The 56,097-nt window shown below is 40.2% G+C and overlaps 1 protein-coding gene across 3 annotated transcripts; it reads right to left on the bottom strand.

Annotated features, from left to right (window-relative positions):
• Positions 1-27,658: 27,658 nt before the first annotated feature.
• BACH1 (BTB domain and CNC homolog 1) lies at positions 27,659-55,274 on the bottom strand. 3 transcript variants are annotated; one of them, XM_015881107.2, is made up of 6 exons: positions 55,094-55,274; positions 51,979-52,112; positions 42,700-42,997; positions 37,499-38,881; positions 35,664-35,870; positions 27,659-30,999 (listed from the first exon to the last, which is right to left on the bottom strand). In XM_015881107.2, exons 3-6 carry the CDS (start codon positions 42,937-42,939, stop codon positions 30,538-30,540), a joined length of 2,292 nt encoding a protein of 763 aa, XP_015736593.1. In that variant the 5' UTR covers positions 42,940-42,997; positions 51,979-52,112; positions 55,094-55,274; the 3' UTR covers positions 27,659-30,537. The 3 variants fall into 3 exon arrangements, with proteins under 3 accessions (XP_015736593.1, XP_015736585.1, XP_015736575.1); XM_015881099.2 differs by lacking the exon at positions 51,979-52,112 and adding an exon at positions 46,989-47,072; XM_015881089.2 differs by lacking the exon at positions 51,979-52,112.
• Positions 55,275-56,097: the final 823 nt, after the last annotated feature.

The raw sequence follows: 56,097 nt of genomic DNA, 5'->3' as shown, positions 1-56,097 counted from the left end.
TTTTTTTTTTTTTTTCTGCTGCTGCTGCTTTTTAGAAGTTTTTCTGGGATCTTTAAAAAATTTAGGACTTTTATGTATCAATAGGAACATGGTAGTTAAAGGTTGCATGGGGATTTTCTTTTCATATCTGACCTTTCATGTGTTATTGAAAAAAAGAGCACTGTAATGAGATATTTCTATGCAGGATCTTTTCTGCTCTTTCCAGACATATTGCAATGCTACATTTCATAGACAGGAAATTGAACTAGGAGTTTTGAGATGTCATTTAGTTCCCCTGCACCAAAGCAGAGCTGCTGATATCCTCATATTCCTGGAAGATGTTAATCTTTAAATCCTCTGGCCAAAGGGAAGCTGAATGTCTCATGTCAGTCCCCTTCTAGGGGACAAGTATGAAAACTAGAGGTTACCTAAGGCTTTTGCTTAGTACTTATACAAGAAAGAAAACATTTTTTAAAAATATATATATATATTTCTGTTTATTAGACCAATAGCAGATGTCACTCAGAAAGACCAAGAAAAGACCAAATGGTGGGCCCAAGAAAACTTCATGAGGTTCCACAAGTCTAAGTGCAAGGTCTTGCATCTGGGTCATGGCAGCCCCCAGTGGCAATACAAGCTGAGGGATGAAACCATAAAACATAGCCCTGCTGGAAACAACTTGGGGATACTGGTAGACAGCAAGCTGGACAAGAGCCAGTAATGTGTCCTTATAGCCCAGAAAGCCAACCATATCCTGAGCTACATCAAAAGTAGAGTGGCCAACAGGTGGAGGGAGGTGATGCTGCCCCTCTCTCTGTGCTGGTGAGGTTTCACTTGGAGTACTGCATTCTGATGTGGAGTCCTCAGTACAGGAGAGATCAGTTGGAGCACATCCAGAGGAGAGTCACAAAGTTGATCCAAGGGACATAACACCTCTCTTATGAGGACAGGCCGACTTTTTTACAATAGGGGTGGTGAGGCAGTGGAAAAGGCTGCCCAGATCTGTAGCAGATGTCCCATCCCTGCAGACACAAGATCAGTCTGGTCAAAGCTCTGAACACCTGATGAAGCTGCAGGTGCCCCTATCCATTGCTGGGGAGCTGCTTCAAACAGATTGAGTCCTTTGCAACTCAAATGATTCTATGATTCTAAGTAGTAGATAAAGGAAAATAAACAGGGCACCTAGTTCAGAAATCTAATCCCACAAACTAAGAAAGATCCATGGGAGAAAAGTAAGATAACACTGATCTCAAGTTGTTTATGGAAAGCAGTTTCTGGAGGTATTTATTTCCTGTTTCCTAAGAAGGTTTTTCAGTCTTAACTTCGATTGCAAGACATTCTGCAGAAACAAGGCCAGATGCATGCAGTCAGTTTTTGAAGAAGCCAAGAATTGTTCATCATTACTCAAATCCTGCTCTTTCCACCTCTATCTCCACATGCCAGACTGATCTTTGAGCTCCTCAGTACTGAGCAACTGAGGGAGCTAAACAAGTCTGCAACACTGTCATTCAGGAATATATATATATATATGTAAACTTCATAAAAGAGAGGTTCCCCCTGAGATTTTCTGTCTGATTTTGACTAGATCAGACCCTGATTGATAGGAACCTCGTAGAGATTTGGCACTCGAAACCTGCACACTGCTCCAGCTTAGGAGCAGTGTGCAGTTTAAAATAAGTGTGCATAAAAATTCCTTCTCCAAGATAATTAAAGCATGATAATCACTCCTATCAGGTTCTCAAGCACTTGTCATTTACATCATTTAAACTGAACTCCCCAGTCCACAGTCTTAGTAGTAGTACAAGAATACCAAAGGCTTCAGCTAAAGTCAGGTCACATTATGCTAAATGCTGTTCATGAGTAATATATAGAAGCAAAGTAAGCAGCTGACACTTCCTATTCAATTAAAATAGAAGCTGCAAGAGAAAGCAGAGATAAATCTATTATCACTAATTTACAGACAGTAACCCATTTCAGAGGTGTTAAGCAGTTTGATCAAGGTCACATAAGAGGACTGTGGCAGAATCACAGAATCATTGAGGTTGGGAAAGGTTTCTATATTACCTAGTCTAATCGACAGCCTAACGCCAGCATACCCACTTACCACGTTCCTACAATTGTTTCAGCTATGGGCACAGTGACATATTTTTCTTTCAATGGGATGGAGATTATGCGAGATGAAAAATAATTTTAAAATTATTAAAAAGAAAAAGTCTTTTAATTGCCTATGCTCAGGGATATTATTGGCTATCTTATCTTGTGGATTTTCTGCAGACTATCAGTTATTACTTTAATATTGTGGATAATCTATGCTACTAGAATATTATCACATTTTATTATACCCAACTGTTGCCTTGTGGAATGGACTCATCCCAAGGAGATAGGCCTAGCCTGCTTCCCAACCTGCGCTTCATCTGACTGTAATGTTCTCTGCATCACTGCTTAGGGGTAGGATGCACAAAATGCCCCTTGTCCCCTAGAGATCTCTATGTCTAGAAGTAGGAGTGGATGGTTTGCATCCAAATGCATCCACTGAAGTTAAGAATAGCAAACTCTCACAGGACTGTCCAAATTCATCTGTCTTCTTATTTAAATCCTTAAATAAATAAAGAGAAAAGCCCAGCTAACTTGCTGAAGTCTGTCAGTGAAGTCTTCTAGTTTAGATCGATGCTCCTGTAAACAAGTAGAAGGGCAGCACAGGTCTGAAAAGCCATCTGTCACCAGTCTTATTCACACTGAGCAGTATCCTCTTCTTTAAGAGTGATGGAGCACACAAATCTTAAAGAGTATCATACCGGTTAGCAGACCTCCTTACCTAGAATTATAAAGTACCCATTGACAAGGCAGACTGGGCACACAGAACCAGAGCAAGGATGCTCACAGAGAGAGATATACCTGATGCATGGATCTGCTCCCTTTGCCAAGGTGGGAGATGAGTGATGGCAGCACGCATGAATGTGTGCATGTGTGCACACGTGCCTGTGTTGCTGCCGCAGCACCATGCAAAGCTTTGCCTTACAGAAAGGGCTGTGTTTCCGCCTAATTTCTGCTTTGTGCCAACTCTGTTTCTGAGGATGGAGAGTTTTTAAAGAGTTAAAGGTAGGAAAGAGGTGAAAAGAGAACTTTTGTAAAGACTGGGGAGAAAGTGTTGGCTTCATTCACTTGCTGTACTTGCAAAGATCTGACAGAGGTGAAGGGAAAGATAAGAGAACACAGAAAAGAAGAAGAAATCCAAAACAATAAAAAACAAAACAAAGCAAATTTATTAACTATGAAACGAAAAGGTTTTGTTTTTTTTTTTTTTTGTAAGATAAAAGGAATCCTCAAGAGACTGCTCTGGTGTTGTGATTTCAGAGAACATCAGAGTTCAGCACAGTCATTCCTTGGTCCCTCTGGGCTCTACATATAATAACTCCTCCACCTCTGTCCTCAGCTGCCTTTCTTAGTACTAAAATCCTCCCTTGCCCCATGTTTCTTACCTCTTCTCTCAGACAGCATAACCACTAACACAGCCACCTAAACTCAGAGCAACTGTTCCCACTTTATATTTCACTTTGAAGTTTCCTGTTTTTATATCAGCCACTAGATGCCAGGAAACATTTTTACTTTTCCCAAATGTACCAGTGCATCTAATAAAAGATACCATCTCTGTTCCTAAGTCCCACCTGGCTAATGTTCTTAGCTCATGATCTCCAAAAACTCACTAACTCTTCTTCCAAAATATTAATGGGGAGTTCCTTACATTAAGATTGAATAACACTTGGGAGACCTCTTCACCATCCGGGATAATAAATCTCCTGTTTATGCATACTAAGATACTGGGAAAAGTGAGATTTCATCACATTACCCAGTAAATGAAGATCTGCTTCAAAAACTAGATATTAATGTTTCTCTTAAAGACCTGTCTGTCTATGTTATTCATATGAGACTCCTTATCCTACCATCTGAATCCCTCCAAATGATCACTCCCCATTTTCTTGTGTGGAGTTTGGTCATCAAAAAAGCATTTTGGATTCAAATAAGTATCTAACTCTGGCAAGTAATGGGAAGGGAATTTCAAGAAACAAAGACACCTTCCAAATGATTTTTTTCTTTGTGTATGAGATGGTTCAAGAAAGGTAACTGAGCTGACTTTTGTAAAAGGACATAAAATATTTCACTTTGTCCATACTAAATCCTTTTTTCTTATAAGAAAATAATGTTGAATTGTGGGTACTCAAAGTTTTTCCCTTCCTTGTTTTGTGATGTAGTGGGACAGAGAAGAATTTAGGACCCCTAACAATTCCTGCCACAGTGCTTGCCTGTAATGCAGTTTGGTTGGCCCCGTCTGGCCCATGAGAAACAACAAAGAGTTGCATGAGGCTACACACCATCCATCACAGGATAGAGACCTTGACCAGGCCCTTGTCTTCACCTTGTACATCTTTGGGGCATTTCAGAGGTTTCTACCAGCCCAGAAAGCTTCTATCATGATGTGTCCCCATGCTTTGGGGGTGACAACAGCCATTCTGTTGCACCCCTACTAGCTTTGCATGGAGACTCTTAACTCATCAGTGGTTTGCAAGGAATGTTTTTAGGTATGAGCTGTCATCTTGTAACTTCTTTCCTTCCTTGTTTTCAGAGACCCATTCTTTCCTATCTTCCTTGTGGCTTACATTCACAGCGTGGATAGTAATAGCATTTATTCTCATAAAATGCAATTTTTTTTGCTAGAAAGGTACACATGTTGTGTATGGCACAGTGTATTCAGACCCACTAGCCTCACCTCTGGTAAGAGCAAGCAAAGCCAAACTCATTCTTAAACTAAAAATAACAAAATTGGCAGTGAACTCAATCTGCTCTGTATGTTACTTGTGGAGATACCTCTACTTGTCCTCCTGTATCACTGCAAGCAGAACACCCAGAGGTGATGCAAGCAACACCACCTGTACCGAGATCTGCTGTGCTCAGAGCACCAAAAGCTGGGGTTTTATGGTGGGGGGAAGCCTCAACTCATTGAACAAAACATGTTTGTAGTCATGCTGGCTTCTGGCTGCCACTCCAGGACTTGCACACCTGGTGTTTGCTGGGAGCCCTGATACATGTGGGCATCCCACAGCCCAGCTGGGGCACAACAGGAGGGCACCACAGCTGGTGACAGCATCAGGCAGATCAGTCACATCCTCTGGAGCAGAGCATTCCCCCAGCAATTCTGAGAATAAAAGCAGTGGAGGCAGCTTCCCTCTTACTCAGGATTACTTTAACCAGGAGTGGGTGATGTTGACAGCAGTGTTTGCTGATATTTCCCTAGTGTTAGCAGAGTTTCCTCATGCAATAATAAAAATGACTAGAAATGATGATGCTCGAAAAACAGCCCTTCCTAGCCTGGAAACGTTTGTTCCAAGAGAAATAAGTGATATTTCCCAATGGAAATCCTTGCATGTTGTCTGCTAGCTCTTGTCCTTTTTCCTTTTATATGTTTCTAGGACCACAATCTCTCTCAGTGGCTACCTCATAGGATACTCCAGAAATAATGCCTCATATTTTTTTCCATGGAAACGACAACGGAACCGTAGAGCGCAGTAACACTATTTTCACCACAGTCATTACCATTAGCTGTGCATTTCCACCAGCAATGAACACGAGTCTTCATGTCATGCTCATAAACATCTGAACCAGCAGAGGTAACCTGCTGTTACTGCCACAAGTGCTGAAATGCAGCACCCACCACCTCACTGTGCTCACACCCACTGGTTGGTCTCCATCAAGATTCAGTCAGTATTAATGAATGTCAATGGGTTTAATTTTTTTCTACATGGAGGAATTCAGTGACACACCTTTGCTTCATACGCACTTCCGTGTCAGACGCCATTTTGTCAGACTGCCTCTCTGCTGCCATCTGTCACATGGCAACAAAATGTAATGGAATATTGGAGGGAAGGTTCAGCCTCTACTGCCATACTACCAATACCATACTACTGCCTCTGATGTCATAAGCCAACATCATCAAATAGGAGGCATTACTTTTGGAGCAGCTCTGTCATAACTATAATCTGGGACATGCTAAGCTTCAAACAAAAATAAAAAATAAACGCACATGAAAACAATTTATTGCATTTGCAGGCTCTGTATTATTACATGTCAATTCACAAGTACTTTTATTTTACCATCACGTAAACAAACAGGCAACAACATCAAAAAGCAGCTTAAAAGGATGTTGTGTTATGAAAACCACATGATGGGTTTGGCTTGAACAACAGTCTGCAGCATATACTTTCCAGGTGATGCTGGGTGAATTGTGATTTCTTTTTGTGTCACCTGGTGGAAATGATAGTTTTATTGTGGTGTTTCCATTCATTCCCTCATTTGACTTTTATAGTTTTAAGAATATCTCTCCCATGGTGAGAATGTCTATGGTTTCTGGTGATAATGCGGAAACTGGAAACCTTCTACCAAAAAAACAGATAGATAGAGATATCCAATTGCAGCATAAGGATTCAAGAGAGACAATGCAGGCAATAAATCTTCCAGATTTATTGCAAAGCCAGTAGAACATTGCTATATTTATGTAAAATAAAAAATACCCACAAAATATAGCAGTCATTCTGGAAGAGAGAAGCTGATCCAGGTTCTGTATTTCAGCAGGGCACAGGGGGCCCTATGCCAGCTCTTTGGCAGCCTGGTCCCATAGGACTCCAGAACACTGTGCCAGATATGGGAGGCTGCTCTTTGGCTGTTCAGCAAGGTACAAGCATTCTCAGTATGTTTGCATGACAGGAAATGAGCCTGGATAAGCGTTACAGCACAATTAGAGATATCTTGTTCAGACAAATTGATTTTGATGCTTATATTCCTTAGCTCTTCAGTTCTGCCATGTGGAATAGAAAAAAACAACAGCAAAACAGAGTGAAGGAAAGAATGTAGCAATTGCCTTCAGTCCTCAATAGTAACAAACCCACTCAAGAAAATTCAGTTCTTCAATAAGCTAAGACAAAAGGAGCATTGTGAAGCCCTGTAACACAGAGGTGTTTCATCTGCAGCCTAACTACCAGCCCTGCCAACACAGCACCAGGTCCAAACAACTCCCATGAGGTTTACCCTGGCCATGCTTCTAGGTACACAGCCCACACAGTGCAGCCACAAGCAGCTGATAACCTACCCCAGCCATGCAGAATTGTATAATATCCCAAGCTGGAAGGGGGCCACAGTGATCATAGAATGACCTGGGTTGAAAAGGACCTCAAAGATCATCTAGTTTCAACCCTCCTGCTGTGGGCAGGGTTGCCAACCACCAGACCAGGCTGCCCAGAGCCACATCCAGCCTGGACCATCAAGTCCATGATCATCCAGATAATCATCAGGTCCAGCTCTGGGATCCAGACAGGACCATCCAAAATCAAACCTTGTGTGTAAGAGTACTGCCTAAACACTCCCTTAAATTCAGCACTTGAGGCTGTGTCCACTGCCCTAAGGAGCCCATTCCCCATGCCCAAAGCCCTCTGGTGAAGGACCTTTCCCTGATAACCAATATATGGGCTGCATGCCCAGGGGAGCAGGTTCTCCCTATATGTTCACATATCCAGATAGTGCTCAGCAGGGTAGAAACAGACATAATGTGAGGTGATGCAGCTTTGTGTTCAGATTGTCAAATCCATTGCCTTCGGAGGTGCTTTTCAGGCTTTCAGCCTGGCTTTCCCTCAGCCAGTAACAGGTTCTGGGGGCATGGGAAGCAAGTACAGGGTTTCTGCTGGGGAAAGGCTGCCAACAGCATTTCAGCAGCCTGGAGAAGAAAGTCTATTATTGATCTACTGCAGGGTAAAATGTAGTTCAGTGTCCTTGACCATTATAATCCCATCCTGTCTTTGCCAAGATTTCCAGCCTCCCTTCTTCTCTTTCTCTTGCTCTCCTCTTTTATTTTTTTTTTTTTTCATTCATTCTTTTACTTATTTATTTATTTATTCTTTTCTTTAAGCATGAATATTTGTATGCTAGGCAGTGGACTGAGCTGCACTCTCGTGATGTGTTTCAGTTTCTATGTTGAAGTGGAAGGGGAACCAATAACCTCTTCCACTGTACTTTGTTCCTCCTGACCAGGTAAGGGCAGGTGTTACATTACTCTGTAACCCACTTCATTCGGCACCGGCACACTGAAACAGAAATCAAGTATTTCTTAAACTAACGGCTATATATATATCTATAAAAAAATAGATTTAGATTACAAAATATGTGGGGACCAATGTGCTCCAATGGCAGTCTTAGCAAAGTATGTTTTCTGTATTTTTTGAAGATATCTGCAAGGAAAGGAACACTTGCATCAAAAGTCAAAGTAGTCCATCTACATCTGTATTCCTTGTATCTTTTGCTGGGCATGGAGATGTGGCACTTATGTCTTCTCAAAGGCTTAAAATGAACAGAAAAGAGGGAAAATAAAAAGCTGAGAAACACAGATGTGATCAGAGTTTCTAGGGAAATAAACCTCTTGATAAAATACTACAAGAAATCCACATTATCTTCTTTTCTTCTCACATACAGTTTAAGTTTGGGATTAATATTTCATACCCAATTTGAATTTCATATTTCTTTGAAAATAATAATTAGTCTATCATGAGAAGTCAACAGAAAATTGGATTTTAAGACAACTTTTCTTACTTAGAACTATAGTATTGTTTAAAAACCCTTACTGTCCCAGTTAAAAGACTTTACACTACAGCATATTACTGACATTTATCTAGCTATAAACACTCACTGAAGAGCAGCATGTTATGGTTAATTAAACAACAACAGTCAGGTGGGGGAGGGAGGAAGAGGAAATAATAGTCGTTTAGTTTAACTGGAAAAACGTGAAGAGACTTGTAATGCAGCCACACACTCAGTGAACAAGAAATACAAGCCCCCGAAGACAGCACTCGGAGTACAGCAAATAACAAACAAGATCAGCATCCCAAGGCATGGTCTTAGATTACTGGCCAGTTATCTTTCACCGGATAAAGGTTTGCAGCATCTGTAATTTTAAGAAAAAAGGGATGATACCTAATCAGTGCTGGTCTCCTATGCCACCATTTCCACATGCCCCAGGGTGGGCTTCCCAGTTCTTCAACCTGCTTCTGCCTCTGGGTGGAAGCACGCTCCTGCTGCAGAGCGGCCTGCAGCCTCGGAAAAGAGCACTCAGCATCCCTCAGAATGTAATTTACATTCACATTCAAACTCATCCCTAGACACTGGTCAAGACCTCTACTTGCACAGCTCAGCACACAGCCCTCTTGCCATGCCATCAGCCTGGCCTCTTTCCAGTGTGGTTTAATGCCCACGGTCCATGAATTCATGGCGAGGTGGCTTCAGCAATGGGCTTTCCACAAGGACCCCGTCCCAGGAGATGTGAGATGGCACCAGCAGGCTATTTGGAAAGCCACAGGCTTGGGGACACATTATCTGGTAGCTCTCATTTTCTCAGTATCAGCTGGCTCTGATATAGACGGGCAAAAACACAAGTACTGATGGGATGAAATAAACACTCATACCCCTGATTTATTTTGAGCTTGTCTCTGCCCTGCTTTTTAAATATCTCATTAAGGATACATTATATAGCAATTTAATAATAAACTCTTCACTCCTAAAGTAGTCAAGTACAATTTATCAGCCTTTTATAGATCAACAGGGACAGAGGGCAAATACAGACAGCCAAGTGCTGAAAACTCAGCCCAGGTTGTCCTGCCCTGGACTATGCTAATCTATGCCTATCAGGTGTAGGACAACTTCACTTGAGACAAGATGCCTTAGGAGTCAGCTTATCTCTTCTTTTTTTAACATTGTCCCAAAGTCTGGGAGCCAGAGAAAGAGCAATGGTGCAGATGGGCAGGCGTGGGTTGAAACTCCATGCCATTGCACTTGGGTAGCTCTGTTCCCAGCATAGTCAGATGCAGGAATAACCTCCATTACCACCCCTGGAGCTGCTCTGTAAAGCTCTCAGAGCATGGTAGATCACGTAGGTGGCAAAGATACTTTGTCCATGCCTTTACTAAGTGCAAAGCCAGACCTGTAATTAGAGCAACTTACTCAGCTCTTTACTTGCTTAGGTCTTGGAAACCCTCAAGAATGGAAGCTGTGCTGTGGAGTTGGGATGGGTGGCCATTGGGCACTGCAGTTCGAAGAAGTTTTTGGTACATGTGCCCAGTGAATCAGTACAAGCTGACAGAAAAAAGAAACCTTAACTGGGATCAGGGATGGTAGCTCTATTTGACAAGGGACCAAGATTGTAACCCTACCCTTGTCAAAGGCATGGGAGCCAGGATTATGGGCTTTAGGTGTCTCAGATGCTTCCTCTATAAAAGAGATGAACAGTCATTCGAGGGACAATTAAAACTTGGCTGCTTCAGTTCTTACTATTTGCAAGTTACTAGGTTCCACAAAGGAAGGTGTCACAAAAGATGCAAGAATAAGGTGATAATCAAGGAGAAATTTGAATCTGAGCATTTCTATTTTCAGAGACCCTTGGTAGACTGCAGCCAGTATGTATTTCATTCGTCGTTTTATAGAAAATGTATATTTCAGCACTTTTTCCAAAACTCATTAGCTCAATCAATTTTAATCCATCTTCTATCTTCCCCCAGGGTGAACAGAGACAGAAAATGCAGATAAAGGGAAGAAATGTAAGGAATATCTGCAGATGGCATCTATCAGCATTAGCACTTCTAGCATCAGATAACCTCCCACTGACAGTCTTTCTTGGTGTAAAGGCTATAACAAACTGCTGCTGGGCAGAAGGAAAATGTCAAATGCATACTAAAAGTCATAGCGAATGTATATCTCAAATGCTTGTGGATTTATTGCAACTGTGTGTTTCGTATTACTGCACGTCCTAAAATACAGAAATTAAATGAAGTCATACTTACCAGGTAAAGTATATACTTTAATATAACTTCTTCAATTATTCTTCTGCCATGGGTAAACTAGAAAGAATAGCTGCATAGTCAGTTACCTGAAAGATTCTATCCATGTTCAAATTCTCAACTCTATGCTACCAGTTAAGGAGGAAAACTTTAGACTTCTCTACACAGAGATATAATAAATAACAAAAGCTGCTTTGTCCCTTATCTCCCTTATTTATTTATTTATTTCTATTTAAGAAAATTAAGAGATTTTAATTCTTTGTTCCTGCTAGGGAAGCTGTGCCATTGCTTGTATAGGAAAGAGCAGTATTCAATAAATAGGCCTTTTAATTGGTGCTATTTTTTTTTTTTGTCTGTGGTATATGATGTACCTCTAATAACAAAAGATGCAAGCTAGCGCAATGTGTTGAACACTGTATTCAGAATACAAATGAACTGGCAGCCTTTTGGAAAAGAGTAAATAAGAGACATCTAGTGCCCAATAAGACTAAGGGCTCTAATGCACTCAAAAGAATTGGCATGATAGAACAGCTGTATTATAGGTATCACATAGTTTTTAAAATAATGAAATTTAACTAAAAGCTCTTATGTCTTTCTAATGCTAAAAATGTACTAAGAACAACAACATGGGTAAGTGAGCCTCATCTTTCATCACTCAATTGGCACACTGAGACCGACCTGCACCCCCACAGTAGGGGAGAACTTAGAGGAGAACAAAAATGGAACAAAAATGGAATGAAAAACAATAAGCCTGCACTTATCTCAATACCAGGGAGACAGGAAGGTAACCTTGGCTTAAGATAAGACTGACTGCTGCACGGGTGAGTCATTAGGTTCTTAGAGACAGTTAACAAAGAGCAACATTTTCTTGAGCCAGACAGACCCACCTACGCAGGGAAAGTGAATATGCAGCTTAGGACAAAACGATGTATGAAAACTGGACAACTAATAAAGAGAGCAATCATTTGACTACATGAAAGGAGGCTGTGGCAAGGTGGGAGTAGGACTCTTCTCCCTGGTAACAGCAATAGGATGAGACAGAGTGGCCTCAAATTGCACCAGGGAAGAATAAGGTTAGGTATTAGGAAAAAATTATTCTACAAACAAAAGAGGGGTGAGGTATTGGAACAGGCTGTCCAGAATGTGGTAGAGCCACCACTATCCCTGGAAGTGTTCAAGATGTGGCACTGAGGGACATGGTTAGTGGGCATGGTGGGGATAGGTTGACTAAATGATTTTAGAGGTCTTTTGCAGCTTTAATGATTCTACCATTCTGTGAGCTGGATTCATCTCACACGTGCTTTCCCAGTGATAGAGGACAGTGTAGTGAAGGTGAGCACACACAATGACTAACAATGGGAATCACGTCTGTACTGAAGTTTAACTGTCTATTGCAGTTATTGCACCACTCTTGTGTTGCCATTTCAGGTGTGCCTCTGTCTCACCTCCCATATTGTCCTGACTGCCATCTCCTCATGAAGGAGCCATTCCCACTTTTGATCTTGACAAGCAAGGTTCAGTGATAACAGGTCAATTTATGCTATTCTTTGTCAATTAGCTTTTAGTTGCAGTTTGTTTTCTCTGGGGTCCCTCAACTATTTGCGTTAATTTTTAGATAATTAAATTGGACGTCCTTGTCATAGTGCTGACATTCATTGCTCACGGACAACTAACACAGCTATACAAAGATACACCCTAACTCCTCTCTAGTCTCCCAAGAAGCAGCTGCAAAATCTTCAGTCTTTTCCTACTAATATTGTAAAGATTTTACACAGAAGGAGAAAGCACTGAACAATTCAGAAACTCTTGCTGGACTCCTCAGCTTAGGAAGCATGAACAGCAAGACACGGTTCTGTGGGTTTTTCCACTTTCCATTATCATTATCCCCCCTCACCTCCCCCCCCCCCCCCCCCCCCACGACTCCTGACATTAAGTTGTTCTCTCAGCAANCCCCCCCCCGCCCCACGACTCCTGACATTAAGTTGTTCTCTCAGCAAGGCTGTGGAAACACCTGCTTCATGTAACTAGGCCAGCATGGAGGTGTCAGCAGTGGGAGGCCTGAAGGAATGCCCAGTGGTCCTCCAGGTGTGAGAGCAGCCACCTCTTTCCCTGGGGGAGCAAAGCAGCCAGCTAAAATTCAGTGATTTTCCCCTCATCCAGACTGATTTGCTGACACTTGCTCACCTGATTGTTTCAACAGCTATGTGAATATATATATTTTTTCTGTTTATGCTGAAAAAACATAGGCATGATAAATAAAGTAACATATTGGAAACAGACATATGTAACACTAAAATCAGCACCTATAGGATCAAAGTACTTGCAGGTGATTTGAGAGCATGGTGAGATAGCATAGCAGAGGCTTAGAGCTAACTATGTCCTAAAAATGACCCTCAAGCAATAGCTGAAAATGCTGTGTGGTCAAGTGGCAGAATAAAGAAAGCTATTAATAGCAAAAAAGCATCCATCCAGATGCAGAAGCCATGTCCAAATAAAGAAAATAGAATAGAGCATTAATTCTAGATGGTTAAAGATAAAGCTATTAAAACCATGCTGTAGACAACTTTTTTGAACTTTCTAAGCCTGTAGGAACTGAAAACAAAACAGATGCAAGAGAAACAAGCAAGAAAGTTAAAGCCAGAACAACAATGCTAAATCAGTACTTTACATCTGTTCTTACAGTGCAGAAGAATATGGAATTGCTTGTTCTGGCACTCAACCATAAAGCCAGCTGGAAAAAAAAAAAAAAAAGAGAAATAGAAATGTCAGTATAAGAAAAATAGGTCAAATAGATAAAGCAAATAGTAATAATTCATGAAGCCTGGATGGTATTCATTCAGCTCTTCAGGATTTCCAATACCAATTCTTGAACTAAGTAGGTGAGCTGTGTCCTACAACATGAGTAGTCATAGAAAAGGAAAGCGCTAACATCTTCTGAAAAGAGCAGTGGGAAGATCTATGGAACAGGTGTTTAGTAATTCTGCTGCCTGTAGGGATCCAGTTGATTAAGATTATTATAGGGGAAGCAAGAAAGGTTGTATCAGTGATCTGATAAGAAGGATCAAGATGACCAAAAGAAGGAAGTCGCAAACCTATCAGTATTCCTTGAAGGGATTGCTAAGCATGTGGCCAGGAGTGAACTGTGTTGCTGATCCCAAAATGGGTTTGCATAATATTAACAGAACAAAGCTCTTTGTAAGCAATGGGTCTTGTTGTGGATTAAGAATATGTTAAGAGATACAAAATAAAAGGCATTAAAACAATCAGCCTTCAACCTGTAGAGGAAGCTACTGCTTGGATCCATTAATTATCTTTGTGTTCAACACACTCATAAATTATGTGAAAAAGGTGAACTATATGACAAAGATCGCTGATGGTAATAATTCAGCACAGTGAAAGAACTGACAACAGTTGCAGAAGGGGACTGAGCAGCTGGATGGTAAAATGGGCAGATTAAATTTAATGTTGTTAAAGCACAGTGATCCACAGAGGGAAAAACAACCTTAATTAACCATACGGGCTAATGAGTTCTAAACTAGCTGTATATGAATAAGAAACAAAAAAAAAATCCAGAGCTATGGTGGATAGGATTTTGAAAATAGCTCATTAGTGGTCAAAACAATGAGCAGATGATTAGCAAAGATTAAGAACAGAAAATAAAACAGAAAGCATTTTCTTTGCAATAAATAGATAAATTTCTTAAACGAGGCGTGCAGTTCTGATCATCATATCTAAAAATGGATATAGCAGAAGGACAAAGGTGAAGAGAAAAACACAACAACATCAACAAAACTAGGCTTTAGAGAATTACCTAGCACAGAAAAAAAGGGATATCAGGTCAGTGCTCTACAAAATTCTGAGCAATACAGAAAATCTGAATAGGAAATTTGTTGTTCTGCATTTTTCATGATACCAAAGCACAAGAGTATCCCAAGCATTTGTCAGGTAAAAGACAAAGAAACAGAATAATCAGAATGAGGCATCTGGGGCTCTTTTTTAAGACCTCTTATAAGAGGCCATTATATTGTTAAAGAGAAAAATGTAGTGCAATATTGGTCTCAGGAAGTCCATAATGTGTGGATTACCTGGAAGAAACATCAGGCAGTGGAAGGATTACACTGTATTTGTCCTGAGTGGTTTGGCCACTCTCAGGATGTGCATACAGAGCCAGGTAGACCTGTGTGCAGAAAGCATGATCGTTTCTACACTCTTCAGTATTGATAAAGAAGTAGGACACCAAATCAGAGGTAACAATTTTGCACAAAGTGGTAGAAGTCAACTGTAACTCTGCTTTACCAACATATAAACAAGCTTATCTGAACTCTATCTGATCTGTACGTACTTAAATCAGAAGACTGATTTGCCTATGCCATTTTCTAGAGGTGGTGTTTGTTGTGAATACCTGGCCTATCATGATCACTGTGGCTTCACAATTACCCTTTGGCATTTCTGTCTGCAATGTGAATACCAATAAATGACAACATGATCACGAGACTTTCATATATAAAATTGCTGCAAGTCTGCTAGGAGTAGGATGCCAAGAGCTTCATAAGCAGCAACTGTGTTTTATCCTTCACAATCTTCCTTTTTCTGCTGCATTCAGTTTCTTCTGCCTACAATCAGAAGGCACATATTAATTTCTTCCGGAAAAGTTGGCTAATTTGGTGACAGGACGAGGGGGAATGTCCTCAAGTAGCGCCAAGGTAAGTTTAGGTTGGATGTTAGGAAACACTTCCTTACAGAAAGGGTAGTTAAACACTGGAACAGGCTCCCCAGGGAGGTGGTTGAGTCACCATCCCTGGACATGTTTAAGAGCCCTTTGGATGTGGTGCTCAGAGATATGATTTAGCAGATGGTTGTTAGAATTAGGGTACTATGGTTAGGCTGTGGTTGGACTTCATGATTTTCTAGGTCTTTTCCAAACTGGGTAATTCTATGATTCTAATCTGAATTTTATTTGCTGTCTAAAAGCATTTTCAACTGCAGGTAACATAACCAAATTAAATGAGAGGGGAGGTAGTTCCCAAAAAGTTGGTGGAAAACTACCACAGGAAAAAATAATGCATCTCATCTTCCATAATCTTGAAGAACATTCTGAAGGATTATAGACACAGACGGCATGGTGGTATTTAAGGCAAGGCAGTCATTTATAAGGCCTTTTATATAACTGGAAGTCTCAAAAATGACCGCAAGAGGCAGAATGAACAGGAAAAGCACCTTCATTCAAATAGAGATGCAGATACCAGTGTTTAATAAAGAATATGAATTCTAATTTTCCTTTCAAAGAAAGAAAAAAAATAATTTAGCATCCAATTTCAGTGTTTGGATAAGGCACGATTGTGGACAGGTAGGATAAAACGTGGGTCTTTGTTAAAGAAAGTTGAATTGTTGATCTTAAGCATAAAACCAAAAAGTAAGTCTTCAGATGAAAATTCTGAAATACATCATGTGTCACACAACTTTACCAATGGGAATAACTTCAAATGAAGGCTTTTGTTACTTCAGCATCTGGTAATATTCGGAAGTTATCTTTTGTGGTTACAACCTGTGAAAGCATAATGTTGATATAACATCTCAACTTCTATAAATAAAAAATGGAAAGAACCCAAATTATTATACTGAAAACCATGGGAACATTTGCTTTCATGCACTACACCTTGAGTTTCAAATAACACTTATGACAGTTTGCAAAATTTATTACCAAAGTAGTTATTTGCATTAGTGGATTCCTGGATTTAATCATTCTTCAGTCTTCTGCCCTTCACATCCCAAGTTCTTCAGTAATTTCAGCTGGAATGATTCATGGTTTCCCAAACATTGGAGCATCAATTACAGACTTTTAACGCTGTTTTTAAGGTGCCTCATGATGACCATATTAGCCTCATTTCATTCTAGGAATGCAGTACGTTCTTTCTCTTCTTTAATTTTTGGAATCAATCGGCTGAAATGTATCCAGGCTGCAGGAACTATTTACTGCTTGGGATTCATAGGAATAGTTTATAATAATCGTGGTGACTAAGGCACTTTTTTCTGAAACAGCTGAATTTACTAAGCGTTAATGCATTCCGTGACAATGCATATTATAGAACAGTATATTGCTAAGCTGCAGGTCACAACAACAACAACAACAAAAAAATCAGGTCCCCAGATTAACTGGGCCACAGGCAGAAAAACAAAACAAAACAAAACAAAACAAAAAATAAGCAGAAAAAGACAAAGAAGGATGTAGGTGAGATGAGCCTAAATACAAGACAATAGCTGGTTTTATGCCAAGAGCACAGAATGAGGGGAGAATAACATTGTCGACTGAAGGACATCAAATCAGGGTTCAGGGAAGCTTTGCACTAATCCTGTGTTGTAATGACAGCTTAAAAATTTGGTACTTTGATGAGTTCCGAGATTGACTTAAACCTCTTTAATTTGGCTTGCTGGTATTTAATCTTTTAACTTTGCATTCTTAATCAAAACTCAAAGCAGATCTTTAATCTTGTATGTATAAAATGGAAGATTAGAGGCCCCTGACCTGCCTCTTGTAGACAGCTGTTTGCTTCCCCTTCTTCTTCTCCTCACCGCACAGCAAGTGAGAGCCATTTCAAACCCTAGGGAAGGTCCTGGGAAGAATGGGAAGGACATAAGAAAAATCTGAACACTTTCTCTCCTTCCAGGGAAAAATTAAGACCCATCAGAGCCCCCTCCATGTTTTTCTTTTAATTTGTTGTTAACATGACAGGAAAAACATTCTGTTTTAGCCATATCCCTTGGCAAAGAGAGAGCAGGCCTTGGCTTTCCTGTGCCCTAGAGTTATGTGCACTCAGTGGCAACTCAGGTTTACTACTATACAACACACAGGACAAATGTGAGTCAACAAAATGCTTTGTGCAGAGGTAAGCTTTCCTACTGACAAAGGTTTATAATTTTTACAAGTACCTGGTTTTACTGCAAATTCTTTGCAGAAGGTATATTTTTTTTTCTTAGCATTTAAAGGAGAGCATGCTGGAGTGAGCCAAGGTGCCTCAAGCAGCTCCAGCAGTGGGGACCTGGTGGTGGGAACACAGAGCTGCCAACAGAGTGCTGCAGTACTTCAGCAGACACACAGCACCCTGCAATGCTTTTCAACACCCACTTCCTCTTCCAGAAGAGTTTCTGGCCATTGGGATGGCCTGCACAGCCTCCACTGTCAATAGCCTTTGGAGAACTGATTTTGTGAGACTTGGTGTTTTCCACCTCCACTCAGAAAATACCACTGAACTACAAAAAGTAGACCCATGTCCTTGGAGCACTGGCCCAGCACCCAGGAGGCTAAGCTGCTTTGCTTTGCAACTGAACCTGTAATTTATCTCACCTCACCACAGCAAGACAGCCCCACTCCAGGGTCTTGTCTCAGACTTGGCAGGAGGAGAAGAATCATTAGAGTATGGATGATTTAATTAGTTCAAAAGCAAGTGCATACTGGGCATTGCTAATTGCAGGAGAGATCCAGGATAGGAGGGAAAGTCACCTCTTCTTTTGTGAACTTCATTTATTTCACCCCACCCCCACCCCCGTGCCAAGTTCCCAGTCTTTTACAAAAACCTCCAGACGTCTGAACTACCTGACAAAGCAATAGTTGGTTTTCTCCTCACGTAGCTGAGCTGAAAACATTTAATGTCATGAAAATCTTAATCAGCCAGACCAGGAGAACAACAATCTTGATTTCACAATTCATTTTAAACTCCTCACACTTTCTGGCATCATCCTGGAAGTGCTTTATTTTACATCACTCTTAGCAATGGTTATCCTGGTTTACCAGTTCCTGAACTACTCAAATTACTTAAAGAGAGAAAAAGTCTAAGGAAAAGTAATTTCCCAAAGTTCCATAGGAGTTTGGAACCATCTTCAACTGATTTTTGATGCCAGAGAGTTACAATTAAACTGCTCTTAATCTGGATTTTTTCCTTAAAGAGTGCACACAGCTCTATAGAACAACAAGAAGAAACGTATTTGGAGTTATTTGAAGGAGGGGGAAAGTTCAAAAGGATAAAGGTATTTTTGATACAGAGCAGGAAAAATATAGAGTAGGAAAAGATTCCTCAGTTTACAAAGAATCTTAGATATCTGGCTTCTATGCTTACAAGCACACTGCATAAAGCATATTCTCATGATACAAAGATTAAGATAAGATCATCTTTCCCTCCCTTGGGAAGACAGCTCAAGATTAAGAAACTTTTTAGAAACAACACTGACCAAAAGAGGTAAGAACTTTCTTCATCACCTTCCCTAATGAAAGCATATACAGCTCCACTTCATAATCTCCAAAGTCAGAGAGAGGTCTGCTACAGTCACTAAAAAGTAAGCATCTCTCTCTTGTAGCTGCTACTGTCCTATAACCTTTTGTCTTTGAAACGAACAAGAAAAGCTGGTGTGAATAAGAACGAAACTCTTAAATCCTCAAGTTTAGAATTGAAAAGGAATTCAGTGAAACAGAAACTGGTCATTTAGCTCTGTAGAAGTTTTAGCTGCTGTCTGAATACGTGAGAAGTGAAGATGAAGTGTTCCATAAATACTCAGAAGTGTTTCCACATCCTTCTTTTGATTTCTGACAGCTTTACCAGTGATGTCAGTAAGTCACCAGGTGACTGAATAGTCACATCGTACCAAACAGCAGCCAGTGTTACATGTATTTATTAGCTGCTTGGACACTGCTATTGTTCTACTTATTTCTTCCACTGAACTCAGATGGGATACAGCATACTACTACACTACAGCCACTCTTTCAGGGTTCTTGTTTTGCCACGTAGGTTCCTTTGCCAAAAGGAGGAGCATGTGAGAAACCAGGTTCTCCTCTTAATTGCAAATCAAATAACAATAACTCCTTGAATTAGGCTTTACAGTTAGCCTGAAGGATTCAACTTGCCCATTTCAGACAACTGCATGAGGTTCCCTTCTCTCTGCTTGGTTCTTGTCTAAAAAGCCCATGCTGAAATAGATAAAATCAATCATTTTGATGGGTTTCCTCTTTTTGTTTTTTGTCCCTTCCTCCATACAGTTTTACACATAACTAACAGTGGGTAGAAAGAAGTCAAGAACATTGAACTGTGGGATTGCACCCCATTGTCTTTCTGTGCTCAAATACAGTCAAATATGTTGTAGATAGAAATGGTAAGGGATCGAACTTAGAGCTTCAGCACTGCTTCCAGATCCAGCTGACAATCTTTAAGGTAAACCAGACATGAGAGCACTGACTGGACACTGGGCAGATTCAACTACTTAATCAGCTCGCTACTAAGGTATACAACTAGGCTAATTTTTCATGTTTCTGCAATATTATTGTTAAAATCCACTTACTAACTTAAAATGTACACAAACAGTAATATTAAAAATACACTGAACTATCATCAGTGCATGAACTTGTCGGATCTGAGGATGTATGCTTGGATTAAAGCCCTGCAGGATGCGCCATCTAGTAGCTAACAGGGCCTGCTTCCAAACTCATCAGTAAGAAGTCTGGTCTCATAGCTAGCCTTAGAATAACTTTTACATGCAATATCTAAGTAGCCCATGACAAAGTATACAACACAGGTAAGACTATTTCCTTTTAGGAGTTCATAAACTCCCCTGATTTTACCCTTATTTTACCCTGAAGTTGGATGGTTGCCGAGGCTTTCATTATCAAGATATGAAGTCACCTTCCCAGTGGCTTTCCATTTTAATGTCTAGCAGGGACCTGGATGTATAGTGCTTTGAAAATTCCTATTTTAATCATGCTTCCACTTCAAGTATACCTAATGATGCTTAGTGTTATACAAGATAAAACGTGAGTCTAACAGACTCAGCTAATGGGAGAGCCACACACCTGAAATGGCATCGAGTTGGACTTGATGATTCTTATGGGCCCCTTTCAACGTGAGACCTTCTATGACTCTAAACAAATATTTTTAGGCAACCAAATCCCTCTACCACCATCAGTGACAGCAGTAGCAAAATCAACCACAAATACAGGTACTTAACCTTGGAGTTAAGTAAATGTGGTGAAACAGGAATATCTCTGTGCAGCAGTGAAACAATCTGTTGCAATTACTGTTACACTGCTGGGCCCAATTCCTCTGAATTTCTTCACCATTGGAAAAACAGAAGACTTGGAAGCATATCCACTGAGTATATCTCTCTAAGATATACTGACTGAGCTATCTCAACAACATCATTTTGCAATTTTGTAATGCACCCTGTTTATAACCCACATTTTTGTGCCCTCCTGCCAGATTTGCTAGTGTTGAGAAAACTTCACACCACTCAGCCCTGAGACAGCTCCAGCCTCAGAGCACAGCTAAAGTCTTCCTGAACTTGAGATTCCATGCTAGCATCGTTCTATGGAAGAGAAGCCCTAACTCGCACATCATATCCACTGGTGGACCAGATCATGAAATCATAGAATTACTCAGGTAGGAAAAGACCTCAAAGATCATCTAGTACAACATAGCCTAACCATAGTACCCTAACTCTAACAACCCTCTGCTAAATCACATCTCTGAGCACCACATCTAAACAGCTTTTAAACACACCCAGGGCCAGAGACTCGACCACCTTCCTGGGGAGCCTATTCCAGTGTTTGACTACCCTTCTGTAAAGAAGTGTTTCCTAATGTCCAACCTAAACTTACCTTGGTGCTACTTGAGGCCTTCTCCCCTTGTCCTGAGAGTAGATCTGGCCTTGATGTGCAAATGGACTACAAAATAGCCTATGAATTTTGGCCACAGCTATCAGGGCTGACTTCCTGGCTTCAGATCTCACCCCTATCTCAAAGGAGGTGAATGTTGGCTATGGAAAGAAGCAGTAGCTCTTGAGCTATCCATGCAATTCTCTGTCATAATAAATATATATTTAGATCCCCGACTGCTCAGGGCTAATGTTGTAAGCAGTAGGAGTGAAGATACGTAACACAAAGGCACTTGTTTTGATTAGCACCATATTTGAAACAATAAGAGCTTACCATACCAAGTCTCATTTACAGTTTAGGGTTACAATGGTTAAAAAAAAAAAGCAAAACATCTACAATGACTAAGGCTTCATTCAAAACTGTGTGGGAGGAGTCATGACTCATCTTACAAGACCTTTTCATGTGCTTTACTTCCCTATATGAATAGCACAACATAGCTTTAAAGGGGATAGAAATTAGCAGGGTAAAGAGAAAGAAAATTATCAGCAAAAGCACAAAGCTGAAGTCTTGCAGCCTATTTTTCAAATACACAAAATGCCTCAGTCATAAATCACATATAAGTGAACAGTAAGGAAAGTACAGTCTTGGGTCCTACTGCTTCATAGACCTGACTTGATGCAGCACAGCAGTTCTGCAGCACATATCAAGTTATGATTCCTCTGTTGTATGACCGGTCACAAACTGGGAGGAAGGGAAAGGCAAGGACAGCATAATTAAAAGCAAGAAGCCCATGCAAAGGTTTTTTCCTTCATTAGCTAGCTAATGACATAGAAACAGTGTTTGTGGTTGAGTTGACTTCTGTCAGTCAGCAATTGTGAGCACACAGGGTGGTGTGGTGCAGACAAACACCAAATATACCCATCAGTACTGCTCAGTCCGACTTGACATTTAAAGGGAAAGTTAAAGTCACCATTGGTTATGAACAGATTGAATTGTGAAGCATGTTTTTTCAAGCATTCATAAATGTTTCAGATGAAGTGATCACATCTCTTGTTTCTGCAGGTTGTTTTATAAAGGCAGAACACAATCCAACAACTGCTTTGAAAGAGAAACTTGGCATATATCACAGCAATGCATTCAGCATTGACATGGCTATTTTCAAACAACAGGACACCTGTACAAGATGGCTACAAAAACCAATTACCGCAATGCAATTCCTCATGCCGCTGCATGTGAAATCACACTTCCCATAGTATTTCCACTGGAGAAATTTGCACATCAAGAAGCTGTAGCACCAAAACACCAACTCCCAGACAGAAGCAGTTAGTTCACTAAGCTTCAGACTAAAATCACAGCTCCTCTGGGAAACAAACCAAAACATCACAACACACAGCAGCTGGCTTCCTGACTTAAGCTTTCACATTGATAGCTTCCCTAAATCTGCGAGCCTGCAAACTAACCGACAGCCATAAAGACATCTCCAAAAAGCATTGGAACAATTGCATGGCAAATGCATTCATTATAACACTGAATTTTCCTTCCTTTTGTTTCCTCCTTACACCCCCCGAATTTCAAGTTCTCCATAACATAACACAACCAAAGAATATTTCTAGGATCAGATTCTGGATCTTCCAATCAACAAAGAGGAAAAGAGCACAGAAGGATTAATGCTCTGTTGCATTTTATTGCCTAGTTGCATTGGGGTTTCATTGTAAACCTGTATTTTCAGAGTTTTATAGTGCAGTGTTAAAAACACTATGCTAAGACAACCATTTGATTTTAAGATGAAGCGCAAGTAACTTCTGACAGCTCAAATAAAAGATTCAAACTATTTTCAAGACTGAAATTGCGCACAATTATTTCTATTACTAAGAAAAAAGCATTCCTGATACCTGATTTTTTTTATATAAATAAGGTAATAGCTTTTAAAAAAGATTTCCTTTTGTGACATCTGCATTTGATTTTAATATTTGCATTTGAATACACCAGAATACTGTTCAAATGAAGAGCTGTTTTCTGGTTTAGCTGGTCATCCATCAAGCAAATTAATATCCCTAAAAACACTTTTATAACTGGCTCTACAGGAAGAGTTATGGAACAGGACATTTATGTTTCGCTATTATGGTAGAAAATTTTGCCATATAAACACGATCTAATGTGTGTTTTTAGCTTGATGGGAGAACAAGGAAATAGGAGAAGTTACTGCTAGGTTATCAGTGTTACTGAGATTACAGAATCATACAATTGTTTGAGTTGGAAGGGTCTCTTAAGGACACCAGGTCCAGCCCCCTGCAGTGAGCAGGGACAGCACAGCTCCATCAGGTGCTCAGAGCCTCCATACAGCCTGACCTAGCGTGTCTCCAGGGACAGGGCATCCACCACCTCTTTGGGCAAAGTGTTTCAGCATTTTATCTATGAGTGCAATTAAGAACTACGCACTATTTCCATCTTCGCCTGAAATTCCATTGTGTAACTTGACTTTTCTGCAACATATACCCTGATGATTCATTTGGCATCCTCTGACATCAGCATGTACGATACTACTGAAGTTTCTCAGCAGACCAACCAAACACAGGCATGTGCTTTATTTCAGCTCCTTCTCCCCCCCCCCCCCCCCCACACACTTCCTGGTGGGCATGTGCTAGAAGGCATCAGCTGAGTAATGCAATTTATGCTACTAGAAGCCAGTGAGAGCAAATCTCTTCTTCTAAAGCATGGGTGGTTTGAAAGCAGTGTTTGCTGTCTTCAGCAGTGTCCAAGAAGACAGCCCAGGAAGAAGGCATTCCACCAGTGAAGAAGAGGCAGCAGAATCATCCTCAACCTTGTGGAAACAACCATAGAATCATAGAATGGTCTGGGTTGAAAAGGACCTCAAAGATCATCTAAGATGACCACAAAGATCTGTGTCATCACCTGACACAGGCAGGGTTGCCAACCACCAGACCAGGCTCTTCAGCACTCTCACAACCCCCATCTCCCAGTACTAGAACATACCTAGTACAAACAAAGTTCTTGCACATCAGACCACAGGCTGGTGATGCTACGAGAGCCAGACTGAGAGCTAAATCATATGATTTGAAAACAGCAGCTTCATTTTTAAACCATACTCTATTTCTGTCTCTATTTAGGGTACTATGGTTAGGCTGTTTAGGGTACTATGGTTAGGCTGTGGTTAGACTTGATGATCTTCAAGGTCTTTTCCAACCTGGGTAATTCTATGATTCTACTTCTATTTAAATGGCCTCATGCTAGCTCTTAATTTGAAGACCTTTTCTTTCTTAGAATTTGAGTACATTAATTGGACTAATAGCAGTAATAATTATTAACACTAAAAAGGTGCTAACACACTGTTAGCTGATACCCCAAGGCAAACTTCAACGAGCTCTCCAACTTAATTATAATCACACAGTGAGAAGCCTCAGGAAATCTTTCGTTCATTATTTTTCCTGTTCTCATTTCTGTCTTGAATTCAAGTCCATGGGATACAACCCACTCGAGGAATGAAAAGAGGAAAAGCAAAATAGATGCTTCTGTAATTCACATCTGAATACAATATGACAACATCGGTAACCGGTAGACTGCATTCACATCACTAATCTGCTGAAGTTGCATGAGTATTAAGCAATTTGCAGCATGAAGTGCTTGATACTAAGACTGATATTCTCAGTGGCTTTTTAAAACCATCTAATTTCACTCTTCCACCAGCTCGTTTTTGTTTTGCTTTCTTATTTAACCAACAAATGTGCACTCGCTCTGATACAGCCAGGGATTCAGGCAGTATGTAGTATTATGCTGCCATCTATAGTTTGGACAGGAAAACAGATCACACCAAATGATAAAATAAAGATGCTGGATAAGTAGCATTACTTGGGCACTTCCTCAACTTCCTCCCAAGCACAGATTCAAATACAGTAAGAACATGGATGACATGTGCACAACGCATATGTGAATGGCACGGGCTAAGGAACTCCAGGCTCTCCAAGATGTGTGACAGCTCAGCTCACAAGTAGATTTCAGCCTGATGTGTTCACGCACAACTTTGTGTGTATATAGACTTGCTATGTATTTAGTACTCAGTAGACTAGATTGCAGTAAGACCATATATATGTGAGGCAATACTGACTATATTATAGAAGCTTAATATTTAGGCAATATAATGCAACACAGAACATTTACGTTTAGGACTGACAAATCTAAAGCCATTTTTAGCCTCCTACAGTCATACCATACCTTCTCAGAGGACAGAATGCCTACAATGAAGAGTTTTGTAGGTGGCAAGATGAAACACTGTCCTAAATCTAAGTTTAGTTTATCTCACATTTTGCAAATCCTTTCACATTCTTTAATCAAAATCTCTTTGAATAGAGACCATTTGTATGAGTACCTACAATACATATCATATATAAATGTGGTTTTGTTTGTTATTCTTTTAAACACATAACCGTGCTTTAAATAGCATCCTTAGTAAGCTACATTATATACAGAATAGCCATTGCAATGAGTGTTTTTATTTCTAGTTTTCTTTGAAACAGTGGAGAAGGGATGGAAAAGTCAATCTGAGCTTTCTATAACACGCCTTCTCTGAAGGAGAAGAACATCAAGTTCTAGTGCAAGATTCTAACCATCCTTACCCTGAATCTATCCCTTACTCAACAGGAAAATAAGGTTTAAAAATAAAACTGCTATGATGTAGAAAAACATTTCCCAGCAACAAATGTCATTACCTGGACCTTCATACCCACCACTCCCAGAAATGTTTGTTTAAGCATCCTGCTTGTTTTCCAAAGCTTCAAGTTGAGACGAACACCCTTTTCCAGTCCCATCTCAGTTACCCAAAGGTGGAAAGAAAACTTATTGCTTTGTTAGCAAAATTAGTGTCCATATGTTGTTAGATTAGTATTTGCAAGTGAAATAAGATTAAAAACAGTACTAATAAAAAGTTTGCATAGTGTATATACATTTAAGAGGTTTAAGAATATAACGCATACTTGAAGACTTCATTTGAAGACCTGCTTAAGTGGCTCACTTCCCCTTTTTTCCTGTAGTTTCATCCACAGAAGTTCAACTGAAAGCAAGTCTTAATGTACTGGAATTAAAAAAAGAACATACATGTTTTTGAATCTCATCTGCACATTTTTGGGGCTCGTTCTTCTGAGGAACAAAAATGAAGAAAAAAAAAAGAGGAAACCAATAAGCAAACGAGGCATTAGCAAATAGCTACAAAAGCCCGGCTTCTGCTTCTGTGCCAAAAGAGGACAACATTCATTCTGCAAAGATCAACTTCTTTATTTACATCCAATCCTTTGTCAGAACACTGATCAAATTTGCTGAAAATAAAAGAAACTGCTACAACTGGACTCAGCACACTGTCACCCTTTCAATATTAGAAAAATGATTACTATTTCAAATGTGTTTCTTAATAATTTCACTCAGTCCTGACATGGTCAGATAAAAACCAAAGTGCTTACATATAAAAAAGTGCCACTTATCAGCAGTTCCTCATTTCTTGCCTCCTAAAAAAAGATCCAGAGGCAGAACTAAGAGTACAGTACTGTTCTCTGTCATATGTACCCATTTTAGCTTTCATTGCAGTTGTTTCCTGCTGAATATTAGGAGAAGATTTGAACTTATCACACTGTTTCCTCAAATAGGAATCACAGAATGGCCTGGGTTGCAAAGAACCACAATGATCATTGAGTTTCAACACTCCTGCTAAGTGCAGGGTGGCCAGCCACCAGACCAGGCTGCCCAGAGCTACATCCAGCCTGGCCTTGAATGCCTCCAGGGATGGGGCATCTACAGCCTCCTTGGGCAACCCGTTCCCGTGTGTCACCACCCTGCGAGTGAAAAACTTCCTCCCAGTACCTAACCTAAACCTCCCTCATAGTAACATCCCTGCAAAAGCTAACATCTTGATTCTTAACACCAAGAAATGCACAAAACACCTACAACCTAAATCCAAGCGATTACAAATTTCAACGACAAAACTGTCCTTCAGAAAAAGTGGCTATGCTGCACTACCAGTTAAAAGCAGTATGTTAAGCCTCATAATCAGCACACTTTCCAGTCTTCTCCCCAACAGTGACAGCTTTCGCTTTTAATAAAGCATCTGCTATAGGATCAAACAACTCTGGCAGTAAACATTCTTACTGAATAAGATTTATACAAAAAAAGAAAAGCCTTTGTAGAAAGGATAGTGGTTTTTATTGTAGTCTTAGAAAATACTGAATTATGAAAGATACAAAATCAACTGTTGTAATTATCTGTTTATTTTACAATCTGTATGCCATCATACTCTTATGGCTTTAAGATATTCTGTCCAAAGTACTTTAAAACATGCTTTAACAAAGTATTTTACAGTTTTAAAATTGAGTATTTCTTTACTGGAAAAAAAAAAAAAAAAAAGCTTCCAAAACATTTACCTGAGAATCAGTATCAGAAAACTCATTCATTTTTAACTTTTGCAAGTTGATGGTAAAACCTATAGAAGTCAACATGCAACTTGTGTGTCTAGAGTATTAAATAAATATTTTACAAATTTAGATACAGCTGGATAAGCAAAAGCCTACCCTTCAACTTCATCGTGTTCATCATAAGATTAAATACATTACATTAATTTTATCATAACCAGACATGAAATAACAGCCACTGCTTCCACACTGGAAGCCCCGCACTGTTTGCTAGATGGAAGTCAGACATGGCTAATAAGACCACAGCAACAGAGCACAACTCTTTTTGGTGGATACTCTACCTTCTGGGACTTGGTCATCACGGACCTTGTTTCATCCTCAGCCAGGTGAATCAGGGATTAGGGCCACTGGACTCATTTATATTCCCAGTCATTCATTGTCTACATATACGCTCAATCAATTCATAACAAATACATCTAACCTAAGAAATCCCATTTTAAAGTACATGTATTATAGGATAATGCTTTAACGTCATTATCCGTGTCATTTCAGAATATCACCAACTTTAAAAAGTGATGTTATGTATGGACAGTAGAAGCTTTGGGACTCTGTTTTTAATATTACTTATAAAGCAAACCAACAAGAAAAACAAACACTTAATATACTGCCCATGACAGCAGCACATGAGGGAGGCAGTATTAAATTAGTCAGAGATAAACAGATGCTGGAGAACAGACAAATAGAGCTTCATGAGTAATGCACATACATGATCAACATATATAAATGGTGTTCATTTAAAAGAATTTCAGTTATCTGAGTATTTCCAAAGTAGTAAATTTCACAATGTCCACAATGAAGTATTTATTTCTGAATTTCAATCACTGCAAGCACTGTGATTTATACAAGCTATGTCCCATTAACATAAATTTCCCCCCTGACGTAATGATATATAATGAAAATCCAAAGATATTACTAGAGATTTGAATTAACCTTCAATCCCACAGGTGAGGTAGTGTAGTCACTTGTATTAGGTGCTGGTTAAGAAAAGTACTGCTGAAACTCATTGATTTTAATTTTTCTTTTAAATAAGTGGCCTGATAGTCTTAATATATTTATTAATGCTATGTTACCTAGTAAGAGGAAGGGGAAAAAAAAATTACCAAGAAATTTCTTAAGCAAGTTTTGTCTCACTGCAAGACAAAACCGCAAAGCAGTATTTACAATAGTCCTTTGCTCTAGCTTCTGCCTACTGTACATGCACACAAAGACACAAACAGCTAATACACATTCTGAGGTAGGAAATGAAGAATTCCACTGGCTTGTAAAAGATTCTTCATGTTTTGTAAACCAGCAAAATTAAAGTTTTCTGTGGTGAGGTTCAATACTCAGTTCTGGTGTGAGAATAACATTTAAGTAACAAAGAATCATCAGTATACAACGTGCATCTACTTCCACGTAAAAATCTAAAATAAAAAAAAAGGGATTACTTTAAGTTTCTTTTACCTTAATGGCTGAAATTCTCCTTCACAGATGAACTGAAAGTCATCCTTACAGTTCTTTTGTTACACTTCTTATACATTTATACTTATAAGCCATTGAAAACGCACTACAGGTTTAGCCATAAACATATTCTGAAAATTAAAATTCTGAAATAGATCTTTACTGGTCCCAGTGATCAGAGAACAAAAACAGATTACTTAAAATGCAAGTAGGCACTCAGGTTATGAAGAACTTGTGCCTGACTACCTTAATAACAATGATAACTGTCCTTAATCTTTCACAGCGGTTTGATTCCAACGTATCGCAGATAGCAATAAGGTCATTAGGTGCCAGGACAGAATGTCATTGTGTATCAATTTTAACAAGCACCTGGGATTCAGATGCCAGAGGATCCAATGTATTCTGTAAAAACAACAAATTTTATCAAATTCCTGCTTTTGGTACTATAACTATGTTGTTATTTCTCACACAAAAACCAGAGAAGAGAGCAGTATGCTGCAGCACCTTTGCTTTTCCAGTCATCTTAACTATACATGGGAAAGCTAAGACAAATATTCAACAAAAGCTGGCTCTGGTAACAGGGATGGGAACAGGAAGCAATGAGTTGTTCTAGAGCGCATCTGCCAGAATCTCCTCAAACTGTCACATAATCCTAACTCATCTATAAAATAAACATTTACAAAGCTATATATGCTTCCTAAGGTTTGTCTGACAGAGAGAACAACAAAAAAAAAACCATCTTGAAGCACTCCATGTATAGAAGTCATTGTGATAAACATCTGTCAGGAACGTTTACTTGAGATGTAGAGCGGCAATAGGTACTGTGGCATAAACCAGACTGAAGGCTACTTAAATCTGAATGAAAACTTCCTCTCGAATCAACATCTGTGAACGTTTATACTTTCAAACAACTTGCTTGAACACTCCTTACCATCACCATGCAGAAAAAGCTCCAAGGCTGACACATACAAATTACACTTAAGAACTACACAGAGCAAACCGAAGCTTGCCAACAATGGCTGTGTAATTCTCCACACAGTTTTAAAAGAAATATCAATCTTTCCTTTCACTTAGTAAATTACAGCACAATAATGCTCATTTTCATTTTAAATTGCAGTGCTGAGAAGCTGGCAACAGGAAGAGAATAGATTTACTCATCTGTAGTGCATTTATCAGTCATTTGCTGACAGAAGTCTGTGATAGCACCACTCTGCCCACACTGTTCCACAAGTGAAGTTTTTTCCAATGTTCTTACAGGAACTGGATGTAGTTCTTGTACTTGATCATATGTTGCATCGCACACACTTTTCACACGCTGATAACAAGAAATCTGCTCATCTGTAGGTGTAACACTCGAAAGATCATCTACTAACTCTGTAGCTGTTGGTGTTGTGACCTCGCCCTCAGATGGAGCTGATCGTTCTCTCTCCGGGAATGAAAAGTAAAGTGGACAATCTGAGGAAGAATATTTTGCAAGTATTTGGATTTGCTCGTTACTCAAGGCTGCTTCCTTACACACCTGCTGGCAAAGACCGGTCAGATTCTGCTTCGTCTCGCCCAGAGTTGACAAAATGAGGTTTCTCTCCTTCAGCAAGTTTTCCTTCTCATTTTGCTGCAAAAATGAAGAAAGCTTTAGTTACATTTTAACAAGGCTGCAAATAACGTGGCCTGCTGAAACAGAAGGAATTCAGCACTGTGAAGATCATCAGCAACAGAACCAAGTAACAACTAAAAGAAAAATTCTATCTTGAATTGTCAGCTCAGCTATCAGAAGGTATTTTTCCAGGCATTAAACTTTTTCAAACTAATGCTGACAGCCAAAATAATGAAATTTACTTGTTAAATAAAAGCTAGACCCACTTAACTGTAGATACTCCCAAAACACTAATTCTATATGATACCATATCTGAACTGCTACCACTAGGTCAACTAAACACGAAACAGCCTGGTTTCCATTTAAATGTATATAACAGGTACCATATTTTCAGTATTGACACTACTGTTAGATTAAACTTAATTTTCAAGAGGTGAGGTGCTGTAGAATAAACAATGGACATCAGATGTGTTTCTAAAGTGAACAGAATAGTTCAAGAAACAAAACATGCTAAAAATTGTGGACAAATTATTTTCTCTGGAAATGCAGTAACTTAGTGCTGTAATCAGTGCCTTGAAGTAAACCAACACCTAAAGAATTTATAGCAACCGATGACTGACAGAATAGTGAACCCAAGAGATGAGAACTGTAGTGCCAACAGGTAGATAACCTCTGTTAGAGCAGGGGAATGCAGGCTGAAACGTTTAAGTTCTGTTTAGACAAACATGCTTAAGAATGGTGGATACTTCACAGATATAAAACTGCTCTGAACAGCTACACTTCAAGCACGTGGCAACAAAAGCAATTCACCCAGTGAACATCGAATGGTAAAGAAGTATAATTCGTTAAAAGTTAACCTGTATTTTACTGCAAAGTCAAATTTCTGAGACCAGAAAGTACCAGAAGCACAACTGGCTGCAGATGCAAAGACAAAAAGAAATTCAGAGGTTGCCAAACAATAGGAATAAACAATGTCTTGAGAAAGGAAAAAGAAAAATGAGGAAAAAGGACAGGAAACAAACAAGAAAGAAATACACTCCAAGTGTGACAGCTAACTACAAAAGGCAGAGTTCTGAAGACAAATTTCAGTTTCTACTCAAAGCTTTAAATAGCTTGTGAGAAATACATATTTGTCCCAGGTTGCCTTATTGCTAGACCAATTCATTCTTAGAAAGACCAGTTATTTTTAGTTCTTCTCACATTCTCAGTTACAGGAGAAACTCATACTGCAGCTTCTACCATTTTCAGAAAGAACCCACTAGCATGAAGTAGCACTTGGCAAGGAAAACAGTTGCTGCCAGTCCCCTTTTGCCTAAAATGATTAGAAAACAGTGCAGCTGTTGCCACATGTCCCCATCTGAAATCACTTTATGCAAATTTGGGGTATGCAGAGGCACTCAGCTGTGTATTCGTCCAGCTTATTTCAACAGTCCGTATTACTCAACACAAACTTGAACAAAGATTTTTTCCTGTGGAAGTTCCCTGAGTCATTATATTTCAATATTATTTTATTTTAGCAGCATTTCTCAATACTGCAAAGTATTGATAACTTGTTACAAAGCGATAGCAATCATAAAAATCAGAAACATCTACTACTTCTAGTGAGGAACCTACTTAGTTCTTACATCTCTTTGCTGCAGCATACACACCAAGATCGCAATCATACTTCTTAGATCACAGATACAGAGTGTAAAGCCAGGAGCACAAGGAGATTAACATAAGTTTCAAACTCACAGATTCATTTGGGTGGTAAGGTACCTCTGCAGCAGGTCTGTAGTCCAGTTTCCTGCTCAAAACAACATCAGCTCTAGGCAAGATCAGGCTGCTCAGGCCTTTGTCCTGCGGTGTGACAAAAACCTCCTAGGATAGAACCTGCACAACTTGTACATGTTACCTCAACATCACCTCCCTATCCCCATTAGAAAAAGATTTTCTGTATGTCTAGTTGAAACCTACAGTTATCATATATGACAGTGTCTTTTTTTTTTCCTGACTGGGAAGCTGGAGTGTTTCCAGTGTCTACATCACGGAATGGTTTCAACTGGAAGGGACTTTAAACATCATTGAGCTCCAACCCCCTGCTGTTCTCAGGGCTGCCACCCTCCATATCAGACTGCCACGGCCCCATCCAACCTGGCCTTGAGTGCCTCCAGGGAAGTAGCATATATAATCTTTATGCCTACCCACAGAAACAGGCAGGTGGCTATTATGTCTCCCTGCAGCCAACTCTCGTACAGGCAGAAGCAGCCCCATCTTGTCTGTCTTCTCACAAAGTACTTCAGCCCCAACTGTTCCAGGGATCTTCTCTTAACCCCACTCCAAGGTAAGGAATGGAAGACAATCTGGCACAAGGAGGACAAAGGCAAACCCAGGCACAGTATTCTAGATTCAACCTTATGATTACTAAGTATAGGAGTGCAATCACTGCCTTCAAACCACTGGCTGCACTCCTGTTTATACAACCCAGGATGCTGACAGCCTTTTTTCAGTTCCGACAAGCTGTTGACTCATGCTCAGCTGTTGACTCATGCTCATGTCCAGATAACCATTCCCCCCTCCCCCCCCAAACCAGGGCCTTTTCAGCAAAGCCACTTCCCAGTCAGCTTCTAGCCTCTGCTAATGAAATTGATATGTGACTTTCGCCAAAGCACACCACAAGTACTGTGTTTTAACCCAAGTAAACAAAAACATAACAAGCAACAACTTAAGACATAAACAGAAGAAAACATGCCACACATCCTGAAAAGCAGAACAAGGAATTTAGCTGAACGTTTCCTAATACTCTGTGAATTGCAACTTGTTATCTGCTTGTCAAATGTTCTCAAACTACAGCCATGCCACATTATCCCCTCACAAAGAAACAAAAAAAAGAATACCATGGGAAGATCAACAAGTAACTTCTGAGACCCATGACTAATCTAGAGAAGCAGGAAGAAGTTGCCATGCCCAAAGAAACACGGGTGTACCACACACCACCTTTCACAGATGCCTCTTTTTTTCCAGTCACTCAGAAGCTATGTTCAGACAGACCTCAAAGACTCTGTATTTGCTCACCACTTCCACAAGTCTGACTGTGCATAACACCAGCTGATGCAAGACAAGATCAACAGTTCCAAACAAGAAACCAACCTGCACAGCTGGAATAAACAAGCAACTAGAAATTGTTGTGCCCAGAGCACAATTCAGAACTCAGACCTCACATCACAACTCTAAACACTCGCTGTCTAGCACTTGCACAATGGTATCTGTAAAACAAGACATTCACACAGTTTTAGGGTAGGTCCACAGGGAAAAAGAAAAAGGATATTACACTGTGATTATCAGCCATTTAGTCAACTACAAGTTTAATCTTGCAGATGAATCACATCTAATTTTGGGGGTAAAACTGTTGCACAATATTGACAAGGTTACAAAACAAACGGAAAGACACTAAGACAACAAAGTTCTGAGCTTTCAGAACTGCAGCTTCTCATTTTAGCCTCCTGCATAATATAACTTTTGCCAACACAATCACCTGATTTCCCTCCTCCCTCAGGAACATCATCTTCATTTAGCACACTGAATGAATGGACTTGCCCTTTCAGCTCTCAGCCTTCCTTCAACATCTGACTTTCTGCAGAAGCATGTTTAATGAAAGATGAATCACTTCTCGGAAAGAAGTTTCCAGCCCATGGTGCTTTGCTCTAACTTCATTTTCCTTTTCCTTCTAAGGTCAGAAGGTGCTTACAGGACTGCAAATACTCTTATCTGACGCAGATACCAAATTCATATACATAAAGAACAAAGTCTAAATCACCACCGACATGAACTAAGTGTACAGTAACCATAATCCACTGAACTACATAGCCCGGATGGTGTAACCAACAAAACTGAAATGACAGAGTCAGAAACATTTAAGAATAGCCACTCAATGATTTTCCTGCTATAAGTACTTGGGATTCTGCACACCTGTTTGAATTTATGCAATAATTCCTCAGCTTCTATCTTGATAAGCACTAAAACTGTAAGCAGGTTCTTGAACTCTACCTTCCACAAGCCAATTTCAAGATTCAAGACTCAGCAAACAATTTACCAGCCCATGTTGAAATGTTACAAGAACAAAGACTTATACAGCTAATAACAGTAAACTTCAACAGCAACAGAGTGGCCTGGGGTGCAAAGGACCACAATGATCAAATAGTTTCAACCCCTCTGCTATTTGCAGGGTCACCAGCCACCAGACCAGGCTGCCAAGAGCCACAACCAGCCTGGCCTTGAATGCCTCCAGGGATGGGGCATCCACAACCTCCTTGGGCAACCTGTTCAATAGCATGTGCTGAAGAACAAAATCACAAAGCAAGAAAGTGAAGTGGTAGGAAACTGAGCAGGATAGGATAGTAGATTGAGAAACATTCTGTGTAATAAAACTCAGTGCTGATGTGCTTCAGAAACAGCATTCACTCAGACTCATGCTGTGATGCACTTTTACTTGAATGAAAACCGCAGAAGGAAAAATGTGCACTGAAGTGTACAGTAAATCTAGGACTGCTATCAACATGTGTTGAAACATCATCTGTTTAAGATCATTTTCTGAGCTTCAGTGGATAAAGTAACACTGCCTCACTACCAAGCTGCTGGCAGATACCCAGGAAAAACATTTAAAGAAAGACAGAAGTCATATGAATAATGAGATTCATACATACCAGTTTTTCAATTTCGGATTCAAGATTTTGAATGCAGTCAAGTTTTCTCTTACGACATCGCTGTGCTGCAATTCTGTTTTTACTTCGTCTTCGAATATCATGGATGCAGTCCAACTGCTCAGGGGTTAATTTATGCATTTTCAGAAATGACTGGAAGTCATTTCTGGAAAGGGAGATAATCCTTTGCGCATTAAATGGCAGTTTTACCTAGAACGTAAGGTACAATTATAAGCCCAAAGGTGAAACTGATAAACATATATTCCAACAGATCATCTCAAGTTTTAAATGTTAAGTGTTCTTTACCACAACACCTTATCCCTACAACTCAGAAACAAGAGCAAGCTAGAAGAGACATTGGGGGAACTAGATAAAATCATAGGGGCTTCAAGCAGATGAACTCAAGTATGAGCAAAGTAACAGAGTACCCTGAACATTTACACTACATCATCAAAAGCTTATTCAAGTAGGCTGAAGTCTATCCCTGTGTACAGGGAATCACTTTAGTGATACATTCTAGGCAAGTAAGTTACTGTTAGCAGGCAAATAAAATAGGGGTCAAGAATCACAACTGCACCCTGAAGTTCCCTCTAACTTGATAAGCCTGTATTCTGTATAAATTTTTATACCTTACATTTTCTGCAGGAAAAGTTCATTTGAAATAGGCATCTACTTAAAAACAGGGAAGGTACAGGTAGCTGACGCTTGTTTTATACACCTTAATGCTGCTGCTACTCAACATACACCTCAGCTACAGAAGCAAGAGCTTCGGAAACATACAGAGATCATACAGCTCTGACAAATACTGAAAACCATCTTTACCTCTATAAAGAATTCTTAAGTATGCAGTTAAAGACACTATTACAACCCCTAAACTGGAATGAATTAAGAAGCAAAATTTATTCCATTACTGTAGTCAAGTATCTGAAATTGATTTGGAAAGAAAAACATCCTTTTTGTGTTTGCCTATCCCATGTAACCCAAGGGGAAGAGTACTGCCTTCACTATGCCATTTACTTCTTCATAATGTAGAGATGAGAAATGCTTTTAAGCCTATCCCAGCCCTTTATTTGACCTGCCAACCTGCTACAGGAATTGTTGCTTCCATTTACGGCAAAAGTCCCTTCAATGTCCCACAGCAAAATGAGGCACCCTGCTATTCTACAATCCTAGTAACTACCACTGAAGTCATTTTACATATGCAATAGAACCACTTGGTATTTGACTACTTAGGGCATCTGTCTAAAATCCTACCAAAGCAATGACACATTGGAAAGAAGTGCCAAACATTTTCTGCATTTGGAGAGAACAAATGTAACCTAAGTTTCAGAGAAAGCGATGCTATTAAAACACTCTTAAATGCACAACTACTGTTGCCAGCTTTAAAACTTGTCTTCTCCTTTTGCAGGTAATGCGAAGTGTTATTTCCCTCCCACCTTCTCAAGTCTGAAGAAGAACATGTTTCCATAATCAAGTTTCTATAAAACACACCATGAATTTTAGAATTAATTTTAAATGAAGTAGACAAAAAAAAGAGAAAAAACCTAAAAAAACCCTCTACAGTACTTGATTTAAAAGTCAAAAGTTGATCATAAGGTTATTCCAGAAACATATCCGAAGAGATCTAACACCTAAGCATCTATCACTTCAGTGTCCTTCCAAATATTTAAAGTCTCCTTGACTTAACAGTTTTCTCCCACATAAGCCTTCAAACGTTTACTTTAACTTCCATTTTCCAAGGTTTTACAACAAGAAGTAATGAAACTATATTGCAGAACTAGATTTCTGAGAAGGGCCTTAAGAGACAGGGAAGCAAAGGATAACAAGAATGTTCTTACCTCACATTCCTGTTCTCTAGCTGAACAGGATTCACTGTCACCCTCAGTATCAGTTTCTGAATCCTCTCCCAAACTTATCACGTAATTATAGGGACACTGTTCTTGCTGTTGCCCTTGAACATAATCTCCACTGCTTATTTCAGAGCTGTTGGAGCATCCTTCAGTACTAAGATTGCTTATGAAGGGGCAGTTGACAGAACTCAACGTTGTAAAAGTTCGCGGAGGGCAAGGTTCAGGACTTTCACTGATTCTGATACCCAGCCACGGACACTCTGATTTCTTTGCTGAATACGTAGGCTCCAAGCGTTCTTTTGGCACTGCAGAAGGTAAGTGGATTTGACAGCGTTCTGTACTGTAAATATCGCTCCAGAACCCTTTTGCTAGATGTTCTGCTACCTCTCTCTCCACACTGCTTCGATCACCAGTTGATGTAACGTTAATGGCTTCCCTAGTACACAAATCAACCTTTAAAGTTGCATTGTCATGACTTTCAAATTTGTCACTTTCAGCTCCAGTACCTGTTGCAGTTTTTTCTGATAAGGTTGTGGTGCTTTGCATGCTACTGAAGTTACCATATTGCTCACAAGTACGTAAAAAAGACACAGAATTAAGTCCATGAGGCGCAGCAGTGTTTTGGGGGAAAGCAGCAACATCCATTTTCTCCACAGGACATGAGATGCCTTGAGTCACAGAATCTCTCTTTGATTCTTCTTTTTTCTCAATGTCTTCCTCCCCTTCTTCCATTTTTACCTGAGTCTCCTCACACTTCGAGACCAGCTGCATAGGTACGCACTCCTGAGCTTTTGTTGGGCTGTCATTATCAGGTATTTCCTTCTCGATAAAGGTTACAATTGGTGGCACCTGAACATCTTTAGTACTGGAACTGGAATCTGAAGTATGAACTTTGTCATTTCCAAAAGCTTTCTGGAATTTCCTATACTTGGGGCACTGGGAAGATGAGCTGGAAACATTACCTTTTTCTAAATGCATAGGATCTGAGGTTGGGTTGGCATTATCTTGAAGGGCAGGTGATGCTTTAGCACTGTCATCATCTTTACAGAGCTTTGCATGAGAGGCTTGAATATATTCTTTTTCTAGAAGTTCTTCCGCTTCATCGTCTATTTCTAGGTCTCCATCATCCACGTTGCTAATTTTAGGATTTACTTTCCTACAATGCTGTGTGCAGCATTTCTTCCTAGGCCACTCTTGATCTGATTTACAGTCCAAAAACTTGAATTTGAGAAATTGAAAGCAAGACTCTTCAATGTTCCGTACGCCCAAGAATTCAGCACACTTGCAAACTTCAGACACGTTGTCTTTATTCAAAATAAGTTTAGCTGTGTATGCAAACTGAAGCAAGGGGCTAAATCCCTTAAGCGTTACCTATGGAAGAAAAACAAGAAAAAAATTAGCACGGCCAACTTCCTGCTTGGTGAAACTCTCTTGCTTCCCATTTACCAGTGCAAACCACATAAAAAAGAACAAGGCCCCACTTATCCACTTCTGTTTCACTGGGTAGTAGTTAGGTTGCCAAGTTTCTAGTTACAGTCCCAACATGTACATGGGCTTAAACACCCAGAACTCACATCCTGTATTCAGAAAGTCATGCCATCAGGACAAAGAACGAGAGACAAGCAGCAGTTTTGCTTCAGAAAGGAAATCTGGCCACACACATTGTGAAGCAAATAAGAAATAATTATATCCTGTATATTTTATATGGCAGTTATTTTCTTCACTGTGATCAACCTCTTAAACAACTCTCATAATACAGTACTAAAAAGTGAAATTTATTGCTGTAATCTGAAAACCAGGAGAGGGACTCAAATTTTATAAAGATAATTTCCATAGTAAAATTACACGTGAGTTATTCCTGAGAAAGATCAAAACGCTGCTGGCATGAATCATTCCTTTAAAGAGCAATTACTGCTATTTGCTCAGTTTCATGCATCACTGATATAAAGAACTTTGAAGTAATTGAGTTTGACCGCACACAATTATTTACTACTGTAGCCATCTATGCCTTTCTTCCTCTCATGGACAAAAAGAATAGTAACCAAAACCCTAAGCCAACAGCAGTTACAGTCTCTTTGGAGAAGGTAAGCCTTTTGGAACAGTTCCATCATTATCAACTCAGCTTCTACTACAGAGCAGTTACCTAAAAGGGAATTCAAAGATAAACAATCCTGCTTATCATTGAAAAAATTACTAAGAAAGCAGGTAGAAAGGTGTAAACAGACAGTTGTTAGGGAAAATGGTAAATTTCTCAACCAATATGCTACTCATGTATCCCCTGTATAGCCCTGAACCATGACCCATGTAGGGGTGTTAGAGTATTGTGAAGTTATGAAACAGCAGAGGTAGACAATAATAGTGCTGACATTGCTATTTAGTAGTTAAACAGTTAAAATGTATAGTTTAACCATAAGACAGATGGAATGGACTGGTCTAGCCCGGATGGCTCGGATGAAAGAAGATAATGAGTTTTTGGACAAGTTCAAAAGAAGAGTAACACGTGAAGCATGAAGCCTGGGCCTAGGATGAAACACGAGAAAGAAGGACTGAAGATGTATTGATTAATCACGAGAAATGAATAACATAAATGATGTAATGTTTACCTAATCATATAAATATAGGACGTTTGTAAAGCTTAAGGGTCATTCACTAGGAGTGACCCAAGCTCTGTATGCATGTTTCACCTGAGCACTGAGCTTGTTAATAAAATCAACCCTGGAGTACCCACGAGTTCGAGTCTCGACCTGGTTCCTTTCTGCAACACAGTCATATTAAAAGTTACATGCTACTTCCTTTAGCAAGTAAAAATAAAATGGAGTATGTCCATTATTATTACTACTATAGCCCAAGCCCACACACTGGGCTTTTTATTTCTAAAGAACATGGAAATACCAAATAAAAGGCAGTTGAAGTGATCTATGCAGACAGCTTAGCAAAATATTCTGAAAACTCTTAAACCTAAAGAATTCTAAAAATGTTTCAAATATACCCTAAAGACAACATGGTGATCTGGTCAGTATTCTTAATTCATCCTCAAAAAAAAAAAAAAAAAAAAAGTGAAAAGGAAAAGAGTTTATCTATGTGCTTGCAAGGTATATTTATACCTACTATAAATAAATAAGATTTATTGGTTGTAAACAGACTACATTCATACATGAAACCAAACCAAACGAATATGTTTCAAAATTGTACATACTTCATTTACCACTCCTTGCTAAAAAAGAATAAATAAATTGAAAGATTTACAGAACAAAAAACACTTTGCTCCTCATATTTTCTCCCATATTTTCTAGCTAGCTTTCCTCAAACATGATCTATCACTGGAAAGACTGTTGGTCTGAATGAAGAGAAGTCTGGCAGAAGCTATTTGTTTCATCTGTATTGCTGACGGCAGTCTAATTTCAGAGTGTAACTTCTGTAGGAAGACAATAGAAGCGACTGACAGCAAGGTGTCACCGGTTAGCTTTGATGATCTATATGAAACAAGTTAATGTCAATATTCAAGTATTTCACGTTTTGGACCGGCATATTTTATTTTGAACTTCAAAAACTTTGGATGATCAAAAGGGTTAAGAAATTGCCAAGCCAATTAGTATTTATTTATTTGTCCCTCTCAAGTACTCAGTTTCATAAACTGACTCATTTCAAAACATTTAGCAGTTTCCAAAAGACAAGCTCCAATTTCACAAAGTGTTTTTTACCAAGTGATGAGATCAAATTATCAGAAGATAAGATGCTCTGCTGGTATTTTTGCTTGTTATTGCAGCACATTCAGCTTTTACATCAGTAGTACTAGACAATGTTGTGAAGTTGCAGGCTTAAAAGGATTTATCTCACTCATACTATTTGCATTATTAACATGCTAAGCCACTATAGAGAAGAGAGGGAAGAAGAAACGAACATACAGAGGCAACAGGAAGAATGAATAAAGCTGACAGTGTTATCATGGCGTAACATCAGTTTGTAGCAAATTCATCAAAACACATCAAAAGAGATGATGTGATCATTTTTGGTTTTCAGTAATCAGATATTACAGTTACAGAGAATCCTTGTGTTTATATATTATAGAGCTAGTGAATGAGCTATTTTAGGAAGATACAGGCTTTCTGAATACATAATTATGTTAAGGTAGTGTTCAACTTGCTCTTGTACACAAACAAGTTGCTGAAGTGACGTCACTACAGATATTCATTGTCACGCACATTTCCTCCTGGCTTTAATGATTCTAGATGACTTGCCAACAATTTTCATGTTATTTTTAACTCCCTTCCCAAGCTGTTTACCAGAAACAGCCTCCCAGAAAGTCGCTGATCATGTACCAGTTCTTCAGCTTACTTCTGCTTCTGGGCATAGAGTACTTGAAGGCTTTTGACTTTTCATTTACAAGCACAATGTTTCATATAAACAGTTGTTTGCCTCATGGCACTTGAAGATTTCAGATGGTACTTAAGAATCTGAAATGCTTTCAACTAAATACCAACTGGAATCTTTGAATGTCTTAGATGCTTCAGATATCTGATAACCAAATTGCTTTCCTATGCATGACAGGTTCCGGCTCATTCCCCCTAAATGCCTTTAAATTCAATCTGATTTAGAAATATTTATTTAAGGTGAAAAAGCAAGCAATTGTTCTTGGCTTTAAAGCATAAATATAGCAGAAAAGGAGATCAAGCTGCTAACAATGAGTGTACAAAAAGAATAGGGAACTGAAGCACAGAAAGTCAACAAGAAGCTGGAAGCAATGAATACAAGCACAGCTGTATTCTCAGATATTCTTAAACTAAACCTTGAAAATGCTAATTTCAAGGGCAAATTACAGTACCATTAATTTGCATATTATTCCCAAAATATTCCTTTTTTCTTTTTTCTTTTTTTTTTTTTTGACAAACTTACATGCTTAGAATATAGTGCACTAATTTAAGAGTAATAAACACATTATTGAACTTATATACCCTACATATACCCCAGGAGAGCATTTATCTATCTCCAGTCTGCAATGTTCACTCTAGTCTATTCAGTCTTTATCTCAACCAGCAGCAGCTTTACAGCTTAGAAATTTCCTTCCCTCAGTTCTTAACTCTCTTCTCTTTATTGATAATCTCTATTGGTAATTGTAAAACAGAGCTGAGAGTTGAACAAAACAAACCAAAAGCATGGGTAGGTACAATACAGAAGCAAACAACACTCACCTCTTCTGGTAAAGTAATGATAAGATCAGCATCCAATTGGCCCACAATTCTTGAAAGGAAGTAACTGCTGCAAGCTGCAAGCACAGCTTTGTGAGCCCGAAATCGCTGGTCTTCCACTAAAACAGTAACATCACAAAGAATATCTTGCTTTCTCTGGTCATCGAGACTGAGAAGTACATTAGTACTGTGCACTGAAGACTCATACGCAAAAACCACGCTGTTCTTCTCACTTAGAGACATTCTGTATCACAAATGTTAGTGTAAGTCTCAGTGGAAAGCATGCTTCTATTCTTCCAGTCTGGAGAGAGAAAAACAAATTGTACACATAAAAATCAACTTGACCATAACACCTAAAAACTCGCATTCAGTGCTTAAATAATTATCATTATATTCAGACTCTAATACTACAAAAGTGTAAAAAAAAAAAACAAACCCAGGTCCATTCAGCAAGATATTATGTAAGCTACTTCTGTTTACTGATTACAGTACAAACTATTTGTTTTACTTTATTTCAAAAGTAGTTTTCCTGATAGAGCAGTTAATCATTGTTAGAACTTTTCTCTCTAGCAGATACTTCAGTTTTTTAAATCATGTTAGTCCTATTACTTTCCACCTATCTTAATTCCCTAATACAGACTACCCCCTCCCCCTTCCATAACCTTCCTTCTGTTCATCTCTATTTTAATCATTATGTTTATCAAAAGCCTGCTTTCATATTGAAGCAGTGAAGGCGATTCTGGTCAGCTGGCAACAGATTGCTCTTATGATAAAGTAAACTTCTGAAATAACAGTGTTTACTGGACAATAAATAACAATGAAAGTGATAAAATATTTAAAAACTTGGAAGTGAACTCATAACTTTCCCAATGCTATTTCTGAACTCCTACTGTTTGAGAGATGTTTGAGCTAGGGAGAAGCCAGCAATACTAGAGCATGTGAAGCTGAACAGCATTTTCAAGATTAATCTTCACATTTCATTTCCCAACTCCTACTTTCTCTGGAATGAGCTTTCCTTCAAGTTTAAACAACAAAACAAAACAAGCAAATCAATAAAAAGCATCTTTGAATCTAAAGCTTGATCAAGAAGCTTCATAGTTGGATTTGGAACTGGTGAACTACAAGGAAAACATACCTCTGCTCCCAGTAATATACATTAACAGACCAAGCACTTCCATTCCACTGTCCTATTCTACCCAAGAGTTACTGTAACTGAACATAGTTGCTGACACAGGACTACCCAACCATTGCATTGCTCAACAGTTATGATATACCAGCTCTCAGCAACAATAAAACTGTAGCCAATGCAAATCTACAGTTTTCAGATACAGGAAACTTTCACAACTCAGAAAGAGAGAAAAAAGGACAAGAGCAGTTTTAAACATAGTAGGAAAACATAATGGAACACTGTACACTCAACTTCACAAAGAAAACTGCAGTTGGTGACTTGACTAAAAAAAGAAGTCAATTTTGGGGCATCTGCCCAAAGACATGGGATTTTATTATGCGAAAATGTAAGTCCTAAGGAAAGTCACACACAGACCCCATGCTTTCCCACTCAGCAATAGCTATACCTTGAGTAGCTAATCCTGAGGATATTACTTCTAGAAGTAAAAAAAACCACACATATTAAGCTTTATGTATATATACACCCCCAATGAATGACTACAGGCTTTGGTTTAAGTAAACATCACAGTTGAATTGCAAAAGTTAACGATATCCTTATCCTCAAATATTACAGCACATATAGTTTAACAAAGCATAACTGTATTTGTACCAGAAATAAATACTGAAAAGAGGAACTGACAACAAGATGGAAGACCAAATCCAATGTGGTGGGGAATGCAGAAATATTAAGGTTAAGGACCTATTTTAGAGTGAATATTTAAGCAAAACTGCTACTGAGTTCAACTGTTCAGATGTCTGATAGACATTCCTCACCCTTTTTTCCTTCAAGCCCTCCCAACCCTCAGACAAACAGTGCACACCAAATATGCTGCTCTCAGGTTTTCACCACATAAAAAAATAATAATAATCCATTCCAGTGTCCCATTCAGCTCATTACACCTTCATAGCTTGGAAGGCTAAAAGGAACAGCAGCTTTCACTTCAACCTGTTTCACTTCATCCCTACAAAGCATGCAACACACCTCTAAGATTTTTCCAGTCTAACCATCCACCAATGTTTCCCACTAACCACGTCCCTCAGTACAGCACCTAAATGTTTCTTAAACACCTCAAAGGTTGGTAATTTCATCACCTCCCCAGGCACCCTGTGCCACTGCTTCACCACACTCTCAGAGAAGTAATATTTCCTAATGTACAACCTGAACCACCCATGGTGCAACCTGAGGCCATTCCCTCTCATCCTATCACTGTCACCTGGGAGAAGAGGCTGAGCCCACCTCACCAAGACCTCCTTTTCAGGTGATTGTAGCAAGCCATAAGGCCTCCCCTGAGCCTCCTCTTCTCTAGGCTGAAAAACCCCAGCTCCCTCAGCCGCTCCCCGTAAGACCTGTGCTCCAGACCCCTCACAGCTTCACTGTCCTCTGGACACCCTCCAAGGCCTCCATGTCTTTCTTGTAGTAAGCCGACCAAAACTGAGCACAGCACTTGAGGTGTGGTCCCTTTAAACAGGATATAAATTTGAGATGTCCAAAGTATAAAACACAGCATTTCATTAAGCACTTCAAAATTTAAGAGGCTTCAAATAACCAAAACACTAATTTAGTCTTCTTTGGAAAACTTAGTAAAGGTTATTAGACTGCAAAGGAAGAAATCAAAAGGAAAAGAACCAAAAGGCTGAAAATGCTAACGAAAACAAAAAGTATCATTTAGGAAAGGGAAAGATGTAACCACTAGAACTCTGTCACACCTCAGAGAAGTGCTGACAAAGGTCAAATTTTCGAGTGTCCTAATTCTGTTTTCTAGTTGTGCAATAAAGGCATGGCCTCACATTTATCACAGCACATCATGACAGGCAACTCAACTTTCCACTTTATCCACGTCTATAAATATGTTATGCACACACCCACAGAAACAGAAACAAAAAAACTCTGTACTTTTGTAAACTGTTTTGTGTTCATCTACTCTCCTGGTGACTTTCGAAATTACTTAAAATGAATTCTATTTATGGATAGACAGATGAAGTGAAAGGTTTGGAGAAAACAATTCAGTTGTAATCAAGAAGCTTTTAACTCGCAATCTTGTTCTGCAACTTTTCCCCTAGTAAAGACCCTCACAGGCTTTCTTCGTCTCTACACAGGTGCCCAATGGCAGTAACCACACTATCTTTATTTTAAAGTGAACAATTAAGGAAGGAAAATTAGGCACAATTGTAAAATTTCACCAAGTCTGCAGATGACCATACATTTAAATCACCGTTCATTAAGTCAGTGTCAACTAACAACTGTTTTTGCTCAATGCAAAAGATGCCAAGAACCAAAAGTATTGTTTAAGATGTTCCACACAGCAAGTACCATTGGAGATAAGAATCCAAAAAGACCTTCCAAAACTCAAAGTAGCCCTTGCAATGCAGGCTGAAAGGATTAAAGATGGGAAAAAAAAAAAAAATGCAGAAGTTCAATACAAATCTTCATTTAGTGGCGGAAAACTAGAACCGCCAGTACAAAGACATTCCTCAAATTCTTCTCATGTCAAGCTCTGAGCACTTAAACTCATAGACTTGAGGGATAGAAAAAGGGACTATGACATGTGCTAGTATAAGAAGCACCCAACAGAAAACTATAGCTGAATTCATCAAGCTGTCCTTTGAAGACACAACCAAGCATGGTACTACCAAGCTTCCACTCGCCATCAGTGACTGAGAAAAAAAACCACTTCGCTTAAGGGCAAAAATATTGTCTGCTAAGCACAGGTGATAACACTTAATTCTGCTTCCAAGTGAAGATGAGCTGATTTATCTCATCCCTACAACCATAGGACTCAAGAGGAAAGCTGAACAACAGGTACCTGTAAAATCAATGTATCTTCGGTAGATTTAGACACCCCTACTTTTAATCAATTAAGTACACACACTTATTTTCAAAGGACATATAAAATATTTGTTTTCTTCACGCAAATTAGCACTGCCAGCAATATGAAGAAGAGGAATATAAATTTGTCTGAATATGCAATGTAGAAATCAGAGCAAGATGTCTATCAAGATTCATCAGGAAATAACAGATCTCATTTCCTTGCGAAATTACAGTTATTTGTTAATTTATATTGCTAACATGGAGGTAAATGCAAAGGAAGGTACTTTAAATAATCTCAGACTTCAAGCGTGCTCACCAGATTGCTTACAACTTCTCCTGAACTCCCAGCTGATGGCAGAATGAGGTAGGCCAGTTAGATAGTCCTCTAAAGAAGATACAGCTAGGGGAAGAAGTCAAGAGTCACTCAAGTGCAGATCTTCAGGAAAACCATGAGGTATCCTCATTTGACACCAATACACATATATTCCAGAGATGATAATCACTATGGCTGGGTCCCACGTCAAGCTATAAGGAACTACCGTTGCTAAGTTACAGACGGAACATAATAGATAAGTATTATCTTGGAATAGATAGTCAAAGAGTGGGAACATTATACTAGGAGAAAATTTCTCATCCACACACAAAGACCTGGCACAAGGTAGATTAACTTTCATGCTCAGCAGTACAACACATGCAGAGCTCGCATTCACATTAACATCCTGTGGTCAACAAGGGAAGTGTTGTGCCTGAGGTGAAGGAAGCTCTGAAGCATCCAGTTGACACTGAAGCGGACAAAAACATGCACAGAAACCAGCTTAACTCTAAACACTCACAGCAGGGAAAAAGAACCGCTTGAAGATGAAGTATGTCTACAATATTCAGGCAGCTGAAGAGTCCTGGAGAAAGTTTCATATGACATTTCGCAAATATAGAAATATCTGTGTTATAACTCACATGGAAATAACCCTAACATTTATATTAAAAATCTCACTCACACAGATTAAAATAAAAATTTTAATTAAATAATAATTAACTAAAAAGTAAGAAGATAAACAGAAATCCTATTCCAACAGGAAAGTTCATTACTAATCAAAAGTAATAGCAATAAGATGTGGATGTCAGGACACCTTTTGAAGCCTTCAGGCAACAAAATCCCACCTGTCAGCACACTGCAGATTTTAACATCAGCAGCAATCATCACCTCCAACACTCATCCAAACACCCACTGAACAATGACCAAAATTCCAGCTTTCCTGCAGAGAATTTCCCCAAACATCCACGCCCTGTCCAAAGTATTTTATTTATATCATAGAATCACCAAGGTTGGAAAAGACCCACAGGATCACCAACCACCCACCTAGCACTAACAGTTCTCACTAAACCATGTCTTTCAATACAACATCCAAATGTTCCTTGAACACCTCCAAGGTCAGTGACTTCATCGCCTCCCTGGGCAGCCCATTCCACTGCCTGACCACTCTTTCAGAGAAGTAGTATTTCCTAATGTCCAGCCTGAACCTCTCCTGGCGCAGCTCGAAGCCATTCCCACCAGTTACATGAGAGAAGAGGCAGACCACCCCAGATCACCAAAACCTCCCTTCAGGTAGTTATAAAGAGCAGTAAGGTCTCCCCTGAGCCTCCCTTCTCCAGACTGGACAATTCCAGCTCCTTCAGCCGCTCCTCATAAGGCCTGTGCTCCAGAACCCTCAGCAGCTTTACTGCCCTTCTTTGAACGTGTTCCAGGGCCTCTGATGTCTTCCTTGCAGTGAGACACCCAAAACTGGACACAGTACTCAAGGCACGGCCTCACCAGAGCTGAGTGCAGGGGGACAATCCCTTCCCTGTTCCTGCTGGCACTGTTTCTGATGCAAGCCAGGATGCCATTGGTCTTCTTGGCCACCTGGGCACACAGCTGACTCATGTTCAGTTGAGCATCAATCAATATCCCCATGTTCATTTCCTCTACACAGTCTTCCAGCCAGTCTGCCCCAAGCCTGTAGCGCTGCCTGGCATTGTTGTTATGGCCAAAGTGCAGGACCCAGCGCTTGGTTTTCTTGAACCTCATCCCATTGGCTTCAGCCCAGCTATCCAGCCTGTCCGGATCCTTCTGTAGGGCCTTGCTACCCCCAGGGTAACAAAGTAACAAGTGTCAAATATAGAGAATTACCTGCTTTAAGGTAGGAAGGTTCTACAGAGGGATTTGGATAGGCTGAGGCCAATCATATGAGGTTCAACAAGACAGGTCCTGCATTTTGGTCATGACCTCATGATCTGTCACAGGCTTGGGATAGAGTGGCTGGCAAGCTGCATGAACAGTGGGGGTGTATTAGTCAATAGCCAGCTGAATGTGAGCCAGCAGCGTGCCCCAACGACCAAGAAAGCCAGCAGCATCCAGGCTTGTATCAGAAACAGTGCAGCCAGCAAGGAGAAGGGATCATCCCATCATCCCCCCGTGCAATACATCAAATATCATGTGCAGTTTTGGGGCCCCTTACCACAAACAAACAAACAAAAAAAAAGCCCCACAAACAAACATAGAAGCACAGGCCTTGAGCTTTCAAAGGGAAGAAGGGCAACAAAGCTGTTAGAGGGTCTGGAGTAAAGGTCTTATAAGAAACAGCTAAAGGAACTTAGTCTAGAGAAGAGGAGGCTCAGAGGAGTCCTCATCATTCTCTACAATCACCTGAATGGAGGTTGTGGTGAAGTGGGGGTCAGCATCTTCTTGTAGATAACAGTGACAGAACAAGAGGTGATGGCCTCAAGTTGTGACAAGGGTGGTTTAGGTCAGATATCAGGAAGCATTTGTCTGAAAGACAGGCCCAGGCTGCCCAGGGAGGTAGTGGAGTCATCATTCCTGTAGACATCCAAGAGCTGTGTGGATGTGGCACTGAGGGACATGGGCAGTGGGCACGGTGAGGGTGGGCTGATGGCTGGACTGGGTGATCTTAGTGGTCTTTTCCCAATCTCAATGATTCTTTGATAAAGATCAACTAAATTGACAAAAAAATAAACTTGATATTAATTCACTGCTTTTATTATCAGGGTTTTTTTTAAACTTTAAATGAAGATCTCAGCAGAGTACCTTGTATTTTACACACACGTAGGAAAACCTCTCAGATGCTGTATAGTTTAAAACCAAGCTTTTTGTTGACTTAGCTATAAATGTAGAGAACTGATGTTATCTCATTGTTTTTCTGTTTTACTGTATACTTGCATCATTCTTTCTGAACAGAGAAGACAAAAATAACAGCTGGAAGTCTCCGCCTGTCTGCAACAGATGCCAGGAACTTCACTACAGAGTAACTTACAACAACAACATGACAGCTATCACCCCAGTAAATAAATCCAGCATTCTTCAGTTTGTATTCAAACACCACAAACTCCAGAATGAGAAAGGTGAGACATTTCAGCACACAAAGGGCTATCTATGTTTTACAGCGAAAGCAAATGTTTTGAATGTGAGACAAACTGGAGTTGGCAGCATTAGAAGAAAATTCACAACTAGAAAAACTGAATGAGTCATAGAAGTGAGCTCCATAGGCTCTCAGGCTCTTTAAGGGAAGAGGCCCAAAAAATACTTAAACAGCATTTAGAGCAGAGATAGAGGCACGAGAGTGCAAATTCATGTAAATAGAAGCAGAAATGACAGTAGGATACACCTTGAATCCTGAGCACGTTCACCAAAACAGTTTTTGACTATTCTGGGTACAAGTGTTTTTGATGTTCTTAAAAATACTAATTAGTGCACACAAATCTCTGGAAATCAACAGCAGTTGAGCCTTTTCCTACTCAGATGGTCTGTGCAGTGAAACCTAAAGACACAGAAAATCCCATATCTAATTCCCACCAACATGAATAGGAATCCAGAGCAATCTGGATTTGAGGAAGTCTAGAGAGCATCCAAGTCTGGTGGATCATCTGTGAGAGACTCACTGTCAAACAAAACACAAGACTTTACTTTGCAACCATCAACTGTAATACACTTAATGTGCGGAAGAACTTCTTTACAGTGAGGGTGATGGAGCACTGGAACAGGCTGCCCAGGGAGGTGGTGGAGTCTCCTTCTCTGGAGATATTCAAGACCCGCCTGGACGCCTACCTGTGTGACATGGTGTAGGGAGCCTGCTTTGGCAGGGGGGTTGGACTCGATGATCTCTAGAGGTCCCTTCCAACCCCTACAATGCTGTGATTCTGTAATAGCGAGAGGGGTAATAAAGCAGCTCAAACTGACACATGGTTCTTTTGTCTTATGTTCAACAAAGATAGAAGTAGTACCAGCAGAAGCTAAGCAAAAATAACTAAATAAATTGTCTACATAAGTTACATCCTAGCAAGTCACTGCTTTTCTAAAAGAGCAAATCTCTTATTTTTTCCATCTTTCAGTAATTACATTTCAGAGATTCCTAAATTAAAAAAGAAAAGAAAGCTGATCTTTTATTTCTAGACTTGGATATTAGTTACACTGCTCTACCATTGATGTGTGTACAGGTAAGGGTTTGGGTTCTGTTTTTCCTTCTCAAGACCTTGAGCTACATTTCCTATCGATTGTCCAGTCCAAGTGTTACTCAATTCACTAACCGGTAAACAAAAGCCTGTTCCTTATTCTTTACTTAGACTGTAGCTGTTCACTAACAGAATGCTGGATATCAATCCTCTGCAATAATAGCACGAACTTTCAGTAGCACACAGGTAAAGTTCCTGAGGATACAAGAAAGCAGTGAGTGCAGCTCCTGCCCAGTGGAGCTCAGGCAGGGCGCCCTTACTGTCAGCACTATCACAGCTGGCTGAACTCAAGCACCAGATGAAATTTTCCTGCTGTGATCATCACCACCATTCCCTACTACTAAAGCAAGACTGTTTGGATAATAGATGGTTTATTCAAAATACAGCGCAAAAGCTGTTTTCTAAAGCTTCCTAGCCATGTGTTTGCCCCCAGCTACCTTGCCTTTTAAGGAAATGAAGTTACATTACAGATGAATGCCTGGAGCAGCTAATAGCTGCTGATTCATGTTATGCTGACAAGGGATGAACAAGCATTTTAGAGTTCATTTTTACCGCCTTCCCAGCATCAGCTCAAAAATACTTGAACGCTGCAATTAAGGAACCTATTGATTACAACGGCTAAGCTTTTGTTCATTAAAACAATGCTTTCTCCTATAAAGAAAGTGCATCTCATCTTTAGATGATTAACAAGTTCATAATTAAACCTCTAAACCATTCAAACTACACAGCGGGATGATGCCGCTTAATTACATAAGTGAGCTTTAAAAAATGATTAGGCTGTATTTCTGCACCATCACTCTTACCAAAGCATTTGGACTCTTGACAAGTCACAAGCGAGAACTGAAAGGAATCACGGGAAGTCAGGCCAGTGTCATGTCTCAGAGTCATGATTTATTCTCCAGCTTTTAAGCCTAAAGATTCAGTTGTTTTTAAACACCTGGAACTCGGAACAGGGAGAGAAGTACAAAGAATTAGGCTTCCTAGCAGACACAAGATTCCAGCAGCTGGGACTCTGATGAAATACACAGAAGTCTGATACTGTATAAACATTGATTTCTCCCCATAAAGGTTGGGATAGTTTCCCTAAAACAACATGAAGCAATAATCACATCCCAGACAGGGAAAAAATATATATATTAAAAAGGTACTTCTACTTGCAGTTTCACATTATACGACACTCAGCTATATTTTTCTATCCAACATGAAAATTATCACTTTGTGGGGTTGCGGTTTCTGTGCTAAAAACGTAGAGGATTGAAAGGATATCAGAGGCTCCTCTGCAACAAAATCCCACCTTTGCAATCCTTCAGCTCCACTCTACAACTATTACTCTGGGAAGGCAGCTACGCACAGCCTTAGTAATGGCATGGGGCTCTCTTTCCAAGTCAAATATCTGATCAGGATAAAACTGACTAACAAAGTGTGCACAGCTGGCACCTACTGACAGCTCTTGCCTTTACTTAAAGAACAAACACCTTTATGTTTCTATCCGCATATCCTACTCCTTGCAACAGTTAAACAAACCACACTTGTATCATTGACCATCAGAATCCATTCGCAACTATGTACACTAGAGATACTTGTATCCAATAGTAAAGATACTTGTAACCATTTGTAGAACTCATGAAGGATGTAAGAAATGACTTGAAAAGAACGGAGGATCAAACAGCAGCAAGTCAAAGACAATACTTTTGGTAGATGATCTTCATACTGTTATTGTACTATTAAAGCATTAGTTTTTTTAACTCCTGTCATTTGCTTCCACAGCTTTTCTTCACAGCATATGAAACAGAGAAGAAAGTGTTAAGAAACACTGACATGAAAACAGCATATGAACTTCTATGGAAAAAAAAGCATATACGAATAATGCTAATTCCAGTCAAATTTACACAAGGAGAAAAGATACAGAACTCCAGACTTCAAATAGTAGCAGAAATAGCAAGTGCTATTTACTTTCCTATTAAAGTATTAGCTAAAGGACCAAGACTGGAATCCAAACACGTGCAGACACTGCCTTGACAATTAAAGTCACTCACAAACACAGTTGAGCATTACTCTGACCTGCTCACGAGCACTTATACAAAACACAAAGGTTTCCCTTGTATTACTGAAGAACCAAACCACTCCACCACATGAACTGCCTTAACTGAAAAACACAGCTTGCTGCTGGAGATGAAGTTTCTTCTATGGTACAGGCTATGATCTGTTTCAGCAAAGGAAGCCTTTCTCTACCCCTACATAGTTAACTTCTGAACCAGAGGCAGGGAAAGCTGCAGGGGTCCTCGTGCATTATCCCCAATTTGGTCATACCCAGCTGAATTCACGCAACCAATGCGAGCAAAAAATAGCTGCTGAAACAACCAGTAATGTTTTGTTCCCACCCACATCCGCATCAACAAACACGTTACTACTGTTTAACCAAGGGCTGCATATAAACAAGACTTGCGCTATAAATGCCACAAAGGTCTTTTCAGTCCCTAAAACCTCCCCCATGAAACATTCAGCAGGAGAATCCTAAGGGACAACACTCCAGCACTCAGAGAGGTGAATCGTTTGAGCGGCCAACACCTCAGCTCTGGGAGAAAGCCAGGTTTACAATGAAAAGGAAACCAATGAGGAAGTTGCCTTAACACCTTTACTTACATGATCAAACGTTAGGGTGTCAAACAAGGACTCCTGAATCCAAAGCGCTGGGGAAAGATATTTGGTTTGGGACTCATATTACAACTCAATACAAAGAAGCCTCTGTTTTTATTTCTTAAGATACACGTGGCCTATGCCCAGCAATAGTGACACTTGATCAAAGCCAGCAGGTGAAGAGCATGGCAGTTCTTACATTAACATAAATGACTGTTCAAGAATACCCTGATCACACTAAAACCTTTGTCTCAGACACTTCTGAGTACAAAACACTCAAAAATAAAGCAGATGTAACTGTTTGGCATTCAGGTTATAACTGAGGGCGTGCGAGTGATGCAGACTTCCCCAGCATCCCACTTATCTCACTTCCATTCACTTCATGGGACAGATGCAGACTACAGAAATGAGTTTCTCCTGTATTTAAATGAACTGGAAAATACACTCCAGAATAACAGCTGAAGAAACCCAAACACTGTTTCAACAGCAGGGTCCCCAAGGAAGCCCTTCTGAGACGCACACCATGCAAATACCCTGTTTCCAATAACTCTTTTCTCTCCACAAACCCACCATGGTCGGGCCTCCCCGCTTTCTCAGGTACACACGGATTTGCTCCCATGCGCCAGGGCACACAAGAGGAATCGCACCACTTGAGTCGCTTTTAAACGTTAAATTCAAACTAGAGAATTACAGAATGACCCGGGTTGGAAGGGACCTCAAGGATCATGTAGTTCCAACCCCCAAACTAAGAACTAAGTTAACAACGCCCTGACTGTTTAATCCGGTCTCATCACGTTTGATACGGATATCCCAGAGTGTTTTCCTCTCGGCACGGCACAGTATTAGAGTTTAAAGGACCCACAACACTACGTGGTCCCGGCTACTAATAAACCTGCCCTGCTAGACAGGGGGAGGTTGGAACAACATAATCCTTGAGGTCCCTTCCAACCCGGGTCATTCTGTGATTCTGTGAACCTGAGGTCCCCGCGATCGCAGCGAGAAAGAAAAACGCAACCACAACTCCACAGAGAAGCAGACGACAATTCTTTTCTAATTGCCACACTTCCCGAAGAGCGCCAAACATTTCACAGCGCACAACAAGCCCGAGCTGAGCTCCCCCCCCTTCTCGCCCCCCAAAGCGGCGGTGGATGGCAGTGCAGCCCAGCCCAGCACGGGGGGGACACGCTAAGGCACGGTGACGGGGGAGGACGGGGGAGGGGGAGCTCAGGGAGAAGGCGAGGGCGGGGGGTGGGGGGGTTGGCAGGGCGCCCTTCAGCTCACCTCAGCACTTCTCCTGCCGCCTCCCCTCAGCCTTGTGCCGGGCGGGCGGCCGGTGGGGCAGCCCCGCCGCCTCCTCTGTCCGTCTCCTCACCCCGCTCCCTTTCCGTCCCGCTCGGCTGCTCCCGTCCCAGCGGCTGCGGCCCGACTGCGGCGCCCGCGGTCAGGTGACTCCCGACAACATTGCCGCCCCCCCCGCCGCACACGCACACACACCCCGCCCGCCCATTGGACGCCCACGGAGGCGGGCAGGGCGCATGCGCCTCAGGGTGCCACCCGCTCGGGGAGTGACGTGAGCGGCGATGCCGTTTCCACAGGGAAACGTTGGGCTGGCGGCTCGCTGAGGTGCCGGCCTTGGGGGGGCTTTGCTGGTTAAAGTTACTCACTCAGCGTGTGTCGTGTGGGCTGAAAGCGCTGCTTGACACGGATAGGGCCGAGTCTGCTGGATGCAGCCACGCTGCAGGATGGATAGGGTCATAGTATAGGACCGTAGTGTTGTTTAGGCGGGAGAAGATCTCCAAGGTCATCAAGTCATAAGGTCACAGAATGGTTTGGGCTGGAGGGACCTTGAAGCCCACCTTGCTCCACCCCTATGCTGTGGGCAGGGCTGCCCCCCACCAGCTCAGGCCCCATCCAGCCTGGCCTTGAGTGGCTCCAAGGGTTGGAACTAGAAGGTTTTCTGGATCTCCTGTAGATGTTTGCCTCAATCTCCAGAGCAACTACCTACCTGCTACTGCTCTCAGTGCTAAAAAGTGGCCTGAGGGCAGCTTGTTCTCCCCAATATCATCCTGGAGAAAACAAACAAACAAACATAAAACAAAACAAAAGCAAAAGCAAAGCCCAATGAAGGACAAATGGAAAGAACTCAGCTCTATTGTGCACTAAAAGGAAAACAAAAAATCTGTTGGCCATATGGGAGAGGGATAAACTCCATCTGTCTGCTCATGGAACCCAGTTAAGGCAACCTCCTTCTGGAAACTGCACTTCCCAGATCAAACTTGAATGAT

Source organism: Coturnix japonica, chromosome 1 (assembly GCF_001577835.2).
Source record: "Coturnix japonica isolate 7356 chromosome 1, Coturnix japonica 2.1, whole genome shotgun sequence".
Taxonomy (NCBI): Eukaryota; Metazoa; Chordata; class Aves; order Galliformes; family Phasianidae; genus Coturnix; species Coturnix japonica.
The sequence above is the reverse complement of the archived record's forward strand: the minus strand, read 5'-3'. Positions and strand labels throughout refer to the sequence as shown.

Bases quoted from the DNA above. Each gene is read 5' to 3' on its own strand.
- BACH1 (XM_015881107.2), bottom strand. From the start codon at position 42,939: ATGTCTCTAAGTGAGAAGAACAGCGTGGTTTTTGCGTATGAGTCTTCA. The intron at 38,882-42,699 runs GTGAGTGTTGTT...TTTCTTCCATAG, and splicing joins TCATTACTTTACCAGAAGAG to GTAACGCTTAAGGGATTTAG. The intron at 35,871-37,498 runs GTAAGAACATTC...CTTACGTTCTAG, and splicing joins CTAGAGAACAGGAATGTGAG to GTAAAACTGCCATTTAATGC.